The 63,956-nt window shown below is 38.2% G+C and overlaps 3 protein-coding genes and 1 long non-coding RNA gene across 8 annotated transcripts; 3 read left to right on the top strand and 1 right to left on the bottom strand.

Moving 5' to 3' along the window:
* Nucleotides 1-9,325: 9,325 nt before the first annotated feature.
* LOC143883798 (uncharacterized) lies at nt 9,326-14,464 on the top strand. The gene is made up of 4 exons (XM_077387099.1): nt 9,326-9,971; nt 10,430-10,886; nt 11,212-11,267; nt 14,159-14,464. Exons 1-4 carry the CDS (start codon nt 9,825-9,827, stop codon nt 14,198-14,200), a joined length of 702 nt encoding a protein of 233 aa, XP_077243214.1. The 5' UTR covers nt 9,326-9,824; the 3' UTR covers nt 14,201-14,464.
* Nucleotides 14,465-17,596: 3,132 nt separating this feature from the next.
* On the top strand, nt 17,597-18,275 carry LOC143883800 (uncharacterized). Its single transcript, XR_013252548.1, has 3 exons — nt 17,597-17,715; nt 17,870-17,919; nt 18,122-18,275. It is a non-coding gene; the product is annotated as an uncharacterized LOC143883800 (long non-coding RNA).
* An 8,792-nt stretch (nt 18,276-27,067) lies between these two features.
* On the bottom strand, nt 27,068-59,750 carry LOC143885554 (cuscuta receptor 1-like). Its single transcript, XM_077389776.1, has 9 exons — nt 59,263-59,750; nt 58,841-58,918; nt 50,793-50,945; nt 49,202-49,279; nt 42,406-42,558; nt 40,120-40,269; nt 30,457-30,609; nt 29,632-29,787; nt 27,068-28,989 (listed from the first exon to the last, which is right to left on the bottom strand). Exons 1-9 carry the CDS (start codon nt 59,648-59,650, stop codon nt 27,134-27,136), a joined length of 3,165 nt encoding a protein of 1,054 aa, XP_077245891.1. The 5' UTR covers nt 59,651-59,750; the 3' UTR covers nt 27,068-27,133.
* LOC143883801 (zinc finger BED domain-containing protein RICESLEEPER 2-like) lies at nt 32,528-36,292 on the top strand. 5 transcript variants are annotated; one of them, XR_013252549.1, is made up of 4 exons: nt 32,528-32,674; nt 33,598-33,661; nt 35,507-35,825; nt 35,912-36,292. XR_013252549.1 is itself a non-coding variant. In XM_077387100.1 (3 exons), exons 1-3 carry the CDS (start codon nt 34,839-34,841, stop codon nt 36,010-36,012), a joined length of 1,002 nt encoding a protein of 333 aa, XP_077243215.1. In that variant the 5' UTR covers nt 34,757-34,838; the 3' UTR covers nt 36,013-36,292. The 5 variants fall into 5 exon arrangements, 1 of the variants encoding a protein (XP_077243215.1); XR_013252551.1 differs by having other exon boundaries at nt 33,601-33,661; XR_013252550.1 differs by lacking the exon at nt 35,507-35,825.
* Nucleotides 59,751-63,956: the final 4,206 nt, after the last annotated feature.

Here is a 63,956-nt window from a genome sequence, read left to right on the forward strand (position 1 = left end):
TGAGGGCAGGTTTGTGAAGTAAGTACTTGAGGGGATCGTAACGGCTTATGAGCCTAGTTTCATGGTTTAACATGTAGTGTCGCAACTTTTGAGAAGCAAAGACAACAACAAGACATGCCTTCTCAATAGGAGTGTAGCCTTGTTCGTAGGAAACGAGTGTGCAACTAAGATAGTAAACTGCGCGTTCTTGGTTTAAGTGATCTAATTGGGCTAGAAGGCAGCCGATAGCATTGGCATGAACCGATATGTATAAGAGCAATGGTTTGTTTGGTTGTGGTGGAATGAGGACACGTGGGTTCAAAAGAAAGGTTTTGATATCATCAAAGGCTTGATGAGCTTGTGATGTCCATTCAAATGGGGTATCTTTGTGAAAGGTTTACATCGTAGTGCTTGATGAGGAATGAACCGACGGATGGCTGCGAGATGGCCTAGGAAGCTACGTATGCCACTAACATTTTTAGGAGGTTGCATGTCTTGGATAGCTTTTATCTTAAGAGGATCAACTTCAATGCCTCGCTGACTAATGACAAAACCTAAGAGTTTTCCGGATGTAACACCAAAAGTGCATTTTTGTGGGTTAAGGCGGAGGTTGTATTTCCGAATGCGACTAAAGATTTGGCGGAGGACCGAAAAGTGATTATCTCTAGATTTGGATTTAGCTACTATGTCATCAACATAATCTTCAAGGATATTGTGTATAAGGTCATGAAAAATGGTGGTCATGGCTCGTTGATAGGTGGCTCCGGCATTTTTAAGGCCGAAGGGCATAACCTCATAACGATAAGTGCCCCAAGGGGTTATGAAGGCGGTGTGGTCCTTGTCTTCGTCAGCAAGGCGGATTTGGTTATAGCTAGAGAAGCAATCCATGAAGGAAAGAAGCTCATGGCCGGCGGTACTATCTACTAGTAGGTTAATGTTTGGTAGGGGAAAGTTATCTTTAGGACATGCTTTGTTTAGGTCGTGATAGTCTACACAAATACGTATAGAGCCGTTTTTCTTAGTAACAGGAACTATGTTGGCTACCCACCTAGTATATGGCGTGGGGGTAATGAATCCTACATCGATTAGTTTTTGGATTTCTGTTTTGACCTTAGTAGCAATGTGAGGGTGCATTCGACGTAACTTTTGAGTGACCGGTTGGGTTCCAGATGGGATGCCTAAGTGATGGACGACAAGGGAGGGATCTAAGCCAGGCATGTCGGCATAAGACCATGCAAAGATGTCTTGGAATTCTTGTAGTAAGTTGATCATTTTGGTGCGTTCTCCTAATGTGAGGCAAGTGCCAATTTTGATAATGTGTGGATTAGTATCATTATGGAGATTTATGTCAAGGGTGTCTTCAATGATGGCCATAGATGTATCTTGGAGCTGTGGAGGTGCGATGATGACGGTAGGAAAGTCAAAATCGTCATGGTTTTGGTCATGTTCTGTGTGAGCAATGGAATGAGAGGTAGAAGGAGATTCTAATGGAAGAAAATTGGCGTTGTTTTTTTTGTTTGTTGCAGTAACTGTTGGAGTGTTGTGAAGTGTTGTAGTGGTGTTGTTGTTCAAGGTTTGGGAGTGAATAGTGTGGAATGGAATAGGTTGAAGGTGTGTTGGTTGATATGGGTAGCATGTTGAGGGACTAATGGTCCATTGAAGTGTAGAAGTCCGCCTAGGTGGAGTTGAAGCTCTAGGAGGTGATGTAGAAAGAGTAAATTTGTTAATGGTGTTAACCTCTGTTTGTGAGTTAGTGAAGAGTTGTTAGAGGGAAGGAAGTTGATCGTCAAGAGTTGAAGAAGTAGGTGCTTCTATAATAGAGGGTGGAGTGAGGGAGTGTGCGTCGTTAAGGAATGTGGCCCCTAGTTGTTTTGATTGTGTGATGAGTTCGGTTTCAATAGGTGGAGTTGTATTTGAAACATTGTTAGAGAGGATGAGTGGGGGTTGAGTAATGATTGGACGAGGAGTGTGTGTTGAGGCAGGGATTGTGTTTGTGTGTGGAATGATTTGTTGGTGTCGAGTTTGGAGAAGTGAAATGTTTGTCATAGAAGGTGGTTCAGCAGGAATGTTGATGATATGATTATTAAGGGGGAATTTTACACATTGATGTAAACTAGAAGGGATAGCTTGTGTTTCATGTATCCAAGGACGACCTAAGAGTAGACTATAGGAAGCGGGTATATCTAATATATGGAAGAGTGTATGGTGAATCAGTGGACCTACTTCTAGGGGAAGCCATATGGTACCAACTGGGTATCGAAGGGTGTTGTCATAGGCGGTGATGGCAATGGGACATTCGCTAATATGTGAAGTATCGATTCTGAATTTATAAAAGGTTGTTAAAGGGCAAATATTGAGTGCGGAACCATTATCTACGAGGACTTGGTTAAGTGTGTTGTCTTGAATTTTAGCGACAATGTGAATAGGTTCATTGTGAGCGGTATTATGAGTTGGTGGGAATACTATAGAGCGAGGGGTAAGAAGTGGGCTAGTGAGGGATTCTAAGTCGGAAGGAGACATAATTGTTGGAACCCATGTTTGTTGTAGGATATTGTTGAGGGTAGTCCTATGTGGTAGGGAAGTTTGGAGTAGGTGGAGTAAGGAGACTTGTGAACTTGGGGTAGATGTGGGTGTTTGTTGAGTTGGTGGTTGATAAATATATGTGGTTTGTTGGGGGGGTGGTTTAGACACATATGTTGTTTGGGAAGGAGGTCGGTAATGGAGGGTTCGGGAGGGGGAATGTGAGTCTAAGTGGTTAATCCTTATTGTGCCGACGGAGTGTGGTTGTGTGCCGATGTGAGTGGTAGAAGGATTTTGGTGTGTATCTATGGAGTGGGAGGGGAGAGGGTTAGTGTAGATACCTAACTCTGCTTGGTGAGTTGGGGTGGGTTGGTTAGTGGTGGGAGTTTGGTTGTTGGGTGGGGTGTGGTTGTTGGGTGGGGTGTGGTTGTTTGGTGGGGTAGTTTGGTCTATGGACAATTTATTTTTAGCGAAGTCTTGGACGAAGTATTTGAAGGCATTACAATTACCTACTAAATGTCCAGGGGTTCCTTATAGTTTTTATGTTTAGGTGCGTCGGGCTTGATTCGTGGGTGATGGATTTGGTCTTTGGACATGAGGTAGTTAAAGAGATCGGTATAGTTGATGTTGAGTGGGTTAGGTGGTTGCTTGTCTTTTTCTTTGTGTGTTGAAGATGCTTTATAAGTGAGGAGTGTATCGGTGTTATGGGCCAAAGTATTGTTGGGGCGGATGGTTGAGTGGGTTGTTCGGAATGGGAATGTTCCACCAGCTTCAAATGCTCGGTGTATGGCTATGCCGTGTAGAATGACTTTGTCAAATGAGGTGAGGCACAAGACAGATAACTGGAATCTCATTTCTGGTGCGAGGGCGCAAAGGAAAGTTGAGACCATGAAGGGTTCGGGGTGATATCCTGGGAGTTGGCTAGCTAAAGTTTTCCATCGGTTGTAAAATTGTGTAAAAGTTTCGTCGTGTTTTTGTTTCATGTTTGTGAGGTCATCGAGGGATATCTCGGTGTCTAAGTTATATGAAAAGTGTTCGATAAAGGCAAGAGAGAGTTGCAAAAAGGAGGTAATAGATTGGCTTGGGATTTGTGAAAACCAAGTGAAGGCTAATCCAGTTAGGCTTTGAGGGAAGAGTTGCATTAGTAAGGCTTCATTTTGTTGTATGTTGACACACTTGAAGATAAAAGATTTGATGTGGGCGCGAGGGTTACCCGTCCCATTGTAAGGTGTGAATTGGGGAATGGTGAAGTTAGGAGGAAAGGGAACAGAGGATATGTAGTCGGGGTATGGAAGCGAGCATAACTCTTGTAGGGTGATTGAGTGGTTGTCTTGGCTAGCTAATTGTTCGGCCACGATTTCTTGTATAGTTTGTTTTAGTTTGTCTTGTGGAGGGGTTTGGATAGGTGGTAAGTGTAAGGTTTGAGTTTGAGGTAAGTGTTGAGGAGGAGGTGTTTGTGGGGAACTGTTTGTCGAGGAAAGTGGAGTAGGATGTAATTGAGGGGGGTTATGGTGTGATTGAGTTGGTTCCTGGGTATTGGGTTTGTTTTGATTGCGGAGTTCAACGTTTTCAGCGGCAAGGGCAACGAGACGTTGGTTTAATGTTGCAATAGCCTCTTCTAAGTGTTGTTCACGTGTTGTTGGAGGGGACTCATTAATGTTAGCAATTGTTGTATCTTGTGGAATATTGTGGGTTGTGGACATTTCGTTAGTGATTTCAGGCATGATGAATTGGTTAGACATTGTTATTTTGTTTATGCTCTTGTATTTACGTTTAGGTTTGACAAGGGTTGCTTTTGGCATACGCGGGTTGAAGGATCTTTGTGTAGGTAGTGACTGTAAGTAATAAAAAGGAGGTTGGGAAAGATTAGGCGAAGGGGGGAATTCGGGCGTGCCAAATGAAAACTACTAAATTTGAAATTTCAGGGTTTGATTTAAATTCAATCTTATCTTAAGAGTTGGGATAATTTTGAGGCTTGAGGCTTCAGTCACTTTCTGGGAGTTTTAAGGTTCGGAGTACTAACCTGTTGTGGCAAGCTTTGCTTGATCAATTACAATGCTGATGTACAATAGTGAACTGATTTTTTTTCTTTTCTTTTTGGGCCGTCTTAGTGCACTTTAAAGTTCGTGACTAGAGGTGAAACTGAAGTCTAAGATCTGTTCGCCGGAGCGTATGCGGCACGAGAGGACCTGTTGGCTGTTTTGATGATCTTTAGCGTGCGCGAATGGAGACCGAGCAAGAGTACGTGAATGTCCTATGCTGAAATGCTCTAAAACAAAGGGAGATGTATTAAGTGTAGCAGTATGATAAGAAAGACTGGTTTCTATATAAAATTTGAACTTGAATGAACGACAAAGTCAGACAAAGCAAAGGTCTACTGTTGTAGATCAGTTGAAAGTGCAAATGATATTGTTTAGGAGATGATCATAAATAAATTAAGCAAAACATAAACAGAACAGCAAATTAGCATGGACAGATTATGAATAAGAGTATAAAGAGTTCAGGCCTTCCCTGTTCGAGAGATGGATGCCGAACTATGCACGAGCCGGGCAGAGGAGGAGAGGTTGGAGCGGAGGGTCCTAAGGGGATGTTTGAAGGCCTTTTAGACTGCGTCAAGCTGCTGCCCCGGTGATAAATGATGGAAGGACAATGAAAATACAGCGAAAATTGAAAAAAATGTAAAAGGCTAAGAGAAGAAAATTGCAGATAATGTAGAAAGAGAGAGCTTGAGAGAGAGAGAATTTGGAAGCTTGTAGTGTGAGGCTTGTAGTGATTTTTTCGTGTCTTTTAGTGGGTTGTAGAGGGGTCTATTTATATGTGAAAAGGGGATAAAAAATGCTATTTTTAGGGTATCAATTAGGGCTTTCGAAATCTGATTTGATTGGATTTTGGGCTAAATTTTGAACGAAATCAGTGTTAAATGGGTTGTTTAAAGGACATTTGGTAGGGTGATTGGAAGATTTGGGTATAAATTAGGGATTTGAAAGAGATTTGGGTGTTTAGGGAAAGTTTTTAAAGAGGGAAATCGGCTTTCTTTGTTGGAAGAGGATGTCTAGGGCGCAATTCTGGGATTCTCGAGTGGATTCGGCCATTTATGGGAGATCTGGGTGGAGAAATGGGATAGTTGAGGGCTGGTTTTCCATTTTAGGGGAGAAGAAGATGGAAATCTCGTTTTTAAGTGCTCGATGGCATGGAAACGTAAATTCGAATGTTTTTTTGGACTTTTACATACTTAAAAGAGAATGGGGCATGGGTTGTAAATATTGGAAAAATCATGGGTATTTTGCTTTGTTTTAAAGAGTGGTTTTTTTAAAAAAACCATGTGCTTACACTAAGATATGAATTTATGGTTTCGATGAAGGTAGGACTGAAGAGGATGTGCTAATCTCTTAAACGGCCGGAGCCTTGCCTGATTTTAACCGGATATTGCCGGAGAAGAAAATGATTAAGGGTTTGATATCCTAGATCTACTTTCTCCCTCTTGTTTTCCCACTCTCTGTCTCTCTAGAAATTAAGGAAAAAAAAAACCTAGATCCCCTCACAAATGAGGCTTAAACTCCTATTTATTGGGAAATGAGGTACTAATATTGGCACTACTTTTGATAAGGCGCGCGGTTTGAGCTGAAAAGATGATGGGCGCACGACTCCATCATGTCTTTTCTGCCCCAGGCCGCAACCTTTCCAGGATAAATTCGCCCCCCTTTCAGGATACATTCACCCCCTTCTAAACTTGCACCACGACACTGTCTTAGCTCGTTCGCTAGGCAAACGTGCTCGGATCTTGGCGAAATTTTACCGGGACCTTGGTGGGACCCTAACCTAGCTTAGGATAAAATTTGAGACCCTAATGGACTGATTTGATAGGGTTTTGATTAAAACTAACATGATTAGGGTTCGGTCAAAATGGGGTGTCTACACATATACTCCATATGACCATCTCAATCACTCATTACTAGGTCTCAATCACTCATTACTAGGTCTCAATCACTCCAGTCTGTGGGACCCTCGAGGGAAGAATGGCACCCTTCGATCTCCACATCCTTACATTCAGAGTGAGTTTGGTTGCAGAAAAGCAGGGGAGGCTTAGGGATTTTGCTTGGCATCTGGGTGTATATAGCGCTATCCACTTCTCTCTATTGTTTTGTTGCACAACAGGTGGACCCACGACACGGTCCATCCGCACGCGCGGCGTGATCTGTAGGCCACTAGTGGCGCTCTTTTGGCGCACTTCGCATCATCGCTACGAGCGACTGGAGCGCTTAAAATTTACCAGATTTGATATGAGCCGTCTAATCAAGATCAGTTGATCGGTCGGATTGACCATGGATCAGTCGCGTAGGTGGCCGAATGAACTGTTGGATCGATCAAGGTCCCACTCGGTCGGGTTGGGCCATGGTTTTAGTCATATGGGTGGTCGATCTTTTGGTTCAACACGCTCCAACGGCTAGTGCGGGAGCGGGTGCTATCCAAAGCGTCAGATCGTGGTGTAACGGCTAGTGGGTGATAAGGTGTGATGAGGACTGTTGGATTATGTCCCGTCGTGTCCCAACGATCAAAAGCCAAAGGGTGCAATCCGCACCGTGGATCATTGATCTAGCAGTTAGAGGGGAGGACGAAGGTTTTACACAAACCAATAATCACTCCAAGATTGCTCTGGACTGTAGAATCGTGGATTGGCGCAATCTAACGGCCAAATTTCAACATGCTTTTAAAAGGTGCTCTTGTAGGGGGTGCAAATCAAACAGAAAGGTTGCCAAGTACTTTATTAAAAGAGTAGATAACAGCCTTTGAAATAGAATACAAAAATTACACTTGTGGGACTTGAGTTTGAGTAAATCCATAGCCAAAATTACTCTCTTGGAAGTTTATCAACTTTGTTCTTTGCTTTCTTTTCACAAATCCATTCTAGTGTACTGTTTTCAAATACTTGTTTATCCAAAGGTGATTTAGAGTTTGTTTTCGCTTAGTACAAAGCGTCAACAAACATTAGATATAGATAACACCAGGCTTCATTGTATGTTGGAGGCAAATTTGTGATACCCCTTGCACACTGACTAGTGGGGGCGAATATTATCTTCAGGAAAGCCACAACGCGCTTTGAAGCATCTCTTTCTTTTCTATTTCCCACCATCATCACCGACATATTTTCTCCAACAATAACTACTCAATAGGGAGGAGATAAACATTTGATTTACCTAGAATTTACCTCCTAGAATAGTGATAAGTAGTGCTTGGTTGCCAACCTTGTAGAGTAGTGGTAGGGGTGTCATTACTAGTATAAAAAAGAAAGAGAGAGCAAGAGAGAAAGAGAAAAGGCATTATTCCATCGTCGATTCTTTTGTTTCCTTCTTCACCCTCTTTTCTTCATCTAATTTGTCCACTTTTTCATCGTCTTCTTTCTCTTCTTTCTCCTCTTCTTCCACCTTTTTCGAGTTGCAGCGATGGTCGTCGGTGGTAGTGGAGATTAAAAAACAGGAACAATTAAAAAAGAACGAGGCATTATAGTCTTTCTCACATTACGTGAAATCGAATAAAACACCATTGACGTGTCATTTCAGAAAAGATAACAGAATTTTCGACGAACTTTCCTATTATAGAAAAGGTTCTTTTTTTGACATACTACCCTATTTCAATTAAAATAATCATTTTTATTTTAGGCACTCCCCAAATATCTTTTTTTTTCTTCCATTTTCTTTTATAGCAGGACAAAAAATGGACTCCTATCCTACTTCTAAAAAAATAACAGTAGGTTCTCCTCTCAAGAGGATCTTTCATTTCTCTCTTCCCCTCAAAATCCTAGAAGGGGGTGGGGTGGGGATATTCTCTCTCTCTCTCTCTCTCTCTCTCTCTCTCTCTCTCTCTCTCTCTCTCTCTCGCCTCCTATTGCTCAAAAGGTTACAGGAGAACTCTCTTAAAAAAGTCATTTCTTTCTCTGCACACTTTACTATACTGTAGACTTTCTACAATAGTTTGTTTTTTTCACCATACAAGCCATTAGTACACAAATACAAACTAGAATTTATACTTTTTTTCCCAAGCATTTTATTTAATCTCGATCTTATATATTGGGGCGATGCGCGCATCAAATCTTTGGCATTCATATTGATTTTCACATAGGGCTTCTACGGAATACCAACTTCTCAATCCTTCCATGACAGATCCACCATCAATGATTGGACCCACGAATCGCAAGCATCGTGAAAGATTTAATCCTCTTCTTTTATTATTCTATTGTTTATTTATTAGATCAATACATAAACAGATTGCGCATAAGCTATTCTTAAATTTTATTTATTTAAATAATTTTTTTCTTTTGGTTATTGTCTTATGCATTTTATAGTAACTGATCGTATGCATACTTTATCATTTATAAATTTCCAGATCAAATTTGATTTGACATAGATTTCTTTGAAGTTATTATTTTATTTAATTATAATCTTTGCTTGCAATACATCATTTTGTTGATAAAATTACATATCTAAATCTTTCTATACAAATTTTAGGTTAAAACTTTTACATATTCACTTCGACATGTGAACTAGTCATGACTCATTAGAAATCCAACTTCACAGTTATATTTAAATTCGAAATTTTGATGTCCTCTCTTCCTACTACATTCAAAATTTCAAACCTTTTATTTATTTTTAATCTTGTTTTCTTTGGTGTATGAGATCAAGGGATAAATAAATACATTAAAAAAAGATCTTCTAAAGAGCATGTATAATTGAACTCTGTGTAAAGAAAAGATGGTAGAGAGATGGTGTGTCTAGTAGCAAAAAATGAGAGAAATGACTTGTTTCTAAGAGAATTATATGATGAAAGGTCTTGTGATTACGTACTCAGCATCCCATCCCTCATATTTGATCCTACAGCAACTCACTTTTTGATGGGCTGCTGTTGGATCAAATCTCAAGGATGGTACCTTTATCGTACTGCCTTTTTGTGTTCCTACGGCCTTTCAACATATAATTTCCTTCTAAAAGGGGAGGGAGAAAGATATTTTGGTACAGGCAGATTTTAGCTATAATATAAAATTTTATTTCTTTCTATATTTATGTATTTCAAATTTAGATGTTTACAACATCCTCTGTAGAAGAAGATGAAGAGATTAATTTCATACTTGCGCAGGGGTCGGGCGGTCTCAAATGTAAGCAAAAGTGTGAGTGTTCTTGATCTTTCTGGCAAGGAAAAAACTGCTAAACCACCCAGACGCCTCTCAATTCCTGCCAAGTCTTCTGTCAGCCCACTACCGAGACCGGTTAGCAGCATTATTAGAACAAAGAAATCAACTAGCAGCCAGGGAAATTGTGATACACCTGCCTCTGATGCGTCAAAGTCGACAAACAAGCAGAAATTCAGTGTTCTCTCATCTGTCTCTTATTGGATATCATAGATTAAGATATCTGAATCTGCTGCTAAGCATTCAATTTTCCCTTGGGTTTTTCAAGCTTGCCTTAGAATCTGGATGTGAGGTATCTAGGCCCGTATATTCTTGAATTTCACAATGACACACTGCTTGTATTCTATGTCACAAATATCTCCAATATTTTCAAATTATCACGTTTTTATTGCGACATTTTGATAAAACGACAATTCCGAAATAATCCCTAGATTTGAAAAATATAGCCATGTTTTTCATTTTTATCATAAAATATAGCCATAATATCATGATATTATCCTGACATTTTTACGATATTTTTATATTATATATTTTTCTTAAATTTTATATATTTATATATTTTTAAATAACCTTATTTTTATTGTTTTTTCCTGATATAAACCTAGAAAAAATAAAGGAAATTTAATATATCCGAGATTTTCCCTTGCCAAGAAACTCCCAAGAACGATATTTGTGACATTGGCCTGTATTTATGTCTTTTCTTTCCCACATAATTCTAATTTGCTAATGCGTTGTGGCTTGAATTCACAGCCTTTTCAGCGATTGCATGATGAGCTGAAATCATATGTACTTCGACATAACCTTCTAGAACTGGGAGAACCCACAAAGGAATTGCTGAGAAGCTACAATATTTCAGAAGACTTAGAGCAGGTACAGGTCTCTGAGACATCTTCTCTGGTCCCTGAGTCATCTGATGAAGATTGTCATTCGACTTCTACTGCAAGAGCTGGCAATTTGAAACCCAAATCATTGAACTCCGAAAATATTAGAGCTTCTGTCGTTGGAGAAGCGATTAAGAAAGAGGGTGTTCAGAAAAGGCCTGCAGTCAAGAACAGGGCATCAGTTAACAAAAGATCTTCAAATTTGACCTCTGTTATTGATAATAGGAATAATTTGCAAAAGAAATCTCAGAGGCCAACTACGCAGGATACCAACAGAGAGAAGGGGAAGGTCAAGAATTCAGAGACTAAGTTTGCTAGTGAAAAAGGTAAGAAAAAAAACATCTCGATCTTTTTTTTTTTTTTTTTTTGAGGAATGTTCAGGTGTATGGTCAGCTTTCTTGCCTCATGACCTTTTTTCTTGTGGGATAACTACAAGGCATTCATTTTTGGTTGTTGTGGCAGTTGACCTCATAGTTACTACTCAATGCTTTGTTGATAAACCCATGATGAACCAACCATTTTGATAGGGAATTCTTAATGAACCAACCATTTTGATAGGGTCACAAATGGGAGTAGGTAAAATGGGTCCAAGTGTCAATAGCAGTGCTTTTCAGTTGTTCTTGCTCATCTTATCCTTTTGTTATGTTACAGATTCAGGCAATCCTATGCCCAACGATGAAACACAGCAAGATGACAAGGAAAACTTGGTATGATATTTTCTTCAATAAAATGAATTTCAATTGACTGTTTTGCTGGAAGGATGGGGCTGCCGTTACTTTTTTTTTGTCACATGTATAATACATGTGACACACTTAGACATTTGCTCCACTCATTTGGCGTGCCACCATTACCTCTAGTCTCACCATTATTGGATGATCCTGACCTGGATAAAAGGATATGACTGTAGGATAAAAGACATGATTTTAACATAAAATGAGGAAATAATGTCAATAATTAAGCTGAACACTCGATCACCTCGGGACTGGAGGCAATGTTCTAGACTAGCTAGGCACACCAGATTGATGAGGATGAACACCATTGGGTGTGCAATTCTTTACAGTTGGAAACCTGTATTACCAAAAATTAAAATGGGCACATCTATTCGAATCACTTTTCATTTCTACATTGGCACCTTTTCTGAATTCGAAAGGTCTTTTCTTAACTTCTTCCTGCCATATCTGAATTGAAAAGGTCTATTAACTTCTTTCTACCATATCTGAAGAATTGAAAAGGTCTTTTCTTAACTTCTTCCTGTTACTGAATTTACATTGGCACCATATCTGGATTGTTCATTTGAAAACTCTATTGCGATGTGTCATATTCAAATGCTAGAAAATGAGAAATTAACTACGGGTTCATATTCAACGTGGGCAAAAATCTTCTGACTAGACAGTTAAGATTGTTCATCTAATGAGGGTTTCAGGCTACTGCAAATTCATGGTTCGCCTTGCTTGATTATATCTTATGTGTCTAGTAGTTGGTTACATTGATTGAGTTGTGGTACATATATTGCTTCAAGAGATTTGCTAGCGACTATCCCGGATGGTATTTCACAGCTGGCTAGTAGTTGGTTACATTAATTGGGTTGTGGTACATATATTGCTTCAAGGGATTTGCTAGCGACTATCCCGGATGGCATTTCACGGATGGCTGTTGCATGTGAGAGAAGCCACACAGGCCCACTTTTCATCAGATTTTGTTTTATTAATTTTATTCATCTGCGGTGGCTGCTCTCAAATGCAACAGCTAGCCATGAAATGCCTTTCTGCGATGGTCCCTAGCAATCCCCATGTTTCAATATATGGTGTTACCTGTTACCTTGATAGAAAAGGTTTGTCTCTAGTGGTCTTTCTGTGGTTGACTTTGTTCAACTTGTTCAGCAGCAAATATGGTTCCCAGGGTTGAACCTCTTGCTCAATTGGGAGGTCTTCCAATCTTACAAACCTTTAGTCTTCATTATTTCAGCACTCTCATATCAATATATGGTGTTCCCTGTTACCTTGATAGAACAGGTTTCATCAGAGCTGTTTTGGTCATTTTGAGGGATTTGGTTCAATCTGTTAAGCAGCAATGATTGTTTGTGGCATTGAGCCTGTTCAATTAGAAGGTCCACATATCTACAACTTTTTATTGTTTTAGTCCTCTCGTATCAACAATTTATTTTGTTCAATTTTAATCTGAGGAAAGGTATCTGGTGTCACAACCATAGTTTCAAAATGCCTCACCATCATTGTCGACTCAGTTGTGTCAACTCCCTTTTACGCTGGACGAGTTCCTGTCTGAATCCGCATTTTCACCCTTCAAAGTAAATATGTTCTCCTTTGACTCCATAATTATAACTTTTTCATATGAGTACTCGATCGTGGCATTCCAAGTGACTAGGATTTGATTTGGCTTCTTTTCGAAACAGAGATTAAAACCTTATTTTAATGATTTTGTTGTTTTTGCCTCTAATCTGAAACAATTAATTCAAGTATTCAACTACACTTAATTTTGTATTCGTTATTGTGATGATCCAGAGATCTAAAGTGACCTTAGAATATGATTTTAGTCAAGATCTGTACTATTGATTGTTCTGACTCGAAGCTCAATATTCCCCTGGTAGCCAATTTTAATTATTTAATTGAATTCCTTTACCAATCAAAAGCTGATTGTTGGTTCACTTCTTAGTAGTATTCCATTTGTGGTTCTTGAAAATACCTCTAATCCGATACATGTTTTTAACTCAGCTATTGAGGGGCAGTAATCCTGTTCGTTTGAAGGTTTCCTTTTTCCTTCAATATCGACGCCTGCTAATTTCTGACATTCCCTCAACCTAAACATGAAAGGATGTTTTTGGGGGTCTAGCCCAACTGTGATGTTACTCACAAGAGGAAGGGATTAGAAACACCCTTAACTGAAAATTAAAAAAAGAAATGGCAACACTGGATACTCCCTTAATCTTATTTATCAGTTTCACACCCCTTATATCCCTTGAGAGGAGCACGATTGTCAAAATAAGAAATTGTTGATTACATCTCCTATTGTTATTATTATCAGTTGTTATATGGTAATTATGCAGTTAATGAATGTGCAAAATGTTATTTCATGATCCAAGGCAATCAGGTGTTATGCCCCAATACAGTTTGGCCATGCCCAAAAATCTTTTTCATCGCTATGTTTATTGAGATTTTTTTTTACTTCTAAATTGGTCTCTGGCCTTTTTAAGTACACAAAAATCTTTTTCATCGCTAAGAACATGTGATGTATATGTTATTCTCGTTTTATTTTCTTTCTGTTTGAAGTACACAAATCAGAAGGTTAGTACTGTATGATCATTTGATGTGAGGCACTTTTGGGTCATGGCCCAACGATAGCAGCCTTCAACAGGTAAAATGGTTTAGATTATGAATTAGTTCCTCACACTTGTACACTTGCCTGCTAATATGTTTTGCCCCAAAAATCCCACCAATTTGTCATCTAAATGCTCTGTTCATGTTTTGCAAATTTCTTTCTCATAGTATTAGTATTTGCAAGTAAACATGTGCATTTTGCCTTGAGTTAGATTATTTTCAATTAGAGTTATTCTCATTCAATTTTTTACCTTTTTTTAATGCAGGGAGCTTCACAGCTTGAAGAGATCAGCCTGACAGTAGAATAGTAGACAGTCAAAACTAAACATATATTAAAATCCTACAAATGTATTCATGTGCTTTTGTGTGCTTCTTTGAAGGTTTTAAGCAAAAGACAAAGAACAAGTGTTTGTGTTCTAGTGGCGAACAGTGATAATTGCTGTGTGTCTAGCATTGTTTTATTCTTGTGGTGATTGCTAGCACTATATTGATATAATTTAATTTTTTGTTTTGTATACATTTGAAACATAAATTATGGGTTTTTTGTTATAAAGGTTGCATGGTTTCTATGAGTGACTTCTTTTTTCTGATTAGGAGATCCATCTGCATTTATTTTGATTTTGTCACTTCTCTTTAATAGATTTTTGGTAAATTTTGAACTGTACCAGCTATTCACAAAAATATAAAATAAATAGTGAAGTGCCATTATCAAAATTTAACGTGTAGATATCAAGTCCCTCTAGTTATGGCTCTCAGTTTTGAATCAATGCATTGAGAATCATACAGTCCAAATTGCATGAGGGAGGATGGAAGAGAATGCTGGATATTTGGAGGTAGTAGACAAAGGACATGGGGACAAAACTAAAAAACAGGTGAATGAAACAAATAGACAAGCTAAATCAATCAAACAAAGAGAGTTGAAATACGACAGGCATATAAAAATGTATAAAAAAGGAAACCAAAAGTAGTTAATGTCTACCCAGCCTAGCTGTTTGACAGGCAATGCATGGGTCTTCCCACTTTATTCACTCAATGAACAACCTCTTTTTATTGTCTCTTTCCTCTCCCATTAGATCTTTAAACCAGAATCAACCCAGATCTTGAGAACCAAAAATTTTTTGTTTGATAGTGAGGATTCTCAACTAATCCACTTTGTGAAAAAATATGTACAAAAAGTTCATAAAGACGGAGGGGGTCACTATCTATATCCACTTTTGACTTCAACTTTTAAGGTTGCTCAAGTGTCTATCCTCTTTTTATAAACGTCCTATAAAATTTTCTATTTATTATCTATATATAATGGGGAGAAATGTTTTTTTAGCTGGCCATTGATAAGCTTCAGGTTATTTAAAACCTTATAGATGCATGTCCTTATGGTAACTAAATATCACATCTATGTTAATATATCTGGATACTATATATGATGGGGAACTTGGAGGCTATTGACAAGCCCCATGCTATTTTTTTAAATGGCTAATGGCCACACAATTCAGTACTTAGTTGAATTTTGAGATAGAGTTGCTAAAATTCTTGTCATGCATGGTGGCTCCAACTATATATCTTCAAGAAGTAGCATTGTAGTGCATCTTCATTTTATTTTCAACATCTTTTTTTTGTTTTTGTTTTTTACAAAATCCCCTTTGAACATTGTGGTATGTTTGCTCTCATATGAGGAATCGATTCGACCCCGTGTCCTTTTTCAATTAACAAAATATCTACAATAAGATCTTCTTAGTTGCTGTAAAGCGAAAATAGGAGTGGACGTATCAAAGCAGAAGAGTGTAAATATCATATGCATTTGTTTGCTTTGACTGCAGGGATTAACTTTAAGTAAACTTTACATTTATCAAGAAATAAAATAAAAAGGTTCACTTTTCGAGGGTGTATATTTGGGCAAGCCACCTAGCATGGCTTTTGATCAAAGCAAAATGGTTCCTTCCAAACGACAATGGTGTTTGGCGTATCGTTTGAAATAGCATTTAAAACGCCGTTTTGCAAAACGGCATGTTGGTTCAAAACGGCATTTTCATGTTTGGTTGGCCATATCAAAACGGCTTTTTAAACGGCAAACAGAGATATTGTGTGTTTGGTTGCAAATGCCCCAAAACGGAGTTTTAGTGGTAAAATGACCAAAAATGGCATTGTTTAGTTGGCCTCAATGTAACTCAATTACTCTCTCATTAGGCCCAATATTAAAAGGTCATTAGGATCTCATTCAAACACTATTAAAATTAACATCATTGCCAAAAAAAAAATGGCTACACCGTTGAGGTTCTTCTCCTTCTTCTTCTTAACGGCCGGATTTGACGAACGAGTGGAGACGCTGAGGCAGTGAGGCGTGAGAGGGTTTGCAACTTTGCAAAGTAGATGAAGAAAGTAAGAAATTAGGGTTTCTTTTAATTCTTTTGTTTTTAAAAAATCAAAATTAAGAGATCATATAATGATATCAGCAGCCTCTTATTTTGAATTAAATATTAACAATTTAACAAATTTGTGTCCTCAAGAATGATATTAACACCCCCACTTTTTTGGTATTTGACGTAACGCATAAAATCACACGCATATACATAAAAATGGGTTTTGGTGAGGGCAAACACTTAAAAACCCACAGCCCAAAAACTCCGTTCAAAACGGCGTTCTGCAAACTGACCTCCTCCCCTCCGTTTGCAAAACGCCATTTTGAGGGTTCAAAACAGTGTTTCAAACGGTGGTTGTGCACCCAAACACTCCCAAACGGCGTTCTGCAAACTGATCCACCCGATGTAATCAACTCGCTGGGTAAATCATTGACTGCCTGATTCAACCCACTTTTGCTTTGGGTTGACTTCTTGAGCAATGATAAGATTTTAAGCACTACCATATCTCTCTCTAAATGGTGTCTTTCAATCACTAGTTATATTTTTAACCTAATTCATAAAACATACCAAGTGATTTTTCTACCTACGTAAGACAAATTTGGGAGCTATAGCTCATGAACTAAAGTAACTCAAGAGGACAGTAAATTACAATTTTCTTGTAATGTCTATGTCATTAGAGTTTCAGACATGGGCATCTCTTAGGAGGATTTCAGATGCCATACATGTACTCACGAATTAAAATAAATGAAAAAGACAAAAGATTTGGACTGTTCTATTTAATGTCCCAGAAATAGGGATAACATTCCCATTTTCATATGTTGCAGTAACCTTTCCTGATTGTGGTGTATCTTACTGGACCAACATAGGATATTTGAAAAACTGTAAGTTATTGTTTTTTTCTGACTTTGGGTGATGATCCATGATCATATCTCCATGAATTTGATAGAATTTTGTAAATTAATATGATTAAAACATCATCTCTACTAGACACAGACTGCTTCACTTTCAATGTTGACATCTGAATCAATTTCACATCATCTTGGCTTCTTTTGCAATTTTAGCTGTACAAAGGATGGCTCAGTGACGGATCAGTGGTCGTGGTGAGGTGTTTCCATTGATACAATCTTTCTTGTCTTTGAATACGTTTCAAATGGGACGCTGAGGAGTCATCTTACTGGTAAGGGGAATACCATTATCCTATGGCTTTTCAGCCATTAATATATGAAATATCATAAGATTTCAATTCTTATAATTTATTTGGCAGAACGGCGAAAGCAAGAGATGCTGAAATGGAGATTAGCTGCTGCTACGGGAATTGCGAGAGGAATCCAATTCTTGCATACAAGAATTGTGCCTGGTGTTTTAAGAAATAATTTTAATATAAAGAATATTTTGTTGGATGAAATCTCACAGCCAAAATTAGTGATTATAAGCTTCCAAGACCATTTATCAATAAGATCACTAAGGTCAGCTCCACTTAGAGTGAATAGTTCAGTTTTTATTTCTTGTTAATGTGAAGTATCCACATTTACTTAATACACCCCTAATTTTATTGATCTTTTTTTTTTGTTTGAACCAAAAGGTCGCAATTTCAGCTAATTTTCATCTTTAATAATGTAGGTCGGTTCTGAAAGCCCTTTCAATGGAGCAGAACTTGGCGATCTTGACAGGTAAACAACCACCTTTTTTGATATAATGCTTATAGCTGGAGTGTGTCTTATATAAAACCCAAATCAAAATTAAGTGTAGTTTGATCATCGTCGACCTAAAAAGCGTTTATATTTCTTACTTGTGGGAGTGTATATAGTGATGACCACCAAGCATGTTACGGTTAATTCAATATGAATTGGTTTTTACTTTCTTTATCTGCAGTACTGGACATGGTGATAAAGAAGATGTTTATCAGCTGGGAGTTATTCTACTAGAAATTATTACAGGAAATCCCATCACATCTCAGACAGAATTGGATGTCTTGAAACTTAAGGTAAACAACCCATTCCTCCATTTTACTATTAATGCATTTAGAGAGAGAAATTGAAATGCTTTTTTTAAACTATTTCTAAGCTATTAATCAGCTATTTCTAAAACATATTTCTAGTTTTTCAAAAACATGGAAATCTCTTCAGAAAATATCCAAGTGTTTGGATTATTCAAAAAAAAAAAAAAAAAACTCCTTTAATAACTGGAGAAAGAAGGTTTTGGTAGTATGTTAACGAAATGAATTCCTTGTATTAGGAAATTTTGAACCCATGATTGCGAGTCGTGACACGCCATTAGACATCAACATTGAATCATGAATAGATTTTTAGTTCATAATAGTATGTTGAAATTTTAGTAATTTTTTTAAAGTTTATGTATGTTTTTTGTGGTTCACAACTAGAGAGAGGCCTAGCAGAAGGCCCGAAAAAACTGAGGGGGGAAACTGATCCTTCCATTAGAGGTACTTTTGCCTATGAGTCCTTAAAAAGATCACCATAAACTGTCTATCTGAAGATATTGGTCAGCGTCCATCGATAGAAGATGTTCTCTGGAACTTGCAGTACTCAGCTCAAGTTCAAGATGGATGGGCGACCAGCGAGAACCTCAGTACACATTCATAGAGATTAATGTATCCTTCATTTTGTATTTATTTTTATCACTTGGTATTTCAAAAATTCGGATCATGGTACTTGTTTGTATATTTCTACCCATCCTATTCTCCTATGGTTCTTTCTATTTTTTATGACAGTGATTGATAATGAAGGGAGGATATGTTAAATGAGCAGGGGGAATAAGATGTCTTATAAAACGAGAAAATCCCGAAATAATCTCGAGATTTTAAGAAATATCACGATATTTTCATTTTTATAATTCACTAAGAAAAGAACATGATAATTTAATGATATTTTTTATTTTATACTTTTTTCTTAAATTATACATTTTTATTTAGCCTACTGATGATATTTGTTAGAAAATTAATCAACCTTAAGCGGAAATAGATCTTCACCTCTGCTACGATTATCAAATTGAAGGTGCAGATGATGCACATTATCTAAACGTTGAATACTCTCCTTGAAGAACTTAGTTTTGATGTGGCCTTTAGATCTATCCAAAGCCTTATGCTTAAATCAATGTGAATCCCAAGTAGGGCAACCACAAAACAGGGGGGTGGAAATTGGTTGGCTATTAAAATTTTGAGCACTTTAAACTTTGATCTTTAATCCTAATCCTTTTGCTTATTAATCTTTAGTTCAGTGGTTAGCCAAGTAGAATGAAAATATAAACACAATAAGCATAACTAAGAGAAGAAAAGAAGATAAGGGAAAGAGAAATGTACACCAATAATTTATAGTAGTTCGGCCTTGAAACCATGGCATACTCCACTCTTCTCAAGTTTTGCTCCTTGAGGAAATCTACTATTGCTATTCTCCCTAGTAGGCCGTATGTGAGCCCATATAAGCTTGAAGATTCAAGGGGTTTAATATTGGTGCCCTTCCACCTTTACAATGAAAATGAATGAAGAAGAGAAAGATCTTGCTTTGCCTCATTTTAGGGGCTGATTGCACGATGAAGAATGAAGAAGAAATCTCTCACAATATAATACAAGTTGAGCATAATCCAATCTCTCAAAGGTTTTAGCCAAATCAAGACACAAGAGATGGAGAGAGTGGTTTTAAATCCAAAATAAAACACAATATCTTGTGATATTCATCTCAGGATCAAGGGGTCAAAGACATAAACACATATTATTAAGATATAATGCATGATTGGTGTGCCTTTGAAATGTTGGATATTTTTAAAATATTTTATTTTTTAAAATAGAAAAATGAGATTTTTCAATGAGAAATTTGAAAGACATTTCTCTGTGTGAAATGATGTTTCCAACTAGAAGACACTTTAGGTTGTGAAAAAGTATTGTTTTAAAATGAAAGGGTACTTTTCATTTGACTTGGTGCCTTCATATTCTTTTTATTTTCTATTAACAAAAAAAAAGGCCTGCAGTCTCAATTTTATGATAACTTTCTCCCCTTTAACTCTGCTCTTTTCCTTTATGTAAGGGCATGCTTGTCCGGAATTCGGGGTGTAGACCTTGTTCTTGGCGTATGCATCATTTTTTGTAGGGAATTTAACCGGGTAGAACTCGCCCCTAAAACCTAGTTATTAGAAGGAGGGTGCCCATTCCCTTATAACCCATCCCCATCCATCTTACTTAACCGATGTGGGACTATTTTGCTTTTGTGTTGAACCCCAACAATCTCCCCCTCCACGCGGAAGCAAGGTGGACAATCTCGCCCCTCCACGTGGTGGCAACTTGGGAACCACAAGATACTACACCGGGGTTTCTGAGATCTTCCCCGAGGGACATTCCCGCCCTCGGAGGCAAACCGGGGTTTCCGAGATCTTCTCCGAGAAACATTCCCGCCCTTGGAAGCAAACCATCTGTAGGGAATTTAACCTGGTAGAACTCGCCCCTAAAAGCTAGCTGTTAGAAGGAGGGTGCCCATTCCCTTATAATCCATCCCCATCCATCTTACTTAACCGATGTGGAACTATTTTGCTTTTCCGTGGAACCCCAAATATTTTCGTGGGACTTATTTCTGTGTAGCCACCTTCATAAGTGGAGAAAAAGAAACTGTAAGAGAAAGCTTCGTTGTGCCTTGCCTACCTCTCTTTCTCTCCTATTATGATTCTTTGTTCTAAAGAGTCACTTTGTTCATCCACAGTTACAATTTGTAACAACATGAAATGTGCGATTTAGATCAACCTAAGTTGACACCCACTATGTCCTAGTGGGGCATGCCCCATTGTCACACAATGAGGTGTGCCCAAATGAAACATATTGACAATACAATTACTCTACTCTACCGCGAATTGAGTATTGGTTTGGTGGCATATTTCTTACTCGGTTTTCTTCCATTTTTTTTCCTTCCTTTTGTTTCCTTTAAAAATCAAACAAAGTTTGGAGATGCCATCTTTTTTAGGAAAAGATAAATGAAAATGGGTGAAAATATTAGAAAAGAATGGAAAAAGTATCATTTCCCGTATATACTCCCAAAGATTACCAACAATTTCAATGAAAGGTCTCTTAATCTCCATTTCAATTATCCATATCTATGCCGCGTTATACACTTCAGACGACCATCTGACTCACACTACCTACCAAGTTTCCCACCTTACATTCGTGGCGATGGTCTCACTAATTAGCAATTGTGTATTCCACATTCTCTTTTTGAAGGGAAATGATATCTAGCCCCTTTTTCTTCACTGGCCACCCCTGTTGAAAAGAGTAATCATAAATATACTAGAGGGGTGGCCCGAGGAAGAAAAGGGGGCGAATATATCACTTCCCCATATAAGGACATGAAAGGTCATTTCCAATCCACCATTTTCATCCCCATCCGACATGAGGCAATGTTGCAGGCATGGGATCCTAAGGAAACTACAAAAGTGGGGAAAATCTCTCATATATACAACACCATCGTCTCAATCACTCATCATATCATCATGGGCCGACCTTGATCTACAACCATGCAGAAAACACACAGCTAATCATCGTAACCATCAGGTCAAGATCCTAGAAATTAATGATCAAGAAAAGAACAGAAGAAATAATGATGAAAAAATACATTTGCAGAAATAGTTAAGATTCTTGTTCCAACGGTAAGGTTGCTCCAATAGTGGTCACGGGTTCGAGTTACAGAAACAGCCTCCCTACAAAGCAGGGGTAAGGCTGCATACATCTAGCCCTACACAGACCCCGCAATAGTGGCAGCCTCGTGCACTGGGCCGCCTTTTTAGAGATAGTTAAGATTCTGTGAGTGTATTGATCTGTTACATGGTCCAAATTAAATGATATGGGTGGGACCTACATATTCTGATACATGTAGGTAAAAAACACTTCATTTAGGAAAGTACGAGGCAAATGTAAGTAAATGAAATAAAACTTCAGCAAACCCTGCTCAATCGAAAATAAATACACATGCGAAAGATGCCCAGCATTAAAACCCTGTTTGGATTGCAATAAAAATATTTCTGAATGATAATATTTTCTTCAATTTTTTTCTTTTCTATGACCCTGTTTGGTTAATTTAAAGGGATACTATCAAAAATTGAGGGCCCCTAAGTAAAAATTGAATAGGGTTGGTTTGTGTAAAAAAAGTTTGGAATTTTTTGAAATATTTTTCCTTTCCATACTTTTCCGAAAAATTCTTGCAATCCAAACAAGGCCTTAATGGAATTGGAAAATGCTAAAATGAAGGACACTTTTATTCAGAAAATGATAAATGCTCCCCTTTCCATCGCTTGGGACACCCTGCTGCATTGTAGGTGGGAATCATGTCACTTCATTCGTTAAATGTGAAGTACATCAGCCCCTTTGCAGTCATAGATACACTCTAGCCAAGTGTCCCAAGGGATGAAAAGGGGTGCATTTATCATTTCCCTTTTATTCTCCTTTTTTAAAGACATTTATTAAGACCCACTTCTGCTTCGTTTACATGCTAGATTTCTATAACATTTTGGTTTTAATGTTTTTCAATGTTTAAAGAAATCAAAAGATTTTATTTACTATGTACTTTTTATGGGTTGAAACGTTGGGAGACATTAAAACCTATAAATGAGGGAAAGTGGAAACGTTAAGAGGGCTTTTAGGAGGGGTGGAGACGTTTCATGTTTATTCTTCCCTACAAAATCTCTCTTTCGATAATCTCAAAATGGGAGAAGGACCACTTTCTGGTGAGGTCTCCTCATCTCTATAAAAGCTATCTGTTTTCTTCTCAAGAAACTCCATTGATTTATTTTGGTTACATCTTTTATCATCTTTTGTAGCACGGGTGGTGACGAGTTCGAGGGATCGTGTCAAACAACCAGTTGTTTCAAAAGCTTAAGTGGCTGGAGAAGGCATTATTTAATCTTTTATACTTTAACACCCCCCTCACTTGTGGCCCCTCTTTTAGGGTTGGCCTAAATATGTGGCACATGTGTCCTCTCTTTTGGATTTGGCCATTGCATATGGATTTTTGTTATCAAGGAGGTTTGAACTGGGGACCCTTGCATCCGATACCATGTCAAACAACCAGTGGTATCAATGCCAGGCCGTGGTAACTCTGGTGTGCCTCTGAGGACGAAAAATACCTCAAGGAAGATCTCAGTAACCCCGGTATGCCTCCGAGAATGGTAAAATATCTCTCGGGGAAGATCTCGTAGTTCCCACGTTGTCTCCACATGGAGGGGGAGATTGTTAGGGGATCCACGTGAAAGCAAAGATCCCACACCGGAAGTGTAATGGATGTGGATGGACTTTATAAGGGAATGAGCACCCTCCCCATAACGGCTAGCTTTTAAGTGTGAGTTCTACCCGCGTCCCTACAGATCGAATCCGGAAGAGACCCAATGGATCGTTGTATCTTGGGAGCCGAACGCCAATCAACCCAGTGCAGAAGGGGGCACATTGTCTCCAAGGGTAGCGCGTTTTACGGTGCTTGGGTAGCATGTTTTCAATTACTTTGATTTGGAATATCATTCCAGGGCTTGAGTAGCGAGTTTTCCGAGCCGGGTCGGGTTAGTTTAGCATAAGCTATCGTTATGAAAACATTTCAAAACAGTTTTCAACATAACTTTTCATTAATCACGTCTCTTTAACTTTTTGAAATAATCGATCGAGAATACGTAAAAGTTATTTTAGAATATATTTGTTCTCTCCCTTCTTCCCCTGTAAAGTTTGGTCCCTTTTCTGTTCTATTTTTTTTTATCATGGCAAACATAATCATTTTCTCAAGGCGTCCAGGTTTTGTGAATGCACAATCCTGGAGCGGAGTTGTTGTATCCTGGAGGCATTCATTGGAGATCCCATATGTACCATCGATTAGTCGTTTATGAGGACAATATTTGCCTTATGGATAGCAGATTCATATTCATGCATCAACTCAGTCGATAAGTCACTTCTTTACCATTTGATTCTTACATTACTTTCTTGCTATCAATTACTTCATTTCCGCCGTTTATTAGTATAATCCTAAAGCCCATGCTCATTTTCAATCACAAGTAGGACCTTATAGGTAGTAAAATTTTCACTATAGGTGTAGAAAACTACATTTAAAAAAGAAAACCCCATAAATGTGAATAATCATACTGAAAATATGTACTATAGTGAATAGTTATACTTAAAATTTTATTAGTATGGATAATCACACCGAAAATTTACGATAGTGTGGACACCTACACTGAGTATTTTATAAAGTGCGGATGGATTCAGTGAGAAAAGCTAAGCTAGTGAGGATGGCTATCATATGTGCTAGTGTGGATAACTACAATGAAAGTATGTCTTAGGTGTGGATCTCCACACTAAGAAAACCATACTGGGTAAGGTATGGATAGCCGCAGTGAATTGTAACTAGATTTTTTTTATGGGTGAGCTGGGGTTTGGCGGAACCCCTACCAGTGCATTGAATAGAAGGAAAGAATACAAGAAGAACAGATGAAACTAGAGAACAAATTACAAACAAAAGTACAATTTTCTTTCCCTATCTGACTGGATTATTTCCATGAGCATTGGAGGGATGAGGAGAAGAGGGATATCTTTTCCCTTGCATGGGCAACCTCACTTTGAGAGGAAGTCTGCGGCCGAGTTTGCTTCCGTCGACACGTGAGTTATGCACCAGGCTCTGAAAGTGTTGAGGATTTTTCGAATGTGGGTTATCATTGGGATATTTTCCATGGGGGCTTGGATTTTCCCCGTAATTACATCTACTGCAAATAATTAATCGGCTCTAATCTATAGATTTGGGGTTCCCCATTTTTGCACCGTTTTCACTCCCATGAAAATGGATGAGAGCTCTACTCCCAAAAACTGTTCTTTCATGACTTCAATGGAGAAAAAACCAAGAATCATTCTTTCGCCGTGTTGAAGAATTCCACCAATTCCAGCTCCTTCGATATTAATCTTGAGCTCTCCAGGATCAGGATTCTTCGTTTCATATGGTTTGATTTGGAATATCCTTTCAGTAATACTGTCTGGTGTTAGAGCGTGTAGCATTTCTGACCCTTCAACAACCAGCATTAGTTAGCAGACTTATGCCAGTCTTTAGCAAGTGTTGTATTTTTTAGGTGCCTTGAAGTCCTCCTTTGGAATGTATTAAGCTAGTCATTAAGATTCCTTTTTAGGTCTACCTTAAGGCCTTGTTTGAATTACAAGAAAAAAAATTTAGATGGAAAAAACTTTCTTGGAAAATTTCCTTTTTTCCACAATTTAGATGGAAATGATATGATTATGGTTAACTTGGAACGATATTATTATAAATTGTAAGTTCCTCTTAGTAAAATTTGAATAGTGGTGGTTCCAATTAGCTTTTTCATGTGTAAAACAAGTACGAAATCTTTGAAATATTTTTCCTTTCCAAACTTTTCCTTAAAATTCATGCCATCTAAATAGGGCCTAAAGGATTTCAAGTCTGCTAGCAAGAGCTTGAAGTCTTCTGTAAGTTTTAGAAAGTTTTCATAAGCAAGAAAAGCTTAATACTTTCCTTTTTTCGGTAGGTAAGCTGGGATTGAACTGCTGACCTCTAGGTTATCTTGTGCAGTTGTGGATATACTATATTCTGAAGGCAATAGATAGTTAACAGTTTGACGTCAACCATTTTGGATTTACTATGGGGTGATGATAAATTCGCACCCCCTGTAGGATTATTCAAACCCTTTAACGTGAAGTGACGTAAAAAAAGCGTTAAAGGCTGACGCTTGTTTATGCTTTTTGACACTTTTTTGACGTCAATTCACCTTAAATGGGTGCGAATCATCCTATAGGGTTTGCGAATTTATCATCTCCCTTTTCTATATTCCAATGACTAAGGTAAATGATATATATCTTGATGAGTTTGTGTTATATGGATTAACTAAATAGTAGAATGTTTTGAGCAAGGTATTCCATATTGTTTGTTATAGATATGTATTATGTGATATGAAGCTACTTTTGAGTGTGATGATAGATCATACATGGGGCCTTGTTTTCACCATATATTATCTCTCTTTAGTGTGTATGATGTGCCATATATAATCAGTCGAAATATCTGACACACAACATCCACATTGGATGTGGCAATTTGTGGAACATGACGAAAACAAGGTTTATAAAGCCCTATTTTACACAGTGATCTTTTCTTTGTACTTCGAAACTTTTTATATGAGGAAATTGAGCTCAATCAAAAGAAATTTTTACAAGGTTTATAAAGCCCTATGAAAAGAAAGTATCAAATTTTATTTTTTCAAAATTTCTACTTTAAAACAAAAAAAACTAAATGTCAATTGTTTATTGTCTAGGACTAGATATATGCACCCATTGGCTACATATTATTATTTCCTCCTCTTCTTCCACTTCCGGATTTCATTGGTAGTCGGTGGTGCAACGAACACATTGCAGGAGATGAAAAGATAGGAAAAATTATATGAGAAGAAGATGACAAAATGGTCTTTCGAACCGTGAGACACGCCTCCTAGGTCAATAGTTTTTAAACTAGCATTCATCCAAAAATTCAGAAACTTTGAGTAATTACTTAGTAAAATGTCTATATATATAGTGAAGATATCTCAGCTATCACTCTAAGAGGATGTTATAGTCTAAAGAGATTGCTAGGAACAACCAACACAATCTGGGACATCCTCACAATGCAGGTGATGATTATCTAACAATAATTTATTAAAAGTTCAAGCAGTTATTTTTTTTGTGCCATCCCAACCTTATAATTGTTGATATGGAGTGATCAACACCATTGCTTTGGGTAGGCGGTTTGATCTTTGGGGTCATAAGCCATTCATTGCAAAAATATCAAATTATTAACTTAAAACTCAAGATAAAGCTTATTATTAGTTCCAACATTCATTTTGCATTACAACTAAAGGAAAATTGTACCATTATTTGAAACAACAATTTTTCAAGTAACTACGGAATTCTGAGAGCTTCTCAATCGACCGGTCAATATATGCATCCATAGCTCTGAAGTATTTATGCCTCCCATTTTTGTTGAGGATGAGAAAGCCGATGAATCCCCAAAATCCCAAAGCATATGACATTGCCATGAATGAGTAGAAAATCACAGGATTATCAAGAACCCTAGAATTTTTTCCCTCATCTCTAGGAGGTTGTGAAGGGATTTCCAAGGAGCAATTTCTTTCTAGTGGTGGTCCACAAAGATTTGGATTTCCCTCATAGCTATCCTTACCAAATGTGGTAAGGTGTTTATCAAAAGGGATCTTACCTGATAGGTTATTGTAGGCGACAGAGAAAGCACCAAGTGAATCCAGTTGAGATAATTCATAAGGGATTCTCCCAACTAACTTGTTGTGGGAAAGATCCAAACTCTCCAAGCTTTTTAGGTTTTGAAAGGATTGTGGAAGATAGCCAATTAGCAGGTTGTTGGAAAAATTTAATGAGTGAAGCACTTCCAAGTCTCCTGTTTGGAATGGAATATCACCCTGCAATTGATTCATGGACAAATCAATTCCAGTCATCAAGCCAAAAGGAAGGCCCTCGTAAAAGTAAGTTACACCCTTTGTGGTGAAAGAAGTTGAAGGCCTAGGAAGAAAGCCTGTTCTATTTAAAGAAACATAGGAAATTTGGATTTGCTCTGTTTTCTTCCATGAACTTATGTTGTTGAGACAAGAAGGTATATTTCCAGAAAAAGAATTGTTGGAGAGATCCAAGGTATGGAGGTTACTTAGTTGACACAGTTGTATTGGAATGTTTCCTCGAAAGAAATTATTCCCTAAAAGAATTGATACCAATTTTGAGAGGGAGAATAACCAACTAGGAATAGTGTCGGATAGGGTATTTTTTCGCATATCAAGAATCATCAAGACAGGGCTATTTAACAGGCCAGATGGAATTTTTCCAGTGAAGTTATTGTGGCTGGCAAATAAATATTGCAATCGTATCAAGTTAGCATCAACTGGGAGAATGTCTCCTTGCAATCTATTACTTGATATATTGAGGTAAACCAGCTGAGTGCAATTTTTGGTGAGTTGATGTGGCATTTCTCCTGAAAAGTTGTTGGAAGATAGGTCCAATATAGATAAGCGTTCTATTTCACCCATGGATGAGGGGATCCTACCTTGCAAAATATTTTTGGATAGGTTGAAGAAAAGCAACCGAGGGAAGAGTGTGCCGATGTTTGTAGGAAGTGACCCGCTTAGATTATTCTCAGAGATATCTAGAACAGTGAGAAATGATATAGTGTTGTGGGTAGACTGAGGAATTGAGCCTTCGAACAAGTTACCCGTCAACAACAAGGAATCACTTGACGTATTGTACAATAGCCAAGATGGGATGATCCCTTTAAGAGAGTTATGACCCAAATTTAAATTATATAAGTTATCCTGGCTAGAAAGAAAGCTGGGAATGGTACGAGTGCTATGTTTGTTGAGGTTGCAATTTTCTAAGGACAACCAGTGGAGTTGAAAAGTAGGAACCCAATATGGGTATTGGGTTTCGACTTCTAATTGGACATTGTTTGAAAGGTCAACATCTAAAAGTTGCGAGAGGTTGGCAAAACTAGAAAATGAGAACACACCCATTAACTGACTATTTGAAAGATCAATAGACTCTATCTTCGTTAGGTTGTTGAAAATGAATGAAGGAATCTTCCCTGTAACGCGATTGTCGGAGAGAAAAAGCCGTCGCAGGTTATGCATGCCTTCCATACATGGATGAATGCCCTCAATTGAATTGTTCGAAAGATCCAAGCAACTTAAGTTCCTTAGTTTGCAAATCCCTGTAAGAATAAGACAGAGAAAATGGTGACAAAATTAGATTGATGTTGCAAAATGACAAGGAGGAAGCCCCATTGTATGATTATGAGGAAAGATAAAATTCTTCGCTAAAAAACAAGTTTCTAATAAAATTTTATTTTTCTTTTTTTTCCAATTTATTAGTGTAAATGTAAATAGTCATATTTTGGGAAATAATATTCTCACACCTTGACTCAATGTAAGGCCTATCAAATGTAAGGATAAGATCAATCAAAGGTGGGACCCTCAAGACCACCAACTTCCTCTGGATGGCGCCCTCATACATCAAATCTCCAACGTGGGGTCCCATTCGCTATTTCTTCCCTTTTTCATTTTTTTGCTTATCTTCATAAAAAATATTTTTTATATATTTAGTTGAATGGATTGGATAGCCAAACAGTGGACCCCGCCTTAAGATATGGCCCAGACATTGTATCTGTTGTCTCGTGACTTGTGAGATCTAAAGATCTTAAAAGAGGGGGTGGGAATATCATTTCCCATTTTCTTTATTAAATGTATAGTTTACTTTTCTTAAAGCGGGTACTATGTCAGAAAAATAACAAAATCTTGTCAAAAAATACTCCACACATCATCATTTTGGGCGAGGAAAAGCTATTGCCCCGTACCTGTTGAGATGGCGCCAAACGTGAATGTCAGATTATTCCCTGGTAAATCTAGGGTTTCAAGGGAGGAGAGGTTGCCTAGACATGATGGAGGACTTTGATCGTGAAGATTGTTATCGCTGAGATCTAGATACAAGAGTCTCTTCAAGCCACATAAACCTACAAGAAAAAACGAACAAGACGTAAAAACCCAAAACCCATTTCATTTATTACTAAACAATAAATTGCTCTCGCTGCAAGGGAAAAATCTCGAAGTTTTATATTACTTATATGAAAATTGCTAGAAAAATCACCCTTAGATTATTATTTTTCCAATGATTACTTTTTAGACCCATGTGGACATGATCAATTCTGTTGATTTAGCAGACAGCCACAAAAGTGGCTCTTTATCATTTTCCCAATCTTGATCAGATGATCCTGAGCCTTGATTTAGGAGGTCCCACACCAAAGCCACTAAAGCTTTCAAAAACACTAAGATTTAAGTTCTGTTAATTTGGAATGAGCATGAGTTGAATGGCTTGGATAACCAAACAATGGATCAATCAATCCTCATTTTTATGGTTTCTCCAAAAAGAAAAAACAGGTTAACTTATTATTATTATATTTTTCATAGGCTTATGACAGTCATTATATGCCGTGATCAGTTGGCCTTTCGAAAATTGAAAAAGGGTGCAGCTGCTGAAGATCCCCAGATACCCTAAGGACTATACCAAAAGCGTATTGTATGCATCATCTTATCATTGAAATTATGAGATAAGTGAAAGTGAAGAGGAAAACTACTTCAACCATCATCATTTCGGATGAGAAAATAATATAGCCACTCCGTACCTGGTGAGATGCCAAATGGGTTTCTAAAATTATTAACTGCTAAATCTAAATCTTCCAGGGACGAAAGGTTTCTTAGACATGATGGAAGGCTTCGATCATCAAGTTGGTTACGCCTGAGAGATAGAGTCTTGAGTCTTTTTAAGCTGCATAAACCTACAAGAAAATGATGAAGACAAAAACATATGAGCACATTTAATTTATTACCAAAAAACAAATTCCTTTCAATGCAAAGGAAAAAAATCAGATTTCTATATTACTTAAAAGAAAAAAGCTAAAAAAAGTGATTCTCAGGCCTTGTTTTCTTTTGGATAGACACATTGTGAGATGTTAGGCGTGTCCGTTTGATTATGTTCGATTAGATTAAAGTATAACCTAATCTAATCGTGCAACAGCCCTAATTCCTAAAGGAGCGTGTTCGTGTGGGAGAAAGTGGAGAGACCATCTAGGAGGCTGGAAATTGTGATCCAAGCTAAAATCCCTTCCAAAAAATGGTTTTGATCTTTAAAAACCCTAAGATTTAAGTTCTGTTGATTTGGAATAATGTCGTTTTGGACATATAATTGTGTTTGAGAGGTCTCCGTGATTGATCTCGGATTCCTTGCGGTTCACCTTGTTCTTGGATCTCCATCGAACTCAAGATCTTTCAGTTTTGGCCTAATGGATTTTGACCTAGATCTTGGATTCTCCTCTGATCGCCGCACCAATGGATCCACTTTCCATTTCTTCCCCTTTTATTCCCTTGTCTTTTCTTTTTTTGCCTAATTTATCCAAGAAAAACAAAACTTTTTTGTATGGCATTGATCCACCAGCATATGGGCATGAGTTGAATGGCTTGGATAACCAAACAATGGACCCCACTTTGCAACAAAAATATGTTGTTTTTGCTAAAACCGAATAAACAATGGCCTGCCACTTGTGCCCTGTGGACGTGATCTGTTTAGTTAACTAACTGGTGAACACAGACCTGGCCCATTATTGTTTGTCCAACCTTGATTGAATGATCCTAGCACTTGAGTATTAGGATTCATTAAGGTTTTCCCTATAAGAAGCTAAAGCTTTGATTATTTATAGCTGTTAATTGGGTAAATGGGATGCCCATTAGGTACTCCACCCTTGTCCCTATGTATGACATGAGGCTGACCCTAGGCTTGATCGTAAGATTCAATCCTAACTCTTTCATAAGAAAAATAATGGGGCTTTACCACAAACAAAGCAGCACTCATAGGGTTATCTTCCTTTCCTTATATAGGCACTCTACCTCTCGTAATTTGAGGTTTTGTTTGAGCGATGTTCTGTTTAAGGAACAGTCACAAAAGGCTACCCTGCTAATTTTCTCTTACAAATACAATACCTCAATTATATGAAGTCTACTTTAGGGATGTCCTCCTACTTATGTGGACGGAGGGAAATCTCATCTCATACAAAACATGAAGCATTAGTGTCAGATCTTTCCTTTTAGTATTGAGGCAGAGTTTGTTCCATGCTACAAGACTGTGACACAGGCACTATGGTTGCAGAATTGTATCACTAGGCTTGGAGTCATGCACTCATATCTCTAGGCTATATGTTATTTATTGGGATAATGCTACAGTAGGTTTCTTCTCTAAGGAGAAAGAAGAGTGACAATGACTAAGCATAATTACTTTAAGTATCATATTGTTAGGGACAGGGGCGGAGCCAGGAATTTGCACAAGGGGGGGCAAACACTGGTTGTTACACACATGCACGCACACATGCACGCACACGCACCCGACCACATACACAATTTACAACTCACATTTGAGAGTTTTTATATGGTTTAGGTGCATATGGTCTAGACCTGGCAAAAAGTGACCCGCACCCGCGGGTCCACCCGGCCCGCCCGCAAATTTGCGGGTGTGGGTCTCTTACTAGTGACCCGTTTGAAGTGGACCCGCGGGTCCACCCGGCCCGTCAAAAATGGGCCGGGCCGGGTAAACCCGCGGGTGCCCGTAGCATAAAAAAAAAACAAAAAATGAAAATTGAAATTAGACTTTAGGTTTTAACTTTTAACTTTTAAGCCCTTTTAGAGAATAGAGACCAAGTCACCAAACCCTCGTTGAAACTCCATCTCTCTGCTGCTGTTGTCTCTTGCAAAGGTTTTAAGCCCTTTTAGAGACCAAACCCTTGTGGCCTTGTTCGAGGAATCGAGCTTCGAGCACGGCAGCACACCCTTAATCTGCTGTTGTCTCTTGCAAAAGTGAGCTCTCTCTCTCTCTCTCTCTCTCTCTCTCTCTATCCTTCTCTTTCTTTAAGGCTTCATTTCCTCCTCTACCTATCTGTTTTTTTGTAATCTGTCACAAACCCTAAATCTAATTTGTCTGTATTTTTACGGGACTTTGGGTATTAGGCTTTCAATGTCCTGTAATTTTACCCTAATCTAAACCATGACGTGATGCCGTTGTTGCATTCTGCAACCCTAGTCAAAACCCTTATTTTTGTTATGTACAAGAAATTTTAGAATTGAAGTTATAGTATCTCCTAAAATTAAAGATGTGGAATCCGTGATCCATGAAGGATGACATGAAAATGAACCTGCAATTATAAACCATCAATTTTGTGAATAGTCCCTTCACTTATTTGACTGCCATCGTGAAGTGTGGTTTTACTCATTCAATTCGATTTTTTTTATAACCGAGGGTGAAGGGGGGATTAAGATGCCCAAGAAATAATTAGTTTTACTAAGTTGTTTAAGGTTTATGTAACCATGATTTTAAATTTTCACCGAAACCAACACAAAATGACGGCTTTTGTTTCAATCCCAACCGAAACCGAAATCAAAACAACCGAAATACATAACCAAAATTCTGCTAATAAAACTCGAAAAATTCTTGCCCAGCATAAGCAGAGCAATAGGGGCATAGGGCTAGGAATCAATTTTTCTCTACAAACAATATTTCAATCGTTCTTCAAAAATTCAAGCGTGGCCCGAATTGGTACCAATATGAATAAAAAAACCCTCCCTTATCACTGATTACTGATAGGTTCGGGTCATTGATTAACTATCATACAGTTGAATATTTTAAAGATTATTGTTCATTTATTTTTCTACCAACCATTCTTTACATTGTTCCTTGTTCACTTTGATAACACTTCTTGGTGTCAAATACTTTTTCTCAACAGCAGTCTGTAGTGAGAAAGTTATTATCTCACTGTCCCTCTCTATTCGTCGCAACGGAAGTGACAGGTATAGCTTCCTAGTTCTTTCATTTTTTTTTCCAATTTCTTACATTATTACTGTGTGTGTGTAAGAGGACTTTTATTATTGGTTTCTATATGTGATTTCTGTTTATAAATTTCTAATAGGATATTCAATTTCAATGGAATCTGTGAACAAGAATCCCACTGTTGGTGTGGCCAATTTGTCCAATGATGATGATGATAGCCATCTGTTGCTTAATAATTTGTCTAACAGTGAAAATCCTCCGGCTAGTGAAACTCTTTCAAATAAAAAAGCAACTATTTGGGATGATTATGAGAAATATAAGGATTCTTCTGGAAAAGAAAGGGCAAAATGTAAGTGGTGCAAAGTTGTATCTTATGCCATAGGGAGTAATAGTCATGGTACCACAAATTTGAGGAAACATCTCACTAAATGTGCAAAATACAAGCATATGAGCATGGATGTAGACCAAATGCTATTTGATCAAGGGATGAAATTGCGTAAGTTAAAAATTTGTCAAGAGACTTACCGTGAGAAAATGGCTATTTCCATAATGAAGCATAACTACTCATTCTTAATGGTTGAACATGAAGGTACAAGAGATGTTCATAGTTATTTGAATTTAGATGTCAAACCATATTCTAAGAACACGGCGAAAGCTGATTGTTTGAAAATATATAAGAGGGAAAAAGAAAAGCTTAAGCTTGCTTTGGGTAAAGTTGATGGGAGGATTTGCTTTACTTCGGATGTATGGTCATCAATTACACAAGATGGGTATATTTGTCTTACGGCACACTTTGTTGATGAGGATTGGCGTTTGCATAGTAAAATTCTTAATTTTTATCACATTCCTCCTCCACACACTGGTTTCCTTTTGTCGGAGAAATTTTTTCAATTCTTGAAGGAATGGGGAATTGAAAAAAAAGTATTTTCTCTTACATTAGATAATGCTTCTACTTGTGATAATCTACAAGACATATTAAAGAATCAACTTCGTATTCAAAATTCTTTGTTATGTGGTGGTGAGTTTTTCCACGTGCGATGTTCGGCACATATCTTGAACCTCATTGTTCAAGATGGATTGAAAATTGCTAATGTTGCGATACAAAAGATTAGAGATAGTATCAGGTATGTGAAAGGATCAGAGGGTAGGTTGAGGAAGTTTGCAGATTGTTGTGCACAAGTTGGTATTGTGACCTCAATGGGTTTGCGCATGGATGTTCCCACTCGATGGAACTCTACTTTCTTCATGCTTGAATGCGCCATCAAATTTCGTACTGCATTCGTCCATTATGATCTTGTTGAAATGGGTTATATTTATTGTCCATCGGAAGAGGAGTGGGAAAGAGGGGTGAAAATTGCCAAATTCTTGAAACCATTTGCGGAGATGACTAATCTTGTATCCGGTTCCGAGTACCCAACGGCAAACTTGTACTTTATATGTGTGTGGAGAATTCAGTTGCGTCTATTTGAGGAGATGATGTGTGAAGATGAAGTTATTAGTGATATGGCTCAAAATATGTACCCAAAGTTTGAGAAATATTGGGATTCTTATAGCATTGTTCTAGCCATGGCGGTTGTTCTTGATCCTAGGTACAAGTTTGAATTTGTGAGATTTTGCTATAATAAGATCGATTCACATACGGCGGAGGGAAAAGTGTCATTTCTCAAAGGGAAGTTATTTTCACTTTTTCAAGAATATGTTGATCAATATTCCACGCACGATAAAGATACCACTTCGGTTGGGACTAATGGCACTCATTCCTTCACCGATGATATTTGTGTAAGTTACATAATTCTTGTCGCATTACATTTTTTTTTTAAGTTTCAATTTTTTTTGTACTTGATATAAAAATTGCAATGATGTAGGAATATGACTATTATAGAAAACGACGAAATGTCAGCAAGAAGTCGGAATTAGACCTTTACTTGGAGGAGCCAGACTTTGATCCCAAAGAACATCAAGTTTTGGATATTTTAGAGTATTGGAGAAGCAATCGTAGTAGATATCCCATACTATGTAAGATGGCACGTGATATCATGAGCATACCAATAACCACTGTTGCTTCCGAGTCGGCTTTTAGCATTGGAGCTAAAGTCCTCACAAAATATCGAAGCACGCTTAGTCCGGATAATGCACAAGCTTTGATTTGCTCTCGAAATTGGTTATTTGGCTATGAAGTTCAAAGTAAGTGTAAAATTTAATTTATAACAACACAACATTTATTCATTTTATAATAATATTTACTTCATTATTTATATTTGTAAATGTAGGTGAAGGTCCGAGTGATGATCAACTAATGGTGAAATTTTTCGAAGATGGCACTTCGGAAACAAGAGACCCCTCAATTGTCGATGGAATGGAAGGGATATAGCAACTTCTTTCGCTTTGGTTGCATTTTGTTTGATGTTATCGTGCGGTTGCATAAACTTTGTTTTGTTTGTAAGATGTAGACCTATGCACAAGAGCTCTTCCACATGCATCTGGTGGTGTTGAAGCCTATTGTAGTGTTGGAGATATTCCACATAAGAGCTCTCCCACATGCATCTTATTTTAGATTGGCCAATCAATTTTGAATTTTCAGGTTGCCTGTTGGATGTTGTAGTGGACTTATGCATCTTATTTTAGATTGGCCAATCACTTTTGAATTTTCAGGTTGCCTGTTGTAGTGGAATTTTCAGGTTGCCTATTGTAGTAGACTTATGCATCTTATTTTAGATTGGCCAATTAATTTTGAATTTTCAAGTTGCCTGTTTTAGTGGAATTTTCAGGATGCCCGTTGTACTTGGAATAGACTGAAGGTATTTTCATATGCTATTCTATTTTCATTTTCATTAATGTGTTCTTTGATGTGTATTATATATTATCTTGAGTTACTGATGTTATTTCTATTTATTTACTTTCCAAACCCCCACCTTTTTGGGTTGCTTGACTTAAATGTAAATTTATGCACCATTCACATGCTTTAGGTATTAAAAGGGATCATCTCAATAGCAAGAGAATCAGTTTTAGAGCATTGGCTTGGTGAGAAAATCGGTAACTGAATACTTCAGTGCCATATGCATGTCTCCTAACTCTCCTAAGTGGTACTCTGCCATTGCTTAGGTCAAAAGTCTTAGACCATCCACAGCCGTGATTTCTCATCCACTGTATATGTTGTCTACATCACCAAGATTTTTGGGGGTGACACAAAACAATGAATTGAAAATTGGAAGGAGATGAAGTAGTTTAATATTTTGCATGTTTTGCAGAAGCTCTTTGAAGAATGGCAACAGGGAATGAGAAATAAGAGAAGTTCTCAGCTTTTATGGTGTTTGTCAAAGTTATCTAGAAAACTAGAACAACGGGACCTTGTCTTCATTGGAAACAAATTTTCTGATTTTGGTCTAATTTGTCACAGGCACTTTTATGGTGAAATGATGGACGAAATGTATTCTTCTACTAGCTTTTATGCTCTGCATATATCAATTACATCTTTTGTTCATGCAACAATTGCTTGTGTTCAATTAGTATTTATTGTAATATAACCTTAGTTTCTGTTAAGCCACCAGTGTAAGTGTAAGCAGGAGTTTTTATTTAGTGTAAGCCCATACCATACGGTGATCTAAACTGTCCATTTGATGGGCCACAAATAGATTGTGCCTAAACAATCATTCCCATACTGATCTATGGAGAAACGGCATATTATAAGTTGGGCACAACCCTATTTCCATTGTGGCCCATCAAATGGACGGTTTGGATGGACCGTACAGTACCTTTTGATTAATACTGGACTATATGTATCGGGCTTACACCATATAAAATCCATATTTCTTGTTACCAGATGTGACTGTATGGCCAACCACTGGATGGTGTAGATCTGATAGACCCAACAAATGGACTTATTAATGAATGGAAGGATTTTCTTCAAAAGGGAAAATGTTATCTTTCTTGTCAGTATGGGTGTAAAGGGATTGAATTTGAAGCGGATGTGGCTAGACAGTAGACATCAGTTCATAAGCACACAGAACAACACCTTAGTTTCTGTTAAATTTACAAAATTTTCCGGGTTACCCGCGGGTTTACCCGCACCCGCCCGGGTGGGGTCCGGGTACATGAAATGGCTACCCGCAGAATTGCGGGTATTTTTTACCCGTACCCGTTGGGTCAGTACCCGCACGGGTCGTACCCGTACCCGCACGGGTTACCCGTTTGCCAGGTCTAATATGGTCCATTATTTTTTTAAATGTACTCTACAAGCTACAGCCCATGTCATAGGATGATTGAAACCATCCGTTTGATGGTCAACAACGTAAATCAGTTGTGGCGGAGATATCATTTCCATAGGATGATCCGATCCTTCCAATCTATAGAGGAACACTTTTGCTCTTGTTTGATGTGACAACTCAGAAAAGCTCTTTGCCTAAGGTTTCTGTAACTACATTCGGATTGACCAATCAATCTTCAACCGGCACCTTCAAAGCTGGATGACCGAGTTGACAGACAGACGGTTACGAGACTCGCTGCTGCTATTGTGGGTAAGCCAATCTTGCAACTGAAAACCTAACCTAAGTGGGCACCTCTCTTTCCCATTCCCGATAACCCCAACTCCCATTCCAACACCCAATACCCCTCCAACCCCCCTATTTAGTAAGGCCGTCACCCAATACCCTCCATCCCCCTCCTCTTTCTTTTTCTTTCAGCTGTGACTACTGGCATGTTTTAGCTTACTTGACCTGTCTTTATTGTCTGCCTGTATATTATGGAAACCTATATAGATTGGAGGGTTGGGATCATCCTATGGAATTGATTTTTGGGGCACAACCTATTTACACTGTCGCCCATCAAATGGACGGTTTTGATCATCTATGGTCTGGGCCATACATTCCTTTTGGCAAAATATTTAACTGTAGGGACTTGCACATGTAAAGTCTCAAAATTTAGATGTAGTGGGTCCACCATCCTAAAATTCATGTTTTGATGGGTGGGGCCCACTATTGTACACCAATGCATATCATGTGGCCAGAAGACTAGCAATTTTAAAAATTCCAAGCCCAAAGGATCCGCTTGAATGGTGAAAAGCTGAAATTGAAAGGAATGAGGTGGCTGAAAAAGAAATAGAAGTTTGCCAGAAATGCACAAAATCCTCTCATCACCAAAAATCTCTCTTTTCTCCCAAAAATTTCTCACCTAATTGAACGTTCATTGGAGAGAAGAGATTGAGAGAGAGAATACCAATACGGAGGGGAAGGAATTAGCCAAAAAAAAATTGCTATGCATTTTGCAATAATTAGAAAAACCTAATAACCACTGCCCCCTTAAGGAAAAAACAGAAACTCAAAGAGGAGCAAGAGGGCAGTAATGGAAATGTAACACGCCATCAAAGATATCATAAAAACTTTTTTTCGATTTTTTAGGGGGCCAACTGCCCCCTCTTGACCCGCCCTGCCTCCGTCCTTGGTTAGGGAGAACGTTAGGGATCATCATTTGGGTATTAAGTACATAATACACTGTGATGATAGTTGCATACCAAGTGACAAAAAAGGCTTCCATACATATACCATAAGGATCACCATGTCCCGTTCCATCTTGTAAGGAGATCATGCAACTTTAGATTTTTTATTTTCTCCCCTTTTACTTTCATCAGATTTCTATTGTTGGTGGTTTCTTTGTGTTGTGACTTGTGAGACCCACCCAAAGATCTTAAAAGAGGGGGTGGGAATATCATTTCCGATTTTCTTTATAAATCTAGGGTAAATTATTAAAAAAATGCAAAGCTCCTGTGAAATTGTGAATGAAGGGTGGGGTTTTCAAATTCATCAGAAAAGGGCTGTTGGGTACGGTTGGGAAAGGAAGATTACTAAAATACCCTTCCATCCACTTTAACCTCTCGTTTTACCCTTTCACCCTCATTTACCCTTTTTCAGTCGTTTTCTCCATTTTTCACTCGTTTTTTCACTCGTTCTCTCTCTTTTACCTCGCCGACGGATACTATTCTTGCCGAAAAGCTTGCATACGCGTCGGAAAGTTTAGCTTGTCGCCGGAAAGTGTAGCTCCTCTTGCGAAAACCACTACTTCAACTCTCCCAAGGTATTTTTTAAACCATTTAATGTAGGGTTTCATTTTTTGGGTTTTCTTCTTGGGGTGTTGGATATGAAATACTTGGAACCATTATTGAAATTGTATAAAGCTATAATTAGTTCCTGTGTTAGGGTTTCAAAAGGTTTCACTTGATTTCTAGTTTATCCTTGGTTTGCAAAGGGTTTCATTTTGTTGATTTTCGTTTTTTAGGGTTTCGATGGATTGAAAGAAATATATTTTAGAAACCAAATATTTTCTTAGTTTCCATGTAATTGACTATGGTTTCGAAGGATTCAATGTAGGGTTTCTATCATTTCCCATTTTCTTTATTAAATCTATAGTTTACTTTTCTTAAAGAGGGTACTATGCAGAAAAATAACAGAATCATCATTTTGGGCGAGGAAAAGCTATTGCCCCGTACCTGTTGAGATGGCGCCAAATGTCAGATTAGTCCCATATAAATTCAGAAATACCAGGGAGGAGAGGTTGCCCAGACATGATGGAAAACTTTGATCGTGAAGATTGTTATGGCCAAGAGATAGATACGTGAGTCTCTTCAAGCCACATAAACCTATAAGAAAATGATCAAGACATAAAAATCCAAAACCCATTTCATTTATAACTAAACAATAAATTGCTCTCAATGCAAGGGAGAAATCAAAAGGTTTTATATGACTTATATGAAAATTGCTAAAAAAAATCACCCTTGTGCCATGTGGACATGATCAATTCTGTTGATTTAGAAGACAGCCACAAAAGTGGCTCTTTATCATTTTCCCAATCTTGATCAGATGATCCTAAGCCTTGATTTAGTAGGTCTCACACCAAAAGTCGCTAAAGCTTTCATATTTGTATTCAACAAATAATCTTAGGGCCCGTTTGGATAGTTGATATTGTGTATTTGGATTTGGATTTGAGTTTTGAATACAAAATGAATAGATCCGGCAGCTCATGTTGAGGGAGACAGATTTGTGGATTTCCAATTACTAATTACCACAGCATATTTGGAAATCTGATTTTTTTCACTGTCAGTAGCTGATTTGGAAATCCAAGGATTTGATCCGGATCCAAATCACAACACAAAAAGGGCTGCAAATGTGAGAAATCCAAATCAAAATCTTCCGGGTATCCAAATGGGCCCCCTTACTGATGGGATGGCTGTTGGGTGTGGTGCTAGGGCCATATGCGTTGCCTCATGATAGTTTGCCATATCAAGGGCCTTGGTTACGCACACCCTTGTGCCTATGTGCAATGTATCTGATCTTGGCCTAGTATTCATCCTATGAGATTTGCTTAAGCCATGGTTGGATTGCAGAAAAAACATATGAGATTTGTTTCAGCCCTGTTTGGATTGCAGAAAAACTTTTCTCGCAGAAAATATTTTCTTTGATTTTTTATTTATTTCACAATTTAGAGGGGAATCATATGGTTACGGTTTATTTCGAGGGGTACCATTATAAAAAGAAAGTCCTAATAAATAAAACTTTGTAATCAGTCAATTGGAAAAGGAAGAAATTTTATAAAAAATTTCTTTTCCAAACTTTTAAAGAAAATTCCCGCAATCCAAAAGGGCCATATGGTCAACGGTGTAATTAAGACCGTTGATTTAATGGACTATCATGAGGAAACCCATATAGTACAATCAGAGATCACATATGTCAGATTTAAGGCCTACAACTATCAAAGCTTTAGCTTCTATTGGGGACGAGGAAATGGGCCACATAAAAGCTTTAGCTTGCATTAGAGAGGCGATAAAGGGGGCGAATGCCGACTCCAATGGGCGAATTTATCACCGCCCTTTTTAATGGGATTAGAAGTTGAGCCTAGTCTTATCCTAACCAAATTCGTTCTCCTCTTTAGACAAAGTGGGTGTTTTTGTCTGTTTGCAAAACCTGGGTTAGGACTTCCTATTAAACATCAATAAATGCAACTTTGGGGTGGTTTTTCTAGAGTTTAATCTAATCTAATTGTGCAACAGCCCTAAAGTAGCGTGTTGGTGTGGGAGAAAGTGGAAAGGCCATCTTGGAGTCCGGAAATAGTGATCCAAGTAAGATTTAAGTTCTGTTGATTTGGAATAATGTCGTTTGAGAGGATCTCCGCGATTGATCTCGGATTCCTTGGGGTTCATCTTGTTCTTGGATCTCCATCGAACCCAAGATCTTTCTCTGGCCTACTGGATTTTGACCTATATCTTAGATTCTCCTCTGATCGCCACACCAATGGACCCACTTTCCCTTTCTTCCCCTTTTATTCCCTTTTTTTTTGCCTAATTTGTCCACGAAAGACAAATCTTTTTTGGATGGCATTGATCCACCAGCATATGAGCATGAATTGAATGCCTCGGATAAGCAAACAATGGATCCCACCTTACAACAAAAATATGTTGTTCTTGCTCAAACCGAATAGACAATTGATCTAATGGGTACTTTTGTTATTTTAAAAATTAAAGGAAGGAAATTTTGTTAATTTCGCCATGAGACATGATACTAGCCTATTTGTTAATTTCGCCAACGACAGTCATTATCTGATCTCCCCATCCATGTGGACAAGATGAGTTAATTTGCTCTATTGTCAAAACAAGTTTGTGCCAAAAGCATATTATATGCATCATCTTATCATTGAAATTATGAGATAAGTGAAAGTGAAGAGAAAAACTACTTTAACCATCATCATTTCGGATGAGAAAAATACTATTGCCACTCCATACCTGTTGAGTTGCCAAGTGGATTTCTAAGATTATTATAATATAAATCTAAATCTTCCAGGGACGAAAGGTTTCCTAGACATGATGGAAGACTTCGATCATCAAGTTGGTTTCCCCAGAGATTTAGTTGCTTGAGTCTCTTCAAGCTGCATAAACCTACAAGAAAAAGACAAGAAAATATAAGCAAATGTCATTTATTACCAAAAAACAAATTCCTTTCAATGCAAAGGAAAAAAAATCAAATTTCTATATTACTTATAAGAATAATGCAAAAAACAGTGATTCTTAGGCCCTGTTTTCTTTTGGATTAAATCAATGCTATTAAAATTCCTTTCAATAGCATTGATCTACCAACATATGAGCATAAGTTGAATGACATGGATAGCCAAAATATGGACCCCACCTTACAACAAAAATATGTTGTTTTAGCTAAAACCGAATAGTCAATTGCAAGAAGGAAAATAGTCAATTCCACACCCTTGTCCCTATGTATGACATGATGTTGACGCTAGGCTTGATCGTTTGACTCATTTGAGGTTTTCCTTGAATGATGTTCTGTTTAAGGATCAGTCACAAAAGGCTAACCTGCTAATTTTCTCTTATAAATACAATACCTCGATCATATGTAGTCTACTTTAGGGTATGTCCTCCTAGTTATGTGCAAGGAGGGAAATCTCATCTCATAGAAAACATGAAGCATTAGTGTCAGATCTTTTCTTCTAGTATGGAGGCAAACTTTGTTTCGTGCTACAAGACTGCGATAGGAGCACTATGGTTGTAGAATTTCATCACAAGGCTTGGAGTCGTGCACTCATATATCTAAGCTATATGTTATTTATTGGGATAATTCTACAGTAGGTTTCTTCTCTAAGAAGTAAGAAGGGTGACAATGAAAGTAGGCATAATTACATATAATATCATATTGTTAGAGAGAACATTAGGGATCATCATTTGGGTATTAAGTAGGGGTGGACATGGTCCGGTTTGGTTCGGTTTTGGGCTAAACCCAGGACCGAACCATATATAATCGGTTCCCTGAATGGAACCAGAACCGAACCATATGTGTGGAACCGAACTGAACCAGAACCATATATAATCGGTTCGGTTCGGTTCGGTTCTGGGTTTACCCAACCTTCACCAATGGCTCTGTTTATATATGAATTACAAGCACTAACAGTAACAGTAACAGGCGCAAATTTGGGCAATGCAAAACTTATATGAAGTATGAAGAAGTACAAACAAGTGGGATAATCATGCACAAATTTTGGCAATGCATGAAGCCATGAACTACAAATTTGGGAAATAACAAGGCCCTAATATTCAAAGCAAACAGTCCCTAATATCCAAAGGAAAAATCACATTAAACCAATTCGGTTCTCGGTTCAGTTCTCGGTTCCGGGATCCCAAACCCAGAACCGAACCGAATTTGCATCGGTTCCCGGATTTCTGAACCGGAACCGAACCATATAGAAATGGAACCGAACCGAACCAAATGTGCCGGTTCGGTTCGGTTCCTCGATTCGAACCGGAACCATGTCCACCCCTACTGTGAAGCACATATACATTGTGATGATAGCCACATACCAAGTGACAAAGAAAGGCTTCCATACATATCACGTAAGGGGCATGTAGAGCATATGGGATTGATTAGTTCATTTAGGCCCTGTTTGTTTTGGATTTTAAGAATCGTTTGTGAGTCCCAAACTGATTATTGGACTCAAAATTACATTTAATTTTTAGTCCAGCAATCAGTTTTGAACTCACAATCCATTCTCAAAATCTAAAACAAACAGGGCCGTAGTGTTTGATCGCGATTACGAGACACGTTTAACTTTAATGTTGAAACTAAATTTGATGATTCGTATCATAGGTAAAGTTTATACATTTGGATATAGTCAAAGGAAGATTAACCACGAGCACAACATAAAGTTGGAATGGAATGGATATTAGTTAGTCTTATCATAAAGAGTGCACCACATTAAGTACTCATAAAAGGAAATCATTATTTCCGTGATATATGGAATGTAATGCTCATTATTTGGGTATTTGCTGCCATGATCTATATATTTAGTTCTTTTTACATGAATGTATATTTTCCCTGAAAGACTAGACTAAAGAGATTATTTGTTAAAGGAAATGATGTATGCCCATACTTCAGAAATTTAAAGTGTCCAAAGCCCGGTCTTTTTTTCCCCAGAGCATAGCAGTGTCAATATGGACCGCTGGGAGAATGCTGGAATAATCTCTCGTAAGATCTAATAGGGTAGCCGACATTGCCACTTAGATTTTCTATTAATCCGTGTTTAGGATTTTTGCTAAAATGGATTTTAGATAAATTAAAGATTAAATCTGTTAGAAGTTCAACTTTAAGAAGGAAGGTGTGTTTCACTAGGAGGGTTAACCCTAATCTCTTTTATTAATATGGGTTTTTGATTGATGGGAGCAAGAGATATTCAGATCTCAGGATTTTATTATGATTTTTCTTTGATATACCAAAGGTAAGGCCAAAGATTCTATTGATCTGAGCATCAGAACTTGGCTATATTGCAAAATCATTCCAGTGATCAACAATACTCGAAGATAGGAGCATTTTCAATAGTAGCACATATCATAAAGCAATGTCAATATGATCATCATGGCAAGAGGTACGATCAATTTTCCACATTTTTTATTTGACTTAGATACTAACACAAATTTCTATATCACTTCTATGAAAAATGCTAAAAATGTCACTCACACCCCGGTTGTTTGAAGCTAAATTTCGATGGTTCTAGCTTTGGCAACCCAGGTTTGACCGGCATCGGAGGCCTTATTAGAGACAAGACTGGTGATACTAAGTGAGCCTTCCTTGGGCCTTTTGGTATCAAGGAATCTAACAAAGCGGAAGTGAGGGCTGCTTTCCAAGACATCAGACTGGTGGCATGGTTTTAAATTTCAGCCGAAGTTTCGGAATTCGGCCAAGACCGAAACAAAATTCACAATGAGTCATTTGTTTTACACGGTTTCATTGAAATTCCAAAATTTCATTTTCATGCTTATTTACAAGATTTCCACCCAGATTTTAAATATTCCCATCGAAATTTTAAAGATGTCCACCAAAATTTCCACAGAAATTGTCGAAAAGTCCACCAAATTTGCGGAAATTTTGTAAGCCCAATGGTTCAACGATCACCCCTGTTTTGATTGATCCCAAACCCAAATTGATTGAAATTTATAATCTAATGATTCGCTTGTTAGTATTGTGGATTAAGTTCAGGTCAATATGAGATTACTCCACAAGCAACTCAAATGGAAAGCCTCATGACAAGACATCAAGGAGTGACAAAGTCCTTCTTCTTTGGTCGATCATATTTCCTCCATTGAGAGTTTTACAGTTTTCCATTGAATTTATTCATAGAATAAAAAAACAAAGCATCACACATTGCTTTGCCTCCATTATTTTTTTCCTTGGATCATACCAGGAAAACCATCCCCGTCACACGAACTGCAGCTTATTAGGATACTTGAGGAATTCTCTTTGTTTTCATTAGACTTAGAGTTTTAGAGATTTAGCAATTGGAGGAGAGCCTCGTTGTTCGATTCCATAAGTGTTCTTTTTCGCTTTGTTCTGGACGTGCAATCCATTCGGTCCTCTCTGCTTTCATTGCTGGACTTCATCTCTGAGATCTTTCCTCATAAAGATCTAATAGATCAAAATAGAAAATGAAGGAATCTATTCATGTTTTTCATGCAATTTCGAAAGCCTTCCTTGAACAGAATTGAAATGGGGAAAGGAGTCATCTAGGAGGCAATAAAACCACTGTGTTTTTACACTACTTCATGGCAGATAATTCGTCTTTGGGAAAACTGTTCATTCGTCTTAATGGAATACAGAGTGCTAACTGTTAACAACAAGTATTGTGGATCCTATACTTATTATCTTCTTACATCTCTACAAAACAACAAATCCACTTGATCTTAAAGGATTCAACTTTTGTTTCTTATATTCTAGAAGAACACAGAAACAGAGTACCACCGACACTCTGTTTTTGAGAAAATTCTATGCTTTTTGGTTGTTCGATCCAAACAGGTATTTGAGAATTGGTATTGATGAACCTTTGATCCATTTTGACCTGGAAGGAGAAAAGACAGTGTGCTATGTTATCATGAAAATCAACTATGTGGAGTTTGAGCTGCCACCTGCTTGTCGTATCCTGGCTTGAGGCGATAGCTTTCTGAAGCTGAGCTTCGGTCCACATAGAAAGGCATTCCGGATCTACAAGTTCCGGCTCTCCACTCTGGAATTCTACAAGTTCTAGGTCCTATTGCTCCTTCTCTCTGATTTGTATTTTTCCCCTCCAATACTTGGGTTCAAGTGCTAGATATGAGTTTCCTAGAACAGGAGAACTCAGAGCTGAAGGTATTCAGTTACCAATTTGATACTTCTTAATATCTTCTCTGGATCTACTTCTCCTCTTCACAATAAACTCGAACCAGTTCAGAGAGTGAAGGAAACCTCACTGAACTCCAATCCAGCTAGCTATTGTCAAACAACAAGTGAGTGGATCTGGCCAAATTGAGTTTACTAAGGAGCAATCATTGGAGGAGTTTGTTTCAACCTGGAGCTTGCAAATCTGAGATTGCTTTGCATCTTCCATCATTGAAACACAACTGAATCCCAAAGAATCAAAAGTCCTTGGTTAGAAGAATCTTCAATCTGAGTAGTAGTATACATTCGTGAGCATTAATTTCACAAAGAATATAGTGATAGCGAAGCCTCAGCCTGACCAGAATTCTAAAACTCATTATGAAGAGTGAGTAGATCGAACTTCATCACTGTTGTTGAAAGCTTTGCATTTAGATCCAAGTCTTGAAGATCAGATCTTCAGAGTTTTCCGCTAACCTTTGGGAACTAGTATGACAATTTTATCTAAACGTGGCGATCTACATCAATTGATGTGTGTACAATGAGCAGGTTGATGATAGATTCTTGTGTGGAGACAGGGGAGTTTGACACACAAAGTGAGATTTGTGAGGATAGTGGTACACAAGTTGAGATTTGGGAGGATTGTCAGTCTGACGTCGTAGATACAAGGAACACTTCATAGAGGATGATGGAGAAGGGATGGCATTTGCAGAGGACGACCATATTGTGCCCAGGGGTGTGGGCAGTGGACGGCCTGGATCTTGAGATGACAAGGGACCATTTTGACTTAATAGAGCTTTTCATTCACGATCCTTTTCTGGATCATGATAGAACATTATGGCAAAAAAATTTGATTCGTGAGGATAGCCTTGGGACATAAAACTTACTTGAAATTCAAGATGGAGATAAAGACAAGGCACTATAGAAGTAGCCAGGTGGTGCGATACACCATTGACAACGAGGCAAGGTGTTGACACAGATCAGCCCCGGGAGAAGGGCATCCTAGAACCTGTGTCGAGTCTGCCTGGAGAAAGACGTGAGCTTTAGGTAATGCTCTTTTGAAGGTGGAGAGTTCGAGGAGAGCGGCTTTCTTTTTAGCATAGAGTAGTCGTATTTTTACGTTCCTTTATGCGTACAGGGGGTTAAATGTAATAATGTCAATGTTCTCATATGAGAGGCAATATCGGGTAGAAAGGATGGTAGGGCATAGTCGGTTGGGAGGACTGATTGTTAAAAGTGAAAGCACAAGAACACACCATGTGTCACTCAATTGGGAGCTTAGAGAAGGCGAGAAGGGGGGGCTTTGGGCAAGAAGGGACCACATGATTGGGAGCCTTATAAGAAGCCATGTGGCATGCCACCTCAGCAAGCCAACTGGCTTGAGCGGTCATAAGATGGCAGCAACTTCTAGTAGACTTCTCTTCCTCTATAAATAAAGGAGAGGAGTTTCATTTTTGGCAGTTTTCAAAGGTAAGGTGCTCCATTTCATCTCCTTTATCTTGAATTTGTTTGAATGTAATCAGTCCCACGCTTGTAAAATTTATCTTTCATGTCAACTTTGAATCTGCAAGGGTCTTTCCCATCTCATGTCATCTCTATGCTCAGATGACAAGTGTGAAGAGAAATTAAGGAATCTCCTTTAACTTCCACTTACTAAATCAGTTCTGCATCCATAGTGATCAGATCCGATCATTTCCCTAAGCGGTCAGTGGGCCAAGAAAAATAGAAACATGTTCTTTCATGAGTTGAAGTTAACGTTCTGTTTGAAGTGTTTCTTTTCGGCCGATCGGTTCTGAGTTGTTATTGATAAATCCTCATTCATTACAATGTTCCAAGATAGAGTGTGTTGTTTCTCTAAAAATTAAACTTTATTTTCTACCTAAAACACCTCAGTCTATAGAGATCAAAGTTTTGCAGCTTAAGACCCATTTCCTACTCACCTGTTCCACATCACTAATTCTAAATGAAAAAAATCTACTCTTTGATTTTTTCACACTACTTCAACAAACACATAAATGAAATGGCAAAATGCAGAATACCAGGTAAGTCTCCTTTCAAGTTATTCGTATAGAAGAACAATGCTTGCAATGCAGAGAGCTTGGTTAGCAGACACGGTGGAAGTGCTTCAAAATTGTTGTAGCTAGGATTCAAATATAGTAGGTTTTTCAAACCACATAATCATGCAAGAAATGAGCAAATTATAGTGAAAACAAGCTTTTTACAAATGAGAAACAAAGAAGAAAACAATAGAAGATGTTTCATGCAAATCATAAACGTGATTCAATTACTATCTTAGGCATGTCGTTAGAATATGATTCTATCGACTGTTACTCCACTAAATATCTATTGGAATTTTTGTATGTGCGTGAGTTAGATTCGATCTAGACTCTATACCTGACAAGGATTGGCTGCTTTGGTGTAGCATATTTCCCGAAAGATCCAACATCTTTAAGTTTTTCATTTGAATGAACCCTGCAAAAGGAAGAGACGATGAGAGAGTGAGGTGCTGATGACTATATTTCCTCCCCTTTTATAATAATACTAAAACATATTTTAGTATGTTTTCAAATTACCATTTGTCCATTGTTGTTTTTGTTCTTTTTTCCTTTTGGAGAATTCCAGAAAAATATATAGACGGTGAATCCATTTTAGGTCTTTGTTGAACTAAAAGAAAAACCTGATTTGCTAAGCATCCATCAATATCTTTGAATTGCCTAAGAAAAGAGATTGAGGGTTTTTATGCAATTTGAGGAAGGATTTTATAAAATTGGAGGAAACAAGTATTACCTTCTGGCATAACCCATCCACCGATCTGATTAGAAGTCAAATCTAGTGACTCCAATTCTTTGAATTGGGCAAACAGAGTAGCATTAGGATACCACACTCCTAATGAAGGATCCCTTGCATTGAAAAGGTCGATTCCTATCACGCGAGATGAAGAATTAGAGCATGATATCTCACGATCCCATTGACAGCAATCCTCTCCAACCCAATCTTCCAAGATAGAATAAGTAGCATTATTTGGAAAGTCCTTGACGGAGTCTTTCAATTGTAAGAGAGCTTTCCTCTCTTCCTCCAAACATGCTTGGCCCCCGTAAAAGCAGCAACACACACTCACAAACCACAACACCCGAACAATACTATACGCGTGTAAACCCCTCATATTTTTAGCAAGTTTATCTCCAAACTAAAAGCTCGGTTGTAGTTTCACTTTATATGTAGAGAAGGAAAGGTGGAAGGTTGAAGGTGGATCCAAAGTCTTTCTAGTCTTCGCCACCTCACCATTCATAAATTTGGACCGTCCAAATGTCTAAAGTAGAAGCTGAGGTCACAAATAAGGGAAAAATGCGTAGTAATAGTGACATCTCATAAAGAGTGAGACCCACAACTGTGACAGGAAAGGTCGTCTCTTTTTCTATCTGTGTAACATGAGAGTCAAGAGAATACTTCCACCGCGTGCCTCACACTCTAAATCACTCATCAATAATTAAAGGATGGTAGGTCTCACACTCATTATCATTTTGTGTAACCTTTATTTATTTATTTTCTATTTATTTAAAGAAGATGCAGGTATATATATTACAAAATGAGAATTAGATCAAAGACACTTTCGCCAAGAGACATGATACTACCCTATTGATCAATCAATTCTTATTTTAAGGTTTCTCCAAAAAGAAAAAAAGGTTAAACTTTTTATTAATATATTTTTCATAGGCCTATGACAGTAATTATATGATCTCCCCATCCGTGTGGACAAGATGAGTTTGCTCTATTATTAAAACAAGTTTGTGCTGTGCTCAGTTGCCTTCCGAAAATTGAAAAAGGGTGCAGCTGCTGAAGATCCCCAGATACCCTAAGGACCATACCAAAAGCGTATTTTATGCTTCATCTTATCATTGAAATTATGAGATAAGTGAAAGTGAAGAGAAAAACTACTTCAACCATCATCATTTCGGATGAGAAAAATACTATTGCCACTCCGTACCTGTTAAGATGCCAATTGGGTTTCTAAGATTATTAACTGATAAATCTAAATCTTCCAGGGACGAAAGGTTTCCTAGACATGATGGAAGACTTCGATCATCAAGTTGGTTATCCGAGAGATCCAGGTTCTTGAGTCTTTTCAAGCTGCATAAACCTACAAGAAAATGATGAAGACAAAAACATATGAGCACATTTAATTTATAACCAAAAAACAAATTTCTTTCAATGCAAAGGAAAAAAAACAGATTTCTATATTACTTAAAAGAAAAAAGCTAAAAAAGTGATTCTCAGGCCTTGTTTTCTTTTGGATGGACACATTGTGAGATGTTAGGAGTGTCCGTTTGGAGTGACACTTGGGTTTTTGGAGATCCAAAGCAATGCTAACGAAATAAACGGATTAGATCAATCAAAGGTGTGACTCTCATGACCACCAACTTCCCTGCGATGATGCCTGCATGCATCAATGCCCCCAAGTTTAACATAAAATGCCTCAATAGTAGTTTTGATTATGTGTGGGCCAATGGACCCATTTTCCATTTCTTCCCCTTTTATTCCCTTTTTCTTTTTTTCTTTTTTTGCATAATCTGTCCAAGAATAAAAATCTTTTTTAGCGATGTTCTGTTTTAGGATCAGTCACAAAAGGCTAACCTGCTAATTTTCTCTTATAAATACAATACCTCGATCATATGAAGTCTACCTTAGTGTTTGATCGCGATTACGAGAGACTTAAATTTAATGTTGAACTAAATTTGGTGATTCGTATTATATGTAAAGTGTATACACGAGCACAAAATAAAGTTGGAATGGAATGGACATTAGTTAGTCTTATCATAAAGAGTGCACCACATTAAGTACTCATAAAAGGAAATCATTATTTGATGCAGCCCACACCCATGTGGCTGACAAATTTGAAGCCCACATGAACCACCCTAAGCAAGTGAGAAGAAAAACCCGCATTCAAGCCCAACACAAGGCCCAAGCCCAAATTGAATCCACCAAGAATAAAGGCCAGCTCCAGCCCAAGATCATGGACACGCCAATTCGGGCCTAATCCAGTTGCAATTCTCGTTCATAATGATTCTGGTCATTTTTGAAGCACGTTTTTGGACCTTTAGATGGACGAATCATGGAAAATGATTACCTAAGGAGTTGTAGGTATTTGAATTATCTTTCCAACGGATATTTATGGTCTTTATTTTGCCAAGTAGTTGAAAAGTTATGACTATTTTAGTAGACTATGTCTGTAGGTCTTTGACTAGTCAATGTGTTTTGAGTTCCTAAGTTATTAATGATGTATGTAAGTCCCAAAAATAATTAGTGGGCTAGCTTGAACGTTTTTTCTCTTGTATTTTCTCTATAAGAGTCCAACAAACATCTGTAATGAGGTTTTTGGTTGATTATTGAATGAAAAATTGCCTAGAGCATTTCTTTTGAACCTTGAAGAGTTCATCATTGAAACCTAGAAGAGTTTCACTCATTCCTTGAAGAGTAGGAGCTTTCACTATCATTTGCATCCTTAAAGAGTTGTAGACATCAATCTAGAAGAATTGATGTTACCCACCTTCCTTTGCAACCTTGAAGAGTAGCCATTGAAGTTGTTATCTTTCCCTATCATATCCCACTCTGTTTCAAGAATTGTGGCCATTCACATTCGTCCACTTCAAGTAATTTTTCGAGCACCCTATGATGATAATCTTATAAAAAATTTTCCAGCAATGTTGTAGATCTTTGAGTCTTTGAAATTTTAGCTTTGGAATCAAGTCATTCCGACCTATATCGAGAGAGATACGCTCATTTTACTTAGCTTGCGTAAATCTGTTTTCTTGTATCCGAGTTATTGAGCAATTGAGTGTCTGTTTGTCACTCTCCTGATCCTTAGTCCAAGAAGCCTAGGAGGGGCTTGCACCATTATTTCTGTGTTATATGGAATGTAATGCTCATTATTTGGGTATTTGCTGCCATGATCTATATATTTAGCTCTCTTTACATTGATGTACATTTTCCCTAAAAGACTAGACTACAGAGATTATTTGTTAAAGATAATGATGTATGCCCATACTTCAGAAATTTAAAGTGTCCAAAGCCCGCTCTTTTTTTACCCAGAACATAGAAGTGTCAATATGGACCACTGAGAGAATGCTGGAGTAATCTCTCGTGAGATCTAATAGGGTAGCCGACATTGCCACTTAAATTTTCTATTAATCCGTGTTTAGGATTTTTGCTAAAATGGATTTTAGATAAATTAAAGATTAAATCTATTAGAAGTTCAACTTTAAGAAGGAAGGTGTGTTTCACTAGGAGGATTAACCCTAATCTCTTTTATTAATATGGATTTCTAATTGATGGGAGCAAGAGATATTCAGATCTCAGGATTTCTTATGATTTTTCTTTGATATACCAAGGTATGGCCAAAGATTCTATTGATCTGAGCATCACGAGTTGGCTATATTGCAAAATCATTCCAATGATCAACAATACTCGAAGAGGTAAGGCCAAAGATTCTATTGATCTGAGCATCACGACTTGGCTATATTGCAAAATCATTCCAGTGATCAACAATACCCGAAAATAGGAGTATTTTCAATGGTAGCACATATCATAAAGCAATGTCAATATGATCATCATGGCAAGAGGTACTATAAATTTTCCACATTTCTTATTTGACTTAGATACTAACACAAATTTCTGTATCACTTCTATTGAAAATGCTAACAATGCCACCCATAATTTTTTCCCCTAATGGTTACTTTATGCCCTATTGACATGATCAACTCTGCTGATCCAATCGAAGGACACAAATATGACCCATTGTTGTTTGTTCAACCTTGATCAGATGATCCTAGCTCTTGATTTATTAGTTGTTGTTAAAGGTTCTGGTAAGAGAGGCTAAAGCTTTAATATTTAATTTGTAGGCCTTAATATTATGGATGAGATGTCCATTAGGCTAGGGGCTAGAACCACATGGTTGGCCTCATGGCCTCATCCTAGTTATCTAGATTTTGGAGGGTTCCATCCACTTCTTCGCTTTCAGATCGACAGCCTTCCAGAACAAAATCTAGACTATTGACCAACTTTGACGCTTCCATATGCTCATTATCGATTATTTTGCCCTTTGCATAGAGAAGGCGAAACTATGGATCACTTGCTACCCCACTGTAAGTGTTCTATTCCTGTCAAGGCTAAAATTCTTGATAGGTTTGGAATCTGGATGTTCCCAGTCATACTGCCGATCTCCTCGGTTCTTAGTTTTTTCGCCTTTGCCTAGGAAAGGCTGTTTTTATGAAAGTTCATTCTCTTGGCCGCATTCTGGGGATTATGGATGGAATGGAATGGAATGGAATGCAATCAAAATCATGGTCAGAAGCACGTCCTCATTTGAGAAGATTATGTTGCTTACAATTTATTTCCCTTGCTTTAAATTATACTCAGGCACAAATATCAGGCGATGTTGGGGGGGGGTGTATTTTCATGAGTTGAACCGAAAGGTGTTGAAGGTAACAAAACGGAAGTGAGGGCTACTTTCCAAGGAATCAAACCCGTGGTATGGTTTTAAATTTCGGCCGAAATTTTGGATTTCGGCCAAGACCGAAACGAAATTCACAATGAGTCTTGTTTTACACGGTTTCATTGAAATTCCAAAATTTCGATGAAATTGTGAAATTTCATTTTCATGCTTATTTACAAGATTTCCACTGAAATATTAAATACTCCCATCGAAATTTTAAAGATGTCCACCAAAATTTCCATAGAAATTGTCAAAAAGTCCACCAAATTTGAGGAAATTTTGTAAGCCCCCCTGTTTCGATTGATCCCAAACCCAAATTGATTGAAATTTATAGTCTAATGATTTGCTTGGTAGTACTGTGGATTAAGTTTAGGTGAATATAAGATTACTCCATAAGCAACTCAAATCGAAAGCCTCATGACAAGCACGTCGAGGTGTGACAAAGACCTTCTTTACTCGATCATATTTCCTCCATTGAGAGTTTTACAGTTTTCCATTGAATTTATTCACAAAATAAAAAAAACAGAGCAACACACATTGCTATGCCTCCATTGTTTTTTTTCCCTTGGACCATACCCGGAAAACTATTCCCGTCACACAAACTGTAGATTATTAGGATACTTGAGGAATTCTCTCTGTTTTCATGAGAGTTAGAGTTATTGAGATTTAGCAATTGGAGGAGAGCCTCGTTGATTGATTCCACATCCTTGAGTGTTGTTTTTCGCTTTTTTCTGGACGTGCAATCGATTCGATCCTCTCTGCCTTCATTATTGGACTTCATCTCTGAGATCTTTCATCATAAAGATCTAATAGATCAAAATAGCAAATGCAAGAATCTGTTCAGGTTTTTCATGAAATTTCAAAAGCCTTCCATGAACAGAATTGAAATGGGGAAAGGATCTAGGAGGCAATGAAACCACTGTGTTGTTACACTACTTCGTGGCAGATCATTCGTCTTTGGGAAAACTGATCGTTCGTCTTAATGGAATACAGAGTGCTAATTGTTAACAACAAGTATTGTGGATCCTATACTTATTATCTTCTTACATCTCTACAAAACAAGAAATCCACTTGATCTTGTAGGATTCAACTTTTGTTTCTTATATTCTACAAGAACACAGAAACAGAGTACCACCGACACTTTGTTTTTGAGAAAATTCTATGCTTTCTGGTTGTTCGATCCAAACACTGGTATTTGAGAATTGGTATTGCCGAACCTTTGATCCATTTTGAGCTGGAAGGAGAAAAGACATCGTGCTCTGTTATCGTGGAAATCAACTATGTGGAGTTTGAGTTACCATCTGTTTGTTGTAACTCATCAACATCATATCTAGGGCTGGCAATTTCACCCGTGAAAACGGGGATCTGTGCGGGGCGGGGACTTTAAAAATTCCCCGAAGCGGGGATGGGGCGTGGATGGGGATGGAGATGGACCCGCCCCGCCCCTTTTTACTATACAAGTCACTATCAATATCCTCTTATTTTAGTAATGTTTTCGTATTTTTTTGTTAGCAGTAAATATTTCTTTTAGGCTAGTGATATTGGCACCACCATATTTTTATAAGTGCACATACACGGCTTGTCTTTTTCTTTTTTATGGCCGTTAAAAAGTTTTTTTGAGGTGAGGTTTCTTTGTGTGGGACGGGGACGGGGCGGGGATGGGGATTAGATATTCCTTGCGGGGCGGGGACGGAGATTCTCCGCCATCCCCGAAGCAGGGAAGGGACGAGGAAGGGGAATTTCCCTATCGACGGGGACGGAGACGGGGAATGCAACATCCGGCCCTGCCCCGCCTCGTTGCCAGCCCTAATAGTATCCTAGCTTGAGGTGATAGTTTTTTGAAGTTGAGCTTCGGTCCACCTGAATACAAAGGAATTCCGGATCTACAAGTTCCAACTCTCCACTCTAGAATTATGCAAGTTCTAGGTCCTATTGATCCTTCTCTCTTGTTTGTTTTTTTTCCCTCCAATACTTGGGTTCAAGTGTCAGATCTGAGCTTCCTAGAATAGGAGAACTTAGAGCTGAAGGTATTCAGTTACTAATTTGATACTTCTTAATATCTTCTCTGGATCTACTTCTCCTCTTCACAATAAACTCTAACCAGTTCATAGAGTGAAGCAAAGCTCGCTAAACTCCAATCCAGCAAGCTATTGTCAAACAACAAGCGAGATCGTGTTACTCTGGATCTGGCCAAATCGAGTTTACTAACGAGCAATCATTGGAGGAGTTTCTTTTAACCTGGAGCTTGAAAAACTGAGATTGCTTTGCAGCTTCCATCACTGAAACACAATGGAATCCTAAAGAATCAAAAGTTCTTGGTTAGAAGAATCTTCAATCTGAGAGTTCAATCTGAGCAGCAATATAGATTCACAAGCATTAATTTCACAAAGAATATAGTGATAGCGAAGCCTCAGCCTGACTAGAATTCTAAAACTCATTTCTGAAGAGTGAGTAGATCGAACTTCATCACTGTTATTGAAAGCTTTGCATTTAGATCCAAGTCTTGAAGATCAGATGTTCAGAGTTTTCCGCTAACCTTTGGGAAGTAGCATGACAATTTGATCTAAAAGTGGCGATCTACGTCAATTGATGTGTGTACATGAGCAGGTTGAAGATAGATTCTTGTGTGGAGACAGGGGAGTATGACACACAAAGTGAGATTTGTGAGGATTGTGTACACAAGTTGAGATTTGGGAGGATTTCTAGTCTGACGTCATAGATACAAGGAACACTTCATAGAGGATGATGGAGAGTCGATGGCATTTGCAGAGGACGACCATATTGTGCTCAGGGGTGTGGGCAGCGGACGGCCTAGATCTTGAGATGACAAGGGACCATTTTGACTTAATAGAGCTTTACTTTCACGATCCTTTTCTAGATCATGATAGAACATTATGGCAGAAACATTTGAGTCGTGAGGATAGCCTTGGGGCATAAAACTTTCTTGAAATTCAACATGGAGATAAAGACAAGGCACCATCAGAAGTAGCCTGGCGTTGCGATACACCATTTACAAAGAGGCAAGGTGTTGACAAAGATCGGCCCCGGGCGAAGGGCATTGCTAAAGAAAGCTTTGTCTTTGACCTGGGAATTGGCTTCATTGCCTCCTTGGCCAAACAAAGGGGACGGAATCCTTAAAGCCCTAGAACCTTTGTCAAGTCTGCCTGGAGAAAGACGCGAGCTTGAGGGAATGCTCTTTTGAAGGGGGAAAGTTCGAGAAGCGCGGGTTTCTGTTTGAGAGGCAATATAGAGTAGAAAGGATGGTAGAGCATAATCGGTTGGGAGGAGGAGTGATTGTTGAAAGGCTTTGGAGGCCACAAGTTTGCCACATTACCAGCCATGTGGCAACTAGAGGATGCCATGAAGAAGTGGGACTGCTTTGAAAGCACAAGAACACACCATGCGTCACTCAATTGGGAGCTTAGAGAAGGGGGGCCCATTTGGGCAAGAAGGGACCACATGATTGGGAGCCTTGCAAGAAGCCATGTGGCATGCCACCTTAGCAAGCCAGCTGGCTTGAGCTGTCACAAGAGGAGTTTCATTTGTTGTAGTTTTGTAAGGCAAGATTGGAAGTTTTGGTGAGAGTTGGGTAGAGCGTCAAGCTCTAAGGAGTGGACGAATCCTTCCAAGGAAAAGTAGTCAGAGATTCCTTCCAAGTAAGGTGCTCCATTTCATCTCCTTTATCTTGAATTTCTTTGAATGTAATCAGTCCCAATCTTGTAAAATTTCTCTTTCAAGACAGCTTTGAATCTGCAAGGGTCTTTCCCATCTCATGTTATCTCTATATTCAAATGACGAGTGTGAAGAGAAATTAAGGAATCTCAATCAGTTCTGCATCCATAGTTATCCGATCTGATCCTTTTCCTAAGCGATCTATGGGCTAAGAAAATTAGAAACATGTTCTTTAATGAGTTGGAGTTAACGTTCTGTTTTAAGTCTTTCTTTTCAGTCGATCGATTCTGAGTTGTTATTGATAAATCCTCATCCATAACAATGTTCCAAGATAGAGTTTGTTGTTTCTCTAAAAATTAAACTTGAATTTTGCCTAAAACACCTCAGTCCGTAGAGATCAAAGTTGTTCAGCTGATGACCCATTTCCTACTCACCTGTTCCACATCACTAATTCTAAATGGAAAAAATCTACTCTTTGATTTTTTCACACTACTTCAACAAACACAGAATACTAGGTAAGTCTCCTTTCAAATTATTCGTATATAAGAACAATGCTCGCAATGCAGAGAGCTTGCTTAGCAGACACGATGGAAGTGCTTCAAAATTGTAGTAGCTAAGATCCAAATATAGTAGGTTTTTCATACCACATAATCATGCAAGAAATGAGCAAATTATAGTGAAAACAAGCTTTTTACAACTGAGAAAACAAAGAAGAAAAGAATAGAAGATGTTTCATGCAAATCATAAACGTGATTCAATTTCCATCCAAAGCATGTCGTTAGAATATGATTCTATCGATTGTTACTCCACTAAATATTTATTGGAATTTTTGTATGTGTGTGAGTTTGTAAGATTCAATCTAGACTCGATACCTGACAAGGATTGGCTGCTTTGGTTTAGCATATTTCCCCAAAGATACAACCGCTTTAAGTTTTTCATTTGAATGAACCCTGCAAAAAGGAAGAGACGATGAGAGAGTGAGGTGCTGATGACTATATTTCCTCCCCTTTTATAATAATACTAAAAAATATATGGGTCTCATGCCGGTAATGATTGTTGGATACCCCTGCTTTCAAATTACCACTTGTCCATTGTTGTTTTTGTTCTTTTTCCTTTTGGAGAATTCCAGAAAAATATATAGACGGTGAATCCATTTTAGGTTTTTGTTGAACTAAACAAAAAACCTGATTTGCTAAACATCCATCAATATCTTTGAATTGCCTAAGAAAAGAGATTGAGGGTTTTTATGCAATTTGAGGAATTATTTTATAAAATTGGAGGAAACGAGTATTACCTTCTGGCATAACCCATCCACCGATCTGATTAATGCTCAAATCTAGTGACTCCAATTCTTTGAATTGGGCAAACAGAGTAGCATTAGGATACCACACTCCAAACAGAGTAAAATAAGGATTAGGATCCCTTGCACCTCTAAGGTCGATTCCTATCACGCGAGATGAAGAATTAGAGCATGATACACGCCACCATTGACAGCAATCCTCTCCAACCCAATCTTGGAAGACAGAATGAGTAGCACTATTTGGATAGTCATTGATGGAGTCTCCCAATTGTAAGAGAGCTTTTCTCTCTTCCTCCAAACATGCTTGGCCCCCGTAAAAGCAGCAACACACATTCACAAACCACAACACCCCAACAATACTATACGCGTGTAAACCCCTCATATTTTTAGCAAGTTTATCTCCAAACTAAACGCTTGGTTGTAGTTTCACTCTATATGTAGAGAAGGAAAGGTGGAAGGTGGAAGGTGGATCCAAAGTCTTCCCGGTCTTCGCCACCTCACCATTCATAAATCTGGACTGTCCAAATGTCTAAAGTAAAAGCTGAGCTCTCAAATAAGGAAAAAACGCGTAGTAATAGTGACATCTCATAAAGAGTGAGACCCACAACTGTGACAGGAAAGGTCGTCTCTTTTTCTATCCGTCTAATATGGGAGAGACAAGAGAATACTTCCACCGCTAAATATTTATTCGAATTTTTGTATGTGTTTGAGTTTGTAAAATTCGATCTAGACTCGATACCTGACAAGGATTGGCATATTCCCCCAAAAGGAAGAGACGATGAGAGAGTGAGGGGCCTCATGCCGGGAATGATTGTCAGATACCACTGCTTTCAAAGACAAACTGCAGAGCTATTAAAAAAGATTTTCAAGTCTATTAAAAAAGAAAAAGACAAACCAATAAAAAATAAATAAAAACACAAGTTAGCTAGGAGCAATTGTTCAAACATGGTTGTGCTGATATCATTTCCCATAATATAAATAATAAGAAAAATAAGAAAACAAAGAAAGCGATGATGATTTTATCGCCCCACTGTAGGATAATGCGCCCCGCTGGTCACGTGATTTGATGTAAAAAAGCGTTAAAGTCTGCCCAGTTCCAATTAACATGGGGCGCATTATCCTAAGGGGGGGCGAAAAATATAATCTCCCATAAAATCGGAAGCACTGAGGAAATATCGTGAGTTCGCACCACCTCAGCCCACGAATTTGTCACACGTGGTGGCCGGCAGGCGGATCCCTGAGTGGGCCCAACTACCGGACCTCGTGGTCAAAGAAACTACGAAACCTCTTGCTTTTTCCATGTCCGTGGAAAATTGCGAGAGGCATCGGAATAGGCTGGAAAAGAGTAGCAGGGGGGCCCACAAGCCTACTTTTTTCGTTTTTTCCTGAATTAAACTATTGAATATGATGAATAGGTGGATCCCACAAAGAAAAAACGATGGTCTTGATTGCTCGATCATGACTTGCACTCTTGGTGTGAACACGTGAGATTCCGTTGTCACCCTTTATTTATTTATTTTCTATTTATTTAAAGAAGATGCAGGTTTATATACTACAAAATGAGAATTAGATCAAAGACACTTTTGGTCAAAAAACTACATTCGCCCTACCAATGGATAAATTCACACCCAAAATTTCTTCCATTCGCCCTTGGCTCAAACTGCTCGGATCTGTTTCAAAGCGGATCCAAATTAATTGGGTTTTCCCTTGGATCGTTCAAACATATAGTTGAGCCGAAGTTTGTCTACAGATTTATGAGGAATGATAGATGCAAGGGCGGCCTTGCATAAAGAGCTGGAAAAAGGGCCCTTGATTGCATCACATCATTTTTTATTACCGTCCAAATCGATTGGAAAAAGTAAATTCTGTTCTACTTAATGATTTGGGTCAAATCAAGGGACCTTTCCAGCTCTTTATGCAAGGGCGTCCTTGCATCTATCATTCCTCCAGATTTAAATAATTTGTTTGGGTCACCTTAATGTAAGTAGCCTGTGCCCGAAAATTCATCTCCTTAGGTTGATCCTAACCCTCCGATCTGTATCATTTTCTGTAATGTCGTCGTTCTGTTGATCCGGCATTAGGATTATTGAGGCACACCATATTTATGTTATGGTAATCCATATGAAGGGTTTGGATCTTTGAACAAAGCGGGACCGACTTTTTTTGAAAAAATACTCATATCTAAGCACAGACATCATATTTAAAATTTAGAACTGTGTTTTCATAATAAATTTCCTATTTGTTGAGTTATACAAAATTTGTATGGGGCAGAGCAAAAACAAGTGCCAGCTAGCAGATGTATCTAAAATCCAAGAGATATTTTAGGTATGATCAAGAGAGTATAATTATTTTGTTTAACTTCCAATTTGATTTTTTAGGCAGTTTAGCAATTGGAGTTAGGGAGGAGTGGGGTCGGTTCCAATTTGATTTTTTAGGCCATTTAGCGATTGGAGTTAGAGAGGAGTGGGGTCGGTTCGACTTTTTATTCTTATTACTTTTCTCAATTTCAATGAGCATGGGTTGCCGTCTCTCTCTCTCTCTCTCTCTCTCTCTCTCTCATCTACTTTCTTTTTCTCATTTTCCATTATGACTTTTTATATGTTGCCCGACCGTCAAGCAGCATAGAAAATGTACCGCCCTTGATCTTTGATCCAACAGCAGCCCACTTTTTAAGAGGCTGCTGTTGGATCAAAGATCAAGGGTGGTACTTTTGAAGTACCACCTTGACGCTACTTGACGGTCGGGCACCATATAATTTCTCTTCCATTATATTTCTCTCATAAAAAGAACACCCCACCAAATGTCTATGCCGTGCCATATACTCCATATGACCATATCAATCACTCATTACTAGGTCTCAATCACTCCAGTCTGTGGGACCCTCGAGGGAAGAATGGCACCTCTCGATCTCCACATCCTTACATTTAGAGTGAGTTTGGTTGCACAAAAGCAGGGGAGGCTTAGGGATTTTGCTTGGCATCTGGGTGTCATGTCAGCAAAACTCTTCATTCTTGGTTGCAATATAGCATTGAACTCCTTGGAGACTCCCTAACATGTCGCCTAGGTAATTATTGCATGTATGTTGATATGACATTCTTGTGCATTGTAACATACAAGAATTTTGCTTGTAGATGTGGCTCTTGGCTTCAGGTTAGTGGTATAACTGTAAGTGTATTTTTGAAGTAAAAGAGTTTTGAAAAGGTTTTATATATAAAAGTGCATTTGGTTTGTAAAAGTGGGGGTGCTTTGGAAAAGAGGTTAAAACCTCTTTGGGGGGATAGGCCCTCATTGGATGTTCAAAGAGTTGGAAAAGGGTATATATAGCGTTATCCACTTGTCTCTATTGTTTTGTTGCACAACAGGTGGACCCACGACACGGTGCAACGCACCATCCGCACACGCGGCGTGGTCTGTAGGCTGCTAGTGGCGCTCTTTTGGCGGACTTCGCATCATCGCTAGGAGCGATTGGAGAGTTTAAAATTTACCAGATTTGATATGAGCCGTCTAATAAAGACCAGTTGATCGGTTGGATTGACCATGGATCGGTCGCGTAGGTGGCCGAATGAACCGTTGGATCGATCAAGGTCCCACTCGGTCGGGTTGGGCCATGGTTTTAATCATATGGGTGGTCGATCTTTTGGTCCAACACACTCCAACGACTAGTGCTTGAGCGGGTGCTATCCAAAGCTTCAGATCGTGGTGTAACGGCTAGTGGGTGATAAGGTGTGATGAGGACTGTTGGATTATGTCCCGTCGCGTCCCAACGATCAAAAGCCAAAGGGTGCAATCCGCAACGTGGATCATTGATCTAGCAGTTAGAGGGGAAGACGGAGGTTTTACACAAACCAATAATCACTCCAAGATTGCTCTGGACTGTAGAATCGTGGATTGGTGCGATCTAACGGCCAAATTTCAACATGCTTTTAAAAGGTGCCCTTGTAGGGGTGCAAATCAAACATAAAGGTTGTCAAATACTCTATTAAAAGAGTAGAAAACAACCTTTGAAATAAAATACAAAAATTACACTTGTGGGACTTGAGTTCGAGTAAATCCATAGCCAAAATTACTCTCTTGGAAGTTTATCAACTTTGTTCTTTGCTTTCTTTTCACAAATCCATTCTAGTGTACTATTTTCTGCAAAAACAGTAACCGGTGTCTCAAATACTTGTTTATCCAAAGGTGATTTAGAGTTTGTTTTCGCTTAGTACAAAGCGTCAACAAACATTAGATACAGATAACACCAGGCTTCATTGTATGTTGGAGGCAAATTCGTGATACCCCTTGCACACTAACTAGTGGGGGCGAATGTTATCTTCAGGAAAGCGACAACGCGGTTTGAAGCATCTCTTTCTTTTCTATTTCCCACCATCACCACCGACATATTTTCTCCAACAATAACTACTCAATAGGGAGGAGACAAAAATTTGATTTACATAGAATTTACCTCCTAGAAAAGTGATAAGTAGTGCTTGGTTGCCAACCTTGTAGAGTAGTGGGAGGGGTGTCATTACTAGTATAAAAAGGAAAGAGAGAGCAAGAGAGAAAGAGAGAAAGAGAAAAGGCGTTATTCTCCGAGCCAAAATCCACCTTTTTTGAGAAATTTGGTTTGGAAGTTATAAGGAGGGGAGATGGATGCCATGTCACCAGACATGGCTCAGAAGGTATAAGGGTGGGACATGGATGCCATG

This window comes from Tasmannia lanceolata, unplaced genomic scaffold (genome assembly GCF_043159265.1).
Source record: "Tasmannia lanceolata isolate RefF3 unplaced genomic scaffold, GAP_Taslan_0.1 ptg000008l, whole genome shotgun sequence".
NCBI classification, from domain to species: domain Eukaryota; kingdom Viridiplantae; phylum Streptophyta; class Magnoliopsida; order Canellales; family Winteraceae; genus Tasmannia; species Tasmannia lanceolata.

Bases quoted from the DNA above. Each gene is read 5' to 3' on its own strand.
- LOC143883798 (XM_077387099.1), top strand. From the start codon at position 9,825: ATGCGTCAAAGTCGACAAACAAGCAGAAATTCAGTGTTCTCTCATCTG. The intron at 9,972-10,429 runs GTATCTAGGCCC...TTGAATTCACAG, and splicing joins CCTTAGAATCTGGATGTGAG to CCTTTTCAGCGATTGCATGA. The intron at 11,268-14,158 runs GTATGATATTTT...TTTTTAATGCAG, and splicing joins AAGATGACAAGGAAAACTTG to GGAGCTTCACAGCTTGAAGA.
- LOC143883801 (XM_077387100.1), top strand. From the start codon at position 34,839: ATGGGTTTGCGCATGGATGTTCCCACTCGATGGAACTCTACTTTCTTC. The intron at 35,421-35,506 runs GTAAGTTACATA...GCAATGATGTAG, and splicing joins CCTTCACCGATGATATTTGT to GAATATGACTATTATAGAAA. The intron at 35,826-35,911 runs GTAAGTGTAAAA...TTGTAAATGTAG, and splicing joins ATTTGGCTATGAAGTTCAAA to GTGAAGGTCCGAGTGATGAT.
- LOC143885554 (XM_077389776.1), bottom strand. From the start codon at position 59,650: ATGAGGGGTTTACACGCGTATAGTATTGTTGGGGTGTTGTGGTTTGTG. The intron at 50,946-58,840 runs GTATCGAGTCTA...ATTTTCTTGTAG, and splicing joins AAGCAGCCAATCCTTGTCAG to GTTTATGCAGCTTGAAAAGA. The intron at 42,559-49,201 runs GTATAGAGTCTA...TTTTTCTTGTAG, and splicing joins AAGCAGCCAATCCTTGTCAG to GTTTATGCAGCTTGAAGAGA.